At 39.6% G+C, this 71,306-nt stretch overlaps 4 protein-coding genes across 10 annotated transcripts; 1 reads left to right on the top strand and 3 right to left on the bottom strand.

The window, feature by feature from the left end:
- Positions 1–19,561: 19,561 nt before the first annotated feature.
- On the bottom strand, positions 19,562–28,401 carry trmt11 (tRNA methyltransferase 11 homolog). 3 transcript variants are annotated; one of them, XM_054782546.1, is made up of 13 exons: positions 27,641–28,401; positions 26,191–26,256; positions 25,879–25,952; positions 25,636–25,717; positions 25,463–25,555; positions 24,993–25,127; positions 24,598–24,754; positions 24,388–24,468; positions 24,122–24,286; positions 23,738–23,810; positions 23,514–23,648; positions 21,948–22,068; positions 19,562–20,102 (listed from the first exon to the last, which is right to left on the bottom strand). In XM_054782546.1, exons 1-13 carry the CDS (start codon positions 27,890–27,892, stop codon positions 19,956–19,958), a joined length of 1,581 nt encoding a protein of 526 aa, XP_054638521.1. In that variant the 5' UTR covers positions 27,893–28,401; the 3' UTR covers positions 19,562–19,955. The 3 variants fall into 3 exon arrangements, with proteins under 3 accessions (XP_054638521.1, XP_054638523.1, XP_054638522.1); XM_054782548.1 differs by lacking the exon at positions 27,641–28,401 and adding an exon at positions 26,950–27,264; XM_054782547.1 differs by lacking the exon at positions 27,641–28,401 and adding an exon at positions 26,689–26,938.
- hint3 (histidine triad nucleotide binding protein 3) lies at positions 27,543–31,069 on the bottom strand. 2 transcript variants are annotated; one of them, XM_054782554.1, is made up of 6 exons: positions 30,876–31,069; positions 30,446–30,563; positions 30,272–30,341; positions 29,431–29,557; positions 29,150–29,239; positions 27,543–27,799 (listed from the first exon to the last, which is right to left on the bottom strand). In XM_054782554.1, exons 1-5 carry the CDS (start codon positions 31,017–31,019, stop codon positions 29,192–29,194), a joined length of 507 nt encoding a protein of 168 aa, XP_054638529.1. In that variant the 5' UTR covers positions 31,020–31,069; the 3' UTR covers positions 27,543–27,799; positions 29,150–29,191. The 2 variants fall into 2 exon arrangements, with proteins under 2 accessions (XP_054638529.1, XP_054638528.1); XM_054782553.1 differs by lacking the exon at positions 27,543–27,799 and having other exon boundaries at positions 28,547–29,239.
- A 3,603-nt stretch (positions 31,070–34,672) lies between these two features.
- Positions 34,673–39,960, bottom strand: LOC129185453 (nuclear receptor coactivator 7). 2 transcript variants are annotated; one of them, XM_054782549.1, is made up of 7 exons: positions 39,774–39,960; positions 38,608–38,788; positions 36,332–36,481; positions 36,062–36,214; positions 35,848–35,943; positions 35,683–35,756; positions 34,673–35,574 (listed from the first exon to the last, which is right to left on the bottom strand). In XM_054782549.1, exons 1-7 carry the CDS (start codon positions 39,797–39,799, stop codon positions 35,436–35,438), a joined length of 819 nt encoding a protein of 272 aa, XP_054638524.1. In that variant the 5' UTR covers positions 39,800–39,960; the 3' UTR covers positions 34,673–35,435. The 2 variants fall into 2 exon arrangements, with proteins under 2 accessions (XP_054638524.1, XP_054638525.1); XM_054782550.1 differs by lacking the exons at positions 38,608–38,788; positions 39,774–39,960 and adding an exon at positions 36,694–36,854.
- Positions 39,961–61,903: 21,943 nt separating this feature from the next.
- Positions 61,904–63,502, top strand: LOC129185320 (zymogen granule membrane protein 16-like). Of its 3 annotated transcripts, XM_054782167.1 has the most exons (6): positions 61,912–61,974; positions 62,119–62,197; positions 62,300–62,426; positions 62,538–62,637; positions 62,767–62,859; positions 62,944–63,502. In XM_054782167.1, the coding sequence occupies exons 2-6, from the start codon at positions 62,143–62,145 to the stop codon at positions 63,091–63,093; spliced, it is 525 nt and encodes a 174-aa protein (XP_054638142.1). In that variant the 5' UTR covers positions 61,912–61,974; positions 62,119–62,142; the 3' UTR covers positions 63,094–63,502. The 3 variants fall into 3 exon arrangements, with proteins under 3 accessions (XP_054638140.1, XP_054638142.1, XP_054638141.1); XM_054782165.1 differs by having other exon boundaries at positions 61,904–61,974; positions 62,767–63,502; XM_054782166.1 differs by having other exon boundaries at positions 61,959–62,000; positions 62,767–63,502.
- Positions 63,503–71,306: the final 7,804 nt, after the last annotated feature.

The raw sequence follows: 71,306 nt of genomic DNA, 5'->3' as shown, positions 1-71,306 counted from the left end.
TTCTACTGTTCTTTCATTATTAACTGAAAACTTGAATGAAAAGCAGGCTTGCGGGCACCTCATGTGGTCGTGGGGGGCTACCTGGTGCCCGCGGGCACCACGTTGGTGATCCCTGGTGTATACAGTAGGGAAATAAGTATTTGATCTTCTGCTGATTTTAGAACAATATGAATAGTACAGTACAGAACTTTTGTGGTATGGTTTATTGTAAATGAGGGCAACTGAATGTAAAAAAAAAGTGACGCTAGAATGTTAAAAAAACAAAACAATATCATTTAAGAACACATCTTTATTATAATCCCAAATAATTAATATTTCATGTGCGCAAAGCTTTATTTGTAATTATGTTTATTTTTACAATATCAGTAAAAATCTTCCAAACAAGACCACTACAGTACAGATGAGCGCTGCTGTGGAACGCAATAAGTCAGGTAGTGATGGTATAGTGCTGTTTTTTTTGTTGTTGTTGTTTTTTTTTTTAATAAAAATGCTTTTCCCTGGTTAGGGGGAACTTGGGTGAAAAAAATATTCATCAGGGGGTACTTCACAAAAAAAAAGTTTGAGAAGCACTACACTAAAGTACCTAATATTTTCCAGTTGTTAAATAGACCTGGTCATGTCAGACTTTGGCCTGCTGTACTACTTTGAAGTCTGATCCTTGATGTGATCCAGTGTCTGCTTTAATTTGTCAGATACTATCTACAATATGGTCAGCTCACAAATATGCATTCAAAATCCAAGTACATCATGTTGATATAACTAAGGTGCTCCCTCCAGAGTGAGGGAAGGCTGAACAATACTTTGAGTGAATTGTACATTAAAAGCAGAACTATATGTTATAATTGTATTTGAAATCATCATTTAGATGGTACATTGTCTTCTAATAAAGATATTAGCATCGCCATGCTGAAACATGATTACTTGTTTTAGGTATTGAATATTGCTTGACCAGCCTGCACCAATCTGATATTTTTAATATTTCAAATTGCATAATAATGCAGTCATGTGTTGCAGTTGCAGACAATGTAGTTCATCCTCTGAATTTTTTCATGCATATGTAACCCGCTTGGTTGCGCCGGGGCTAAAACCAGGATCTAGGCATCAAGCGAAAAGCCCTGAGCTGTCAAGTTGATGTCCAGTACGACTCTTAAGGCATCCAGGAGTGAGGTTTACCAATGTAGTCTTGCACAGATGCACCAGCAGGCATTCACTACAGGGGGTGTCACGGGATCTTGCAAGGTTAAAACGTGACAAGATTTCTTGTTTGGAGAAAAACTGTCTCGTGAGTACAGGGCAGCCAAAAGCCAGACTGTGAACTATGGTATTACTACTATGAATGATAATACAATTGAATATGGAAGTGGCAGTGTGTGAGGCAGGATTGGAAACGCACATTAAGTGCTTTATGCACACTTTAAACCTTGCAATCTAACCTACCTGGAGTTTTCAGCGTCAGCGAGTGACGTGTGGCTGTTTTTTCCATCGGAGTTGAACAGCTGTGGTGCCGTGTTAATATCCAAAAGCTCTAGTAATTCTACATTTGATCAAAGTTACTTAAGACTTGTCAGATCAAAACGTTTAGACTTTTCTGCACCCTTAATCACCGTTACCATTAATCACCATCAACATTAATTATGGTAATGGTAATGGTGTAATTTTATTTGAACGTGAATGCAAGTCACAATGGAATACATCACAAAGTACAATTTGCAGTTCCACATGTTCAAAAGGAGTATGAAGAAGCAAAGCTTATTTAACCCTACCCCCCATCTGTTTCCCATCAATTGTAATAGATTTATTCACTTCCTGTTTTCTAAATGTGGTCTTTACCAGTTAATACATAGGAAAATAATAAGGTAGTGTAACAATGTGGTAATATAATTGTCAAGGTTTTTTCACCATAAATATAATTTATATAACAATCATAATAGTAATAGTAAGTAATATTCAATATAAATAGACATAACAGAACATAGTTGGAATAATGGAGTAGAGTACAGACAATAAACTCACAAGAATTAAGAGTAATGAGCTTCGTAGTGGTTTGACATAGCATTTTGTACACAGTGATTCAAGATTTTTCTTCCTTGTATTTTGCAAACATAAACTGCTTGTATTGCTTCTTGAAATCGCTCATGCTGGTGCTTTAATGAGTTCCTTACTCAATCTGTTCCATAATATGATTCCTCATATTGAAATGCTGTAGGTTTTTAGCGTTGTTCTCGCGTATAAATGTTTTAAGTTGAGTTTTTCCCTGAGATCATAGTTCTCCTCTCTTGTTGAAAAGTATGGTATGACATTTTTGGGTAGCAGGTTATTGTTTGTTTTATGCATAATTTTAGCTGTTTGAAAATGTACTAGATCAGCAAAATATTTGGGATTTTAGATGTACAGTATGTTCTCTCTGTGTTATGGATTATCCTAACTGATCTTTTTTGCAGTACATTTAGTGAGTGAAGATTACTTTTATAGTTATTACCCCATATCGCCACACAGTAAGTTAGATATGGTAGTACCAAAGAGCAATAAAGAGTCTGGAGTGATTTTTGGTCAAGGGCAAATTTTGCTTCATTCAATATTGAGATATTTCTCACCACCTTATGTTGTATATTTTTAATGTAAGACTTCCAGCTCATATTTGAATCTATTATGATCCCCAGAAATGTATTTTCGTTCACCCTTTCAATGTCCACACCGTCAATTTGTATTTGCGTTCAAGGATTTTTATCAAACCATCTTTCCTCTGTGACTTTTTAAATTATCTCTTGTGTGCGTTCCCCTGAACAAAAAGCAGTAGTATCGTCTGCAAGTAATAGTAGCTTTGGGTCTTCCGTCACTTTGCACATGTCATTAATACTGTATATACTGTAAGTTGAGCAGTTTTGATCCAAATATTGACCCCTGGGGTACTCCACACGTAATATTTACACATATTTCACATATTTCTTTCTGTTTGCTCGGTAGCTTTTGACCCAATTCAAAACTAACCCTCCAATTCCATACCTTTCTAATTTTGTAATTAGGATGTTGTGATTAATTGTATATAAAACTTTTGTCAAATTCATTAAATACTGCAGCTGCACACTTTCTGCAGTCTATAGCGTTGGTAATTTACTCTGTAATTTCCATCAGTGCCATGTAGGTTGAAATGTTAGCTCTGTGTCCGTATTGGCTATTCGCAAGTAATGAATTCTTATTAATAAATTTGCCTAACCTGTTGGTGAATAGCTTGTCGATAATTTTGTAAAATTGTGGTCGTAAGGAAACTGGTCGGCAGTTTGTATTTCATTCCTCTCCTCCATTGTCCAGAATCTTGGCTAGGGATTGTCAATTAATTAGTCTTGCGCTTTTTGTTAAAAAGAAAGTCATATATTCTAAATCACACCACAAATTGATCTATAACCATGTCAGATGATTAGTCCTACCCTAAAAGTATTTTGCACGGCCAATTTTTCCAATTGTATTTTTTTATTAGATTAGGGACCTGACTCACACTGGTTTGTTCCAAAAGCCAAACAAAATTGTATGTCATGCTGTGTTACAAAAAAAGTAAATTCAGCAATACTTTGGTTGCATTATTTTTAATGCTTTGAAGAGCTATTTTCATAGCCATATTAAATTCCACAAATTTATGTTTGTAAAAAAAGCTTATAGGAAAACAGAAAAGGATCGGCACCATACTGAATCGGATCCGATCGGCAAGACTATTAAAAAAATCGGATCAGAAGCCAAAAAATGTGGCTCGGGACAACTACTTCAAAATGCATAATCTTTCACTCACCCTTTTGACTGTGTTGAGTGCAGCACCCAAGTACTGACAATGCAATGCATTTTGCTGTACTTGTCAGTGATTGAGGTTTGCACATTTGGAAGTGAGACCTGAAAGCAGCTTTGGACGGCTCTGCACACTGAGTTTTTTTTAAACACCGAGTTCCATTGATGTCAATGCAACCTTATATTGGCATGCCCAGCACCCCCGCTCTGCATTGCTCTGGTCACGTTGTTAGCACGTCGAGCAATGGCTCCCAGGAAATGTTTGTTCGGGGTTGCCTGAAGAGGCAAGCATCAGGCAGAAGTGGTTGGAGTTGCTGATTCCTGGCCAGCAAAAGAAAAATATTCTCATTTGTCAACGGCATTTCACACGAGACTGTTTTGCAAACATGGGGCAATACAAAGCTGGACAAACTGTTGCTGAAGTCTGACGGCCTCTCCAACATTACTTGGTCGTGTTGATGAGTCAGAAGAGCAAGCTGTAGGTAACAATTTGTCAGTGTCGTAACTGTGTTTATTTTGTCTAAGTAATCGGACAAAAGGGATTCGACAGCTGTCCGGAAGTCCTCGGAAGCACTTGGGAGTGTGACCAATCACAGCGGAGTGTGTTCGGCTGAAGGCGTACCTGGAGTAGGGCCGGGGGTGGAGTAACTTACACAGACCGTTTGGGTGGGAGGCAGGAAACACAGCAGGAAGAGGTGCAGAGTCTGGAAGATCTAGAAAGCTTTCTGTGCGGGTCATCGTGTGTAGCTGCTCTATAAGAGTCCAGAACGCAATACAAAGGCCCGAAAATTAGTATAATAGTTCCCCATTAAAGTAGGTGTGACAACATTGAGCTTTTCACCTATTCCAGCGTTCCCATTTACACAGACATCAAATGGGCACTGTTATTCCCTCAGTGGCTGGCTCATCAACTTAACAATTCCCATACCTTTGAACTACTGTATACAGTGTTTTAATTCAGCAATTCTTACTGTAAAGGCTGAAAACTACACACAGATGTGAGTACTGGGTGTACTGGTACTGTAACTGAAATTTAATTTCCATTTCTCAACAAAGATGAATTCCTTAGTCTTCTCATAATCCCAATGGTGTCACATTGTTATTAAAGTGACCTTTTCAATGATGATGAGATGACTGGCTGCTGAAAGGAAGGAAACCATAAACAACATACTTAGTGACAACAGCTTTTGCTATGACTTGCCAAAGAGTGGGAAAATACGTAGCGATAGCAGCCATAGAGACAAAACATTTGTAAACAAAGATATTGCTGCCTGCAAGATCAAGCCTAAAATTAAACAAGGAAGGTTTCGTGGTTAGGGGTGGATAAACAAGTCAAGCACATGAATATCTACCATGGACTTGCTTTATGTATGATGACAAACCACTGTAACTGTAACAACAGCTCTCTTATTCTTGCAGAGGTGGCCTGTTTGTTGGGTCTCAGAACAAGCTCACAGAAATTGAAAAGAAAGAAAACCTGCAACAGATTACATTGTGTGCAACTTTGCCCCAGCAGGACTCCAAAGGCTTTGCCTGAATTCAAGCTGCACTACACCAGCATACCATACTTGTAGCTTGCATTGCACACATGTGGGCAGTATATTTTAGTATAATAAGCATAACGTCAACGTGTGCACATACAGTGCCCTCTGCAGAGAAAAATGAAAGTGTGGATGGATGTGCAAATTTACTGTGCTCAGTGAGTTATATGAATGATGTCTATCAAGCAAAACAAATTGCTCAGCTTTCATTTTGGGAATGTATGACATTCACTGCTGTGCATCACAAAGAAATACACCATAAAACTATAAAAACTCGGAACAGATATTTAACGTGCTGGGAAATTACTGAAGACTAAGGAACTTGATCTAATATATTACTCTATAATATTTCTTACATGAAAAAAATCACATTATCTATTAAAAAGATCCCCATGTACACAATAATGATCTGTGTGTGTTTCTAAACACATTGCAAGAGCAAGCACTGCTCACCCATTAAGCATTTTCCAAGGTAACAGAGTCCATGTCCATTGCACATCTGTTTGCACTGACCTAGCTGACAGTAAGTCACTTTTATTTAAGTCACAACGACCGGATCTTTCTACCTCTGACTTCTCTACCACCTATACCTGATTCAGGATTTCACAATATATCCATCCATCCATCCATTTTCTATACCGCTTCTCCTCTTTAGGGTCGCGGGGGTATGCTGGAGCCTATCCCAGCTGACTTTGGGGGACAGGCGGTACACCCTGGACTGATCGCCAGCCAATCGCAGGGCACATATAGACAAACCACCATTCACTCTCACATTCATACCAATGGACAATTTAGAGTCACCAATTAATGTGGGAGGAAACCAGAATATCCGGAGAAAACCCATGCACGCACGGGGAGAACATGCAAACTCCACACAGAAATGCATGCAATGCATGCATGCAAAATCGAACCCAGGTCTTCCTGATCTCCAGACTGTTACTGTGTTGGCCAACATGCTAACCACTAGACCACCGTGCGGCCCTTTCACAATATAAAGAAGTACAAATATGATTAAAAAAAAAATGATTTCAATTATTTTCAATACACAATGTCAAAAGATTAGGACTCCAAGACATTACAAGATTGGAAACTGAATATCTCAAAAGCTATGACATAGAGGAAGAATTTCAAGATGTTTCTTTTTTTTCCCCTTCCATCCAGAAAAGCATTTACAAGTTCAGAGGTCACTGATGTTGGTTAAGAGGGTCTGTCTATCATTAAACATGATCCTAAACAGGAAAACGCATTCTCGGGACGTGTGGAGTACCTCCCCACATGTACCTAAACAGTTTCCAAAATGCCACAGGGAACTTGAGCAATTTAATTTCAAAGCTGGTGGGTTTCATCAACTTGATGTAGAGGCGTCGGTTCAAGCTTGATATTATATAATAATAATGATAATAATAATATCATTTGTATGTTTCCTATCAATAATATTGTCATTGAACATGTTATAGGCCCAACAGGTTGAATCTTAGTGTCTATAACTGTTTACATTTTACCAACTATAGGTCCTCCTAAATGTCACTAGCATAGCATTTCAAATGCCCTCCTCATACAAACGCAAAATTAATTAAGTATTCAAATTTTCATTTTAAATCATGCTTTTTATGTGAGTTAGAGGCCCTTTCTTCACAGATTAGTTCATCAAAAATTTAAACAGTTACAGACTATAAAACTGCCATTTCCAACAACAATTTATATAATTTTAGCCAACTTTTCACAATTCGAAGCACAAATTGACACAGCTTTACTTACTTTATAGATCTGTTTGGATTTTCAACAGCGCCTCGACTTGGTTTAGCCTTAGGTGTTGATGTCCAAGTTTCCGGTGGGCTGTCAGACTTGGCCTCTCATACTGAGACGGGTGAAGTGGCCGCTTTTCGTACAAGCCATAGAGGGATATAGCTTTAGTCTTGTCTTGTATCCCAGCTGCAAACTTCCTCAAAGCAATCATTGTTGAAATGTGCTGAGCATAACTACGACCACTTCGATGGCCCTTATTTTGTCCAGTTCTTTGCAACTTTTTTTGTCTTTCAACCAATTAAAAGATGAACACCGTGAGCCGTGCCTTTACTGCACCCTCCCGCAACACAAAGTATTGGCATTCTCTCCAAAAACTACCCAAAATTTGCTTAAAACTCGTGTGATGTTTACAGGCTATTACACAGAAAACAATATGGCGACAGGCATGGTCACAGCTCAAGGAACTACAGACCATAGGGGCTCTTGTTTGTTATCTTGAAAATTAATATGAAATACTAATTTAATTGAAATATTAAATATTATTTTAAATTAATTGACTTACATCTATGATCTCATCTATGTATGTTTTTTAGCCAAAAAAATGTGTGCTATTTCCTCACTTTTGCCATGTTTAAGAATTTAGGATGACCTTTAAAGGGTGACGGTGAGTCCCGCAAACAAACCAGTTGAGAACCATGGCTTTAAATTCTCCATAGGTGTGAAAGTGAGTCAACTTTTTTAAGAGATTGCATAGTCATTGTTGTGATTTAAAAAACATGGGCGTATGAGAGGTGTGATGGTGCGCGTACATTGTCTAGACAGGTTGTGCGTGACTATTTGGAGTTAATTCGTGACATGGTTGTCTTTTCCGAGCAGGAGGTTGTGAACACAGCTGGCATTTATCAAACGTAGTAAAATTCATTTAAAAGTAATTATTTTGTGGACATGTGTAGAGTAAAAACTGTAGTGATTCGCTATTTGCTTTAAAGGCCACCCTTTTGGTCATAAAGGATCCATTCCTCATAATGTAAGTTTCCTCTGCACCAGAAGCTTAGGTTGTGTTAGCAGCTAATCAGACCTTTGCATGTCTGTTTTTTATTACATGTTGTACATTACAATAGGTATTGCATTTCATTGCAGAAATTGTTGATTGTTGTGTTTTGACATATAACTTATGATAAATGACTTGTAAGCATATACCGTTTTACACTTCAGCCACGTGGACCTTTGGTGAGAAACAGAGGCAAGGACGCAAAGTATGATGTTGGGAGGTTTTTCTCTTTCAAAATGAAGGCTTGATCCCTCGATACCTTTTTTCAACTCGTCATCTAAATGTAAATTGGTGTGTTTATTTGACTGAATGAGACGTGATCAAAGCTTATGACGTCAGGGTGGAATTTCTTGCCCGACTTCCTCCCATTAATGTGCGCTTTGCACAAGCTGTCACTTATAGTTTATAACCCTGGATCACACTATGATGCTGGTTTGTTTCTATAAGATCTTAATGAAAGCTCGAAACTATTTGATCACATGAAAGACGAAACTTAATATGGTTGCCATCATCATTAAAAATTGTTACAGCTCATGAAAGTTTGAACCTTTCAGAAAGCCTTTAAGTTTCCAGGTCATTGTACAGTATTGCATTTTTTTAGTTGGATGCAGCCTGTTTCCAGAATGGTGTGGAGCATTATGAACAATTGCCACTATAGAGGAAACACCTACCAACACCTGCCATTCAGACGCACCGTGGCTGCTGGTTGGCAAGGCTCCAGGCATGCATTTTTACAACAACTCTGTCTGGAAAAGCCCTGATGAAGTGCGAAGTGTCTCATAAAAGGTGAGATAAAACTGTTTGAATCAGGACATGACTCCCATTTCACGTGCCAATCTCTTCATCGTTTGCCAAGAAATGTCCTCTCAAGCAGCACAGATGGTCAAAACCCAAAGTTCAAAGATGTTGAAGATTTAAGACGAAACAAAAAAAACACTAATCAATACTGTAATCTTGACTGGGTAATGAAGAGACCATCTTCCTGACAGCCCAAACGCATTGTTGTCTGTGTAGTGGGTGGACAGCTCTTTTCGGGAGAAACATTGTTACCGCACAGTTACGATTCCACACATTTCTCTTCTCAACAGGTCCTCACCAAACCCAAACCTTAAAATATTTAGAAATAACAGAACATCTGAACTTTTTGTCTGAAATCCACATTCTAATATCTTCTTCGTGTCTCATAATTCTCATCCTGCTGTGTTGCTGGAATCCACCAACATCTGGTTCAGTTCTCTGAAGTACCAGAAGACATTTTGAAGTGTGCAGATCGCTGGTGTGTTGCCTACAGAACGGTAAGAGGACTTGACGTAAATGTCAGTTTATATCAGAGTCTACAACGTAAACACAACTCAGCTTTATTCTGTGTAGCTCAAATAGAAGGGTGTCCAATGAATAGGCTGCATTTTGGCTGCATCCTGTTTTTAACAACTTTTTTGAGGCTAGTCCTCCTTTTACCACAAAAAACCCACTTAATTTAAAGAGAAAAAAAGACTTGTACATATAGGCCGTATACGTATTTGTATAGGCCGCACCGCAGGTGTCCATGTTGGGACGTGGGATATTTAGTACACAGAAAGATGTTACACAAACGATTTTTTAAAACTTGTAAATAAATTATTTTTTCCAAACAGTGCCGAAGAGTGCGCGTAACGCGGATAGTTAAACAGTAGCCTACCAGAAAAGTCATTCATCGCTGTCATCTTCCTCCTGCGTCATCTTCAGTGTCACAACTGACCAGTCGACAATTCCTTCATCACACACTGTCAGCCTCTCTCTTTGTCCGTCTGTCTCTTCATCATGCAGTAGTCCAGCCTTTCAAAACCCGTTGGTGATAGTGGATTTTTTGGCACTGCTCCACGCTGTCAAGATCCACCAGCAGACTTGAGGAAAAGTTGCAAGATCAATCACCTTTAACTTGAAACCTGCATCATATGCATTTATTTGTGTGTTTTCCATAATGAGGGTGTGTGCATGAAGTGTAAAGTGACTGTTCTGAAGCACACAGTGTCACAGTGTTGAATCAGTAAATAGTCACATCCACACGTGAACATTTTCATGTTGGACCACTGGGTGAAAATGATGTAATACACAAGGCACACCTACATGTGGCGCTGTAAGCAGACACACAGACAAAACCACATGACACACAACCAATAGAAGAAAAAACACGTGCATACGTCCGTCGTCCTTCGCTACACACAAACAAAAACACGAATTCTACACATGTATTTGTGTGTAGTTCATAGAGGGCGGTGAGGTTTTGTTGCAATCGTGCTAACAGCACCAACTGCAGCATCAACATAGCTTTGTAGTTCACCATTGTTGTTGCTACACTCTGTGTGAGTGGTTTATTTGGGTGATCTCCACTCAGTGTCTCTACTGACGCCAATAGAAGAGGCTATAAAAATGGTTTTCTGAAAAACAGTCTTAGGGAAATGAGCAAATATCATATTTCTATGGGGGTGACTGGCAGAGAGGAACCAGAGAAAAGAAGGATGTTCACAGAAGCCCCCTGAAATTGTGAGAATCACAAATGCACGTGTGAGCAAACACTGTTTGCATACACGCCTACACAACATTACCAGTATGTTCTCACATCTCATCTGTTGAAATTGTCAGAAAAGGTTTGCAATTGAAATTGAAACACACACATATCCGATCATACGGATAGCAGGCAAAGAAATATAACAGACCTTCCGGCAACCTGACAGACCAACAGGAGTTAGAGTTTGCATATTTGTATATTGTTAAGACATTGCTTACTCTTTGGTTTACTTTTATCAATTTATAATGATTCAGTTTATCTAGATGGAAATCGGTGTTGCCCCTGGACTTTGTTGAGTCAAAAGCTGAAAGAAAAACATACACTAATTCAAAAGTGTCTGATTTATTTGGTTGGATTTCCACACTGTGCTGCTGGGGCTGCTTTTGGCCACACAGCCTAGTGGAAAATGAAGTCTGCAAGTACTCCATCTTAGCCTCTTTGTATATTATCCTTCTGCTTAGAAAGGATAAATATGATAAAATAGTTTGAATGGCAATCTCAAGTTGTCAAGTTGCAATTTTTCCTTGCTTTAGGATGACTTTATAGGCCACTATAAAGGCCACCGATTTTATAACTACCACATAGAGAGTCTTGATCATGCTCGGCAGCTCATCTGCACAAATATGCTGGATGAAAAAAATAGAGGTGGAGAAAGAAACGTCTAAATATTCAACCAGATTGATCTATCAATGTAAATACCGGTCAGAAGTTTACATACACTCATCATGGGAATGGATGTCATATCAAGTTTGGGCTTTAATGATTTAATTCAAACATTCTTTCCCTAGAGTGCAATAATTATGCTCTTGATTATTATTATATTATTATTATTACTCATTTTGAATTTCTTTAGATTTTTCACAATTTACAACAGGTAGAAATGATATACAGTAATCCCTCGTTTATCGTGGTTAATTGGTTCCAGACCGGACAGTGATAAGTGAATTTCCGCAAAGTAGGATTCCTTCTTTATAAATTGAATATTTTCGTAGTTATGGCACAGAAAACTTGTTTACAATCTTCTAAATCTGTTTTTTTAACATTATTAGACCAATATAGACATGAGATGACACCCATATAGTCACCTTTAGATTCATATTACTCAATAAAGTAAATACAATCAGAGAAAATAAGCCATTTAAGACATAAATAAAACTTGTGCTCGTGTGTGTCGCAGTGAATGTATTCCTGTGTTAGTAGAGGAGCAGAATGGGTAGCGGAAGTGCGGTAGGGCATTCAGAGTTGAGATTTAGCTTGTTGTGGGTTATGGCCGCAACAGTAGCCCATGTTGTTATTATTCTGATTCTGATTATTATTATATATTATTATGTCATTGTGGCTGTTGTAAGTGAACTTAAACCTGCAATAAAAGCCTGTTGTTTTGGCGGTCAAGTCTGGCACTTGAATTACTGACAACTCGTGACCAATGTAGAATACTATATAGAATACTATATTCACCATGAATATATCTTCTTAATGCCTTATGATTGTATTTTAGTTAATCTAGCCATTTTTATGCTTGAAAATGCTTAATTTAGGCCGAAAATGCATACAATTTGTTTAAATATGCATATTTTCACTAATAATAGGCCATATTCAATCACAAAACAGCATGATTTATTAATTGAAGAAACATTATAGAGTGAAGCCGCGGAATTCGAATTGTGGCAAGGGATGGCTGTACGGTGGAATCTCAGTTAGCGCATGCCCCTTGTAGGTTGAAGATTTATTTAAATTTATTTAAAATTGGCGAAGAGTAATGGATGTGAAACGGATGGGGAGGAAGAAATAAATAAGCTTTGGTTCTTCCTACCCCTTTTTAACACGTGGAACTGTGAATTGTAATGTGATGTACTCCAATGTAACTTGTATGCATGTTCAAAAGAAATGAAACCATTACCATTTGACTCTGGCTCATTTTGTCACGGAGGGGTTTCCATCGCTAATATCTGCCCCTTACTGATACAGCAGCAGAAAAAAAAAGAGTTGTTAAAAAGACTTGACTTGTTCATGGAAGTGACTTCTCGAGTACTTTTTTTAAATAAATGACAATAAATGATCACTGTTTTGTGGTTGAATACACCCCATTATTAGTCAAAAATATGTGTATTTATGGAAGTTGCACGTATTCTTGTTCCTACATTAAGCATTTTCAAACTTAATGTACAAATACAAGGCGTGATATGTAGTTTATTATCTGTGACTTGTTGTGTCCACCTTGAAGAGGCAGGGCCTGGGAAATGACGTGTGTGATGTCAGCTAGCTAGAGTTGATTGTGTTTAGCTGAGTGTCAGCAGTGCGGAGAGTGCGAGTGACTGGCGTAAGTTGTGGCCGACAGCAGCTACTGTGTGAATGCTCACTGCATATGTGTTCTCTGCTTATTAATAAAGCGATTGAAGTGCATTGTGAGTCTCTCTCTAACCACATACAGCGGCATTACAGTCATATTCTACACTGGTCACTTGGTCACTCAGACAATAGCCACCACAGGAAGTGCACTGTCAATGCCAACGTGTGAGTCGTTATGTTTATTTATGTCTAAGATGTCTTATTTTCTATTATTATGTCCACTATACATATGTCTACTATATTGGATATATTGTAATGCTTAAAAAAACTTATTTTAAAGGTCGTAAACAGGTTTCTATGCTCTTACCATGAAAATATTTCATTTGTAACAAAGGAATCCGAGTTCCTGGAAACTCACTAATTACGGTCAGGTCTGGAAGCAATTAACCACGATAAACGAGGGATTACTGTAATGGTTTGAACTGATTGTTTGAATTTGAACTTGGACTTTGTAGTTGCTCAGAAAGGGCTCTAAAAGACTTTCCCAACTTATCTATATCTACAATTTTCCATCTTAAAGCTTCACTAGGTCCTTGGACCATAACTTAGACAGCACTCATTACGTCGACCGATACTCTATCTCTTATGCTGGTTATCTGGGCCCAGATAGGTCTCAGCAACTCATCTGTGAGAAAGGACAGGTGTAAGAGGAGTGGCAGCCAGGAGGCACCCTATAGAGTCACCCTGCAATGATGCATGTGATATAATCCGCAGGATACGGGATGAGAAAACACCTGAACATATATCTTACATACATCCTGGCTGCAAGGTGCGCATACCCACATGGATAATAAATTCCACTTTGCAAAACAGCCGTGAGGGCAACCAGCAAGATATTCTCACTAATTGTATATACTATACTCTTATTGGTACACCTGCATATGCGATCCAACCCAAGACCAAACTTAAAAGTCACTCAGTAGATCTGCCAAGATGGAAAGATTGTGATCTGCATTATAACACAAAGGAGTCCTGTGAAAGAAATGAAACAAATGTTTTTTTTGACATTGTTACAATTCCGCCAAGTGTCAAGGGGTGTCATGAAATATGCAAACACTATTCACACAAAAAAGCTAAGGTAAACAGCTAAGGTACCACAAATGGAAAATAACCTAGAGCAGATGTGAGGTGGATTGTTTGTGCTCTGCGATTGGCTGGCGACTAGTCCAGGGTGTACCCCGACTCTCGCCGAAAGTCAGGGATAGGCTCCAGCATACCCCTGCAACCCCATTGAGGAAAAACGTCATAGAAAATGGATGGATGGCTGGAGATGTGAGGTGCTGTCGCCGTTTGTGGCCCATACAGCAGCACTCCCAGTAAAGTGGATTTGTGGTTCAATTTATTGCGTATAGAGTTGATACACGATTATACCAACTTTGGAGCTTGAGCAAATAATGAAATTGTAAAAGTCCCAAAAGAATGTATGTATAATTACCTATAAGCAGCTCCACGTAGTCATGTGAATTCTCTCTTTATACGAATATTCGGAATGAGACCATGCAGTTAGAATAATAACCTTATTTAGATACATAAAAGGGAGCAAAATGTGATAAATTAGTATGATGCAGTGTAATCATACTCACAGTATCAATAAAAATGTATGGATACAAACGAGACACAGCAAATACTTTCCCTTTTGTTTTTGTGAGTGCCAATGCTATTGTATTCCAGTTACATGACATCAGTGTGATTCAATGCCAGGGTGAGGATGTGTGTGTGTGTTGGTCCTGTATTGAACGATGATTCGTTCAGCATATTCTGAATAAAAAATGCTGTCATCACTCTCATTTCCTCACTTGTTTTTTAAATTTGTCCTAATGACAGACATTATTCCTTCATGATCACTGCAGGAGGAGAAGAGGAAATGTGTCACAACCACTAATGTGTGCCCGCATTTATAAGTCATGATAATTTGGCTTCAGGGAGCCATCAAGAGGTTTTTCGTCATGAATGAAAAACAGCACTGACCACATAACATGAGCCCTATGCACGCAAAATAAAGCACACATACAGTCACGGCCATTGTTTCTTTTGATGTATGAGACTTCAAGAAATAAGGAAGATGTATGCCGATACAATATATCAATTTATTTACAGAAAAGCATCAGTGGGTGCAGCATCTTGCGATAACACCCTGCATGGTGACATATGTGTCAAAAATAGCCACTGAGAGCACAAACACTGCCTGGATGAAAAGAGGAAGAGTAAGTTGAGTGACGGGCCGTTCAGTCACCCCCTTCTCTTCCGAGGCAACAACCTTCTTCGCCACTTTTAGGTGAGTGTCTGAAAGAGTATGTTGTGTGTTCGGGCTGCTCTGCACTCCCTCAAACTTGGCTCTATCACTTCAAAAGAACGGCCTCTCAGCTGTTTGTTGACAAACTGCACAGCCCTGATTACAGATGGTCTGCGGCGTGGAAGGCAGTACGTGCAACTCTATCGTTACCACTGCTCAAGTCTGTCATCTAGTGGCATTTGCGATTAGTGCTGCAGTGAAGCCAAGGTACTTTCTTGTAAAAAAAAAAAAAAAAGTGATAAATGCAAAACAGTAGGACCTCATTGTTTGGGATCGTCCCTTCATGCCGTTTTATGATTCCTTTTCTTCTTCACTCTGAGCATGGTTTGAGTTTCACACAGCTGCAAGAGAGACACTTGCTGTGATTTGTTGCCCATAATGGTTCAACTTCGGAGGCAATTTTCCTCCCCGACATTGTGATACCAGTTCTCACCTTACCTTAATCAACAAGTGAGGGACTGCGGACGGCTTCCCGGGGGCACCTTGGTGACCTAAGGCCAAGGGAAGCAAGACGAGAAGGGGAGGACAACTTGCAGGTGGCCATACTTCCCGGCTATGGACAGGTGCACTGCACCTGTGCCACATGTGTGCTCCTGATGACCAGCTGTGTGCTGAGGTTTCTCTTCCTTGCTCATAGAAACCAATCACCCTCCCTCTTGAAACGCAGACACGGGTGGGACAAATAGAGCCCACCTGTGGTACACGCTTACAATTACAAACAGCACACACCTCTTTGAACAGCTCAATGTGTTACAGGTCAGTAGGTCTCCTTTCACTCCCTGTCCAGTCAGTGTGACGAACATGTTGAAGAGCATCCATCCAACACCCTATCCAGTGCTGGCAATCATGATGGACCAGTATCAGGACTTCACGCATACAGTAAGGTCAAAAGTGGCAAAAATGTGTCCAAGCAAAGATAAGTGTACAGCACTATTTGTCACATGGGTGTAATGAAAATGCTGTGTTAAGTTGGAAAACTAGACAATCCCATACTAAAAATGAGAATAGTAGCCATGCAACATTTCAGCCTGAGTATGATGTTTTGAACACTCCAGGCAGGTAACAAAGACGCAAGATTTAAAAGCAAACAATTACAAACCCAAAAAGGTAAGCAGCAGCTCTAGAAAAAAGGGTACCACACCGGTCTCTGTTGGTCTCGCTGGTCAAAATTTGTACATCAGAGCTGGTCTGCTTAGCTTACAAATGGTGTGGCTTTTGTTGAGTTTTCCGTTCTTGTAAAATCCATACATTCCAAACTTTACATTTTTGTTTTGCTGATGTGTTGAAAATCCTTTGCGGTAACTAGCTAGCGCTAGTGCTGCTATTATTTACATCCATTCTCACTTCAGTCATGGTAAGCTTAAAGAGTATGCGTGAGATTTGGTTCCCCGGCAGCCCAGGCTCTCGCATTGTTTTAGAGACGCACTGTCAACCTACCCCTTAGTCTGCCAGATACCCGGTGCATGTCTCTACAATCAATTAATCTAAGGATTTATGGCTGAGTCTTATTGATCGAGGAGGGTTGTATGGGTTTATTGTTCACAACCCGACCCTCAAGTCACCTTTACACTTGTATTACCCAATATAGTAGACAAAATAAGAGAAAATACGGCAAAAATAAGACATTATATAGACTCACACACATTAGCATCGGGAGCTTTTTTTTGTTGTTGTTCCTTTTTTACTTCCGTTTTTTTGTACAGTGCTTTCTGCGCTGGCTATTGTGTGTATATGTAACATTACTGACACCTAGTGACCAGCGTAGAATACTACACATCATCACAACGTCTTTGAATGTGTCTTCTGAATGCCTTATATTTGTATTTCAGTTCTTTTCGCCATTTTTATGCTCTAAGATGCTTAACTTAGGCAAAAGATACGTAAAATTTGCTTATATATGCACATTTTTAACATTGTAGGCCATATTTAACCACAAAACAATGATAATATATTCATTTATATATTTTGGAAAAAACGTGATAGAGTGAAGCAGTGAAATTTGAAGCATGAAGTGGCGAGGGATTACTGTATTCTTGTGCTGGAAATCGACTTTTTAATTATTTAAAAATTTTATTTAAATCAAATTAATTAATGCATTGATTTAAAAATAAATTAATTAAAAACCCCAATTTAAAAAATTTATATATTTTGTTTATTTCTTTACTTTGGCATGGTGACGCTGCAGAAGCGTCTGTTATGTTGAGCTTAAGAAAACGTCTTACTTCTCATGGACAAGTACTTTATATTGTCTACAAGCCGAGCCAGAAGTGACAGATAGCAGTTTAATCAGGAGTCATCCACGAAGGAGAGAGGAGAGGGTGGTGGACGGCAGAGGTGAATTGGGTAAGGCGGTGAAAAGGAGGCTGTGTGTACTGGTGGAGGTGAGGACGGAGGTCAGCGGAGTGTTCAATTGGTTAATTGTGAGAGATGTGACACCAGGGAGGCTGAGTGTAAGTTCACTTTATAGTTACTGAATCACAGCAGATATTCAAACACAGGCAGTTAAATTTTCCACAATGTCTGGATGGAATTATGTGCTAAAGAGAGGAACCCCCTCTATCCTACTGACTTGAGTCTTTAATTATGGAGCCTGGGAGGTTTGTCGCTGTTTTGTGGCAGTGCAAACAAACATACACACAGCAGGCTTCAAAAGGAAATAGAAAGAGGCTTTAAAACTTAACGCAATTGGCTGGTGGAAAACATGGGACTCATTTATATTTTTACAAGGCATGGTGAGGCCAAAACTACAGAAGTGATAAGTGTGAGGTTTCCAAGTGTTTGTCCTTGATGAAGATGTGCAACAAAAGATCATGCTGGGAACAGTAAACAACACACACCACAAATGATTGCATATGAAGTGGCTGGCACCCTCTTCCTGTGAAAAAGGAGACAACAGGGATGGTGGTTCAACTGATAAACAAAACAAGGAGCATGTAAGTCTAAAGAATAAGGGAGCCTACATGCAAATGTAGTTGAAAAGCTGCATACTAAGTGCAGGACTGTGTAGAAAGGTGGAAATGTGGACACCATGCAGTTTTCCAAATAAACAAATAATCGTACGGAGGGAAAAAAAAACAGATTTATGTCTCAAATTCATGAGTAGTCTGTATCAAAATCAGAAGATACAAGTAGTTGCAGTTTGTAATACTTGCAGTTTGTAATACTTTCACTTTTGAGTCAATCATACCCTAGTAAATCATAAGCAACATTTTCTACTATGCAGTAATACTGTACTATTTGAAGCATCCATATCTACTTATTTTCTATGCCACTTCTCCTCATTAGGATCGTTCCCATAAGAAATAATGAAAATCCATCCATCCATCTTCTATGCCGCTTACCCTAATTAGGGTTGCAGGGGTATGCTGGAGCCTATCCCAGCTGGTAGGGTACACCCTGGACTGGTCGCCAGCCAATCGCTGGCTGACACTTATAGACAAACAACCATTCACACTCACATTCACACCTATGGACAATTTAGAGTCGCCAACAAGTCACCTAACATGCATGTTTTTGGAATGTAGGAGGAAACCGGAGTACCTGGGGAAAACCCACACACGCACGGGGAGAACATGCAAACTCCACACAGAGATGCCCAAGCGGAGATTCCAACCCAGGTCTTTCCAATCTCCTGGCTGTGTAGCCAACATGCTAACCACTCAGCCACCGTGCGGCTCCTAATATAAATCCAATTATGTCCAATAATGTCCCAGATACCCTTAAATATTAAAAAGTACAGTGGAACCTCAGTTAGCATTCACCCCGGTTAGCATGTTTTTCGGTAAACTACGAAAATTTACACCACAGTTTTGCCTCGGATTGCGTGCATTCTCCGGTTGGTGTTTTGTTAATACACATGTTGTTAATACACTGTGGCGATCTGTGTTTTAATGTAATTTTTTATTAAAAAAAACATTCTGGGAAGACGGCCAAGAGTGGGGAGGGAGGAGGGGAGAAAGAGGAGATCCACACCAACAACTTCTCAACATCTTTGATCGTTTGCGAGCTTTGTTTTGTTAACACCTTTACCCCTTTTGAGTTCTTTCTTAAATTTAATAGTGTTTCGCCATAAGGATTGTGAAAAACAGAATGTGGAATAGTGGCAGATTCTGTATGTATGTCGTATCAAAGCAGTCGCCATACGGTAAAGAATAATGGTGCGTCTTGTTTTCTTTTGTTTCCTGCTTGACGTGTACACTCGGAAGGTATAGGCAGTGAAGTTTTCTGAATTCAATTTTCATATTGAATACTCAATTAAGGTAAGCTAAAACTTTTATTTAAAAAATAGTGAAAAGAATACAAATAAAACTTGAAATGTGTTGCAAAAAATGCCATAACATAAATGCAGTCACCAGCCACATTAGGAAGTAATCCAGTACAATCGCTGTATTAAAACTTCTGCCTTTACATAATAATGTTCAGTTATCAAGATGGTGGTTGTAGTTTGCAGTGGCGTAGCAAAATAATGAAAAGAACTCTTAGTACAATGTATTACACATATATTTAAATGTACACCTCTCTGACAGTGTTGATGAAAACTACGAAATGTTATGTTTGTAAAATATTTGTTACAGCCCTTTTTTGGATCATAGATGTACTTCATGAATTGGTCAAGGAGTCTAATTCATTATGTTTTCTTTATCGGTGTTTCTTTCAAATGACTGGATCTCCTTTGGCATCAGATTTGTTGTCCTTGCTGAGCCTCTTGTTGACTCCACTGAAGTACTTCTCTCTGAAGGCGTTGTGTCCCTGGTAGGGGCAGAAACGAGGGTCCGGCAGGTGTGCCATGCTGTCTAATTCCTGTGAAGAGACAAACAACAGAGGTTACTATGGATATGGTGCCTGATTCCCTCTCAGATTGTCATTTCGAGTTCTACAGATTTAAGTGGATCAAACTTCACACCAACTGCAATTACTATAAATTGAACTGTCCTAAAGTAATTGAACTGTAATTGAATTGAAACATAAAAAGTTGCATTACCATATGAACTACTTAAAGTCATGACTTGCCAGCACATTAGTCCAATATTTGTATCATCAAGTGTCTTTACCTTTTTGTTAGAATATAAACAAGCTCATGCATGTCTGAACTGTTACAGATGCTTTCAGACAAACAGTTAGTCTTGGCTGTAAGGTTGCCACAAGAAAAAGGAGGAGTGAACTGAATAAGCAGAGTGGAAGTGATGACTCAAATTGCCGGGTCTGTAATTTCTCAACGCCTTCCTTTTTTCCCTGACTGATGTAGCCATGTAACCCAGAAATCAAGTTCCATGCCCCCCAAGGCTTTACACATGTTCAATCCAGTACATAAATACATAATAAATACAGCACCAGAAGAACATCCTACCTATGCTGAAACATGGATGATGGAATCAATATGCTTTTTTGTATTTAGTTGAAAGTGGTGCTTAAGGCACGGTGGAGGTAACTGTGAAAAATTCCAATTACTAGACAATTATGCCTTCATCTGAAAGTTCATATTTCAGAATGACATTGACGATGAGCAAGCAAATGCTCTAACCAAAAAAACAAAATCAAGGTTTGTAACGGCCAGCTAGAGCCCAGTCCTAAATCAAATTGAATGATTTTCTATACCACTTGTCCAGCTGACTATTGGGCGAGAAGCATGGTACACTCAGGACTGGTCACATCCACACCTGTGGACAATTTACAGTCTCCAATTAACCGAATATTCATGTTTTTGGAATGTGGGAGGAAGTTGGAGTACCCGGAGTAAAGTCATGCACGCAAAGGGAGAATATGCAAACTCCACAAAGATGATGGCCAAGTAGATATTCGAACCCCCGATCTCCTGACTGTGAGGCCAACATGCTCACCACTCGGTCGCCACGTGGCATAACATTTCAACATAAATAATTCCAACCTGCTTCATTAACTAACCGTCTAAATGAACCCATTTAAAAAGCATTTAAAGTGTACTTATTTTGATTAACTTTAACGTAATGATAACAATACTATTACTTACTGCCTCTTATTAAAATTACTGGCAGAAAACTGAACATTCTAAGTGTTAATTAAGCCATGGCTTCATGAAGCCACATGACACAGCTAAAGGGTACCTCGACAGTAGTCTGGAAGATGACAGTCATCTCGTCAGTAACTACGGTAGTTTCAATTTATTTTGTCAACAGTGGTACTCAAACTCCGGTTCCAAAGCCCTGCACTGACATGTACATGCAGTTGCATATCAAAGAAATGTGTAAGCAACTCACTTGACATGAATTACGTCATATCTTCGTTACTGTGCATGCTCACACATACTGTACTGCAATAAACACACATTACTGTGCAGATGTGTTCCTGTAACTTATAAATACAAAACCACAAAACATAACCTACAGTACAACAGCATGCTCCCAAATGTCCTGACTTTAATGCAAATAAAATTCCATTATAAGGTAAACTCTCGAGTTACACAAGGAAACAATATGCTTGAAAATTTCTCATCATCATCATCACATGTTTTCAACACAACATCCATGCAGAAATGTTGTCTGTACACAAGAAAAGTTTATTGGAAATGCGCACATTGCTCACATCCTCCATCATTCAGATTCTTGTGAGCGGAGTCTTCATGCATGCATTAAATATAAATAATTACCTCCCCAAAACATATGCACTCACCTCGGGTTCTTTGATCTTCTCCATGGTGATCAGGCGGCGGGATGTGTGGCTTGATAGCGTTTGCTCACAATTGCTAATGAGCTGCAGACATGGATGAAGTGGAACCATCTCCTCACAGTATCTGAAAGTATTTATCGGTGTATAATTACAAGCAGAAACAAAATAATAATAATAACAAAAATGCACACAAAAAATGTTTAATTTCCATAAATTAAATTACCATCCGCATTTAATTTGATGTTGCTGACACATCGTAGCACAATTAACACAGACAGAAATGCTCCCAGCACAATGACGGGTTTGCAAATAACTATTTGGTTGTCCCTTTGCCTTTACAATATATAAGGCCAAACAGTTATGCAATGTTCCCATAATTCCTACCTGCTGATTGTAAATCACAAGGTGACTAAGGCCCCACATTTGGGCTTCTACATGCAGACGAATACAAAAGCACACAGGGGTCAGCCTGTACACCACAGACAGGCAGTTGACATATCTGACTTGCCTGGTCTCAGACGTTTATTTTGGCTTTGCTCTGACAGTCAGAGTCAAGCACTAGTAGATGAGTAGCTAAGACAAATGTGTGAACATGATGACACACGTGCTTGTAAAAGGAGGCCACACACACCCACGCATGTGTGAATGTATGTGAAACACACACAAAAGCAATGAATAAAATAGGCTTCAAAGTTTAGTAACCTTTGTTTATGTTTTCGCTGTCACATACAAAAATGCTTGCAGGGAAACCCAGCGGATGCAAGATTATGTCATTCTCATCTCTTCGAGGCAAAAACATGCCAGCCCTGCTGGGTTTTCTTCCACAAATGTCTCTTGTTGCTGCTGCTGTTTGTTGTGGTTCTTACCTGTAGCAGTTAACACCTGCATATGCAGTCAGCGCTACATCTGCACAGAACTTTAAACAATTCAAAACTTTGTTTCATGTGATCGGTCCTGTAGTTTTGGAGTGTGAGAAGTGGCGCACTGTTGTCAGTTGTGGTTTATCTAGACCTAATTGGACCCACCTGTATGCTGCTCAGTATACTGTAATTTACACAGGTAAATGCAGTTTTGCTGACACATTTTATAGAAATGGCAATAACATCGTGCTGGAGGGCATTCTGCAATGTAAAGGTAAAGTGTGCTGAGGAATTTTTTGTGGTTCTTGAATTCGCAGTATGTATTAGTGAAAACCAGTTTTGAGCTTTTATGTTGTGTGCAGTTTTTGGTATGAGGGTTCCCCCTGTTGACAGTTCCTAGTATTACCTCACAAGGTGAAACATAATGATGGATTAAACTATTGTAGACCTGAGTAAATCACAGGTGAATGCAGAGTAATTTAGAGTTTTAAACAGGAAATGCAAGATTAATCTTCCATACAAGAGTTTAGTAATGCTACTCATCAACAAGCTTATCAATACTAACCCTAAAGATTTGCTGGATTGTCACTATGCAACCAGCTGTGATGTTGCATCCTACTGGTCCACTACTGTCACAAGATAATCAACAAATACTCTTAGTAGAAATACTCTGTCATAATGGGATGATACTATAAGTACATTTACTTACTCTGGCCGATGAACAGGCAGCCAATAGACCAACCTTCCTCCCATGACCAAGTGATGAGCAGAAAAGTTTAGCAGGTCAGCTAAGATGTCACTTAAGTGGTAGGACTGGGACACAGCCACATGTGACTCGGCATAGCTGGGGGAAAAAAAAAAACAACTATTTACAACACACCTGCAGTTTGAACCACTGAGTCTTTTGTCTGTAAAATTTTTAGATTAACTTACATGCCATCCGGAGGTTTGATGGTTTCTTTGTGGGAGCCCGTTCTTCTTGTGGACTCACGTATACCATAGGGAGCTGAACATACAACAAACAAGTGTATCCCATTATGACAAAAGAACAGTGGTGGAGTAAAACTGCAGCCAAAATGATTACAAACACCTCAGTGAAGTTCCATACAACTGCAAACTATATCCATAAATATGCTCCTTATTATTAACCAAAGAGTGTGAATCAAAACCGAGCATTACTATCATCATAAAGACAGCATTATAGACCTTCCGCAACAGATCTTGTTACTTAATGTTTTATGTCTAATATGTTTTTTTATTAACCATAGATCCAAATAACAGAAACGAGTAAGATGCAATGATACAAAAATAACATACGATCGGTAATGATGGCATCAAAAAGTGGGGTCTTCCTCCACACAGCCTTGGATGCGTCAGACACCATCACGTCTACATATGTCTTCTCTGTTCCGTATTGTCGCAGGTTAGCGCGGATGTTTTCATCAGGTCCACGCCATTTCTGATTTTTACGGCTTGATCGCCCTGGAAGAACAAGAAAATAATGATACCCTAAATATTTTCACAATTGAATTGAAAATGTAATACATAAATATAAAGAAAGACAAAACAACTACATACAACACCTTTGCCATGGATAGTGTTGTAATCAATATCCGATCCACACACGTAAGCTCCGAAATGAGAACATGCAACCAGCAGACTTCCTTCAACATGTCAACAAAGCAGAAATTCAATAAATCTGTGTCTGTCCAAAATTTATTTAAAATGTTCTAAAGTTTGCAAGCTATAATGTATGTTTTTTTTCTGTGCATGAACTACAAATGATAACTCACCAGTACCAACAAATGGATCAAAGACAAGGTCGTGCTCTTTGACCTTAGCATGGTTGGCCATGATAAATGAGAGGCATGCATCCATACTGGTGTTTCCTATGAAGTGTCGATTCTTCACGCTGTGCGAACGTATCAATTCACGTTGACCATCTGCTATCTGTGTAGGTAAACAAGGGTAAGGTAAAAGGCAGTGAGACCGACAGCAGATTTGCTGGTGCTTCTGTGCACTTTTTTACAGCTGCTATTCAACTCAAAAGGACTTTACATTTGATAAGAGTGTCAATTTGTTGATCAAAATATCTTTATACAATAATACAATATAATTGCATTCAAATTCCAGTATTAAATATACAGTCTTTAATGTCCTTTGTAATTTAATCTCACAGGTCTCTCACCCATCGGCCAAAATAGATGTAATCTGGATGCTCAGGGATGTTGTTGGGGTCAGTGCCGTAATCTTCCAGCAAACAGAAGATGTGCTGAGGGTTCTTTAGGTTTACTACACCCTGAAAGGGAAGGTATTCCATTGCCTGTAGAAAGAATGCACAACATGATATTGTGAACATACAGTCATTAAAATAAAACTTTAATTACACCTACACATTTAAAGAAATTAGTACAAGAGCTGTATTTAAAAAATCTATTAAAAATGCCACCTCTGATTCTCTAATGGTTGTAGAAGATTAGAAACTAAGTAACAAACTGCAATACAAAACACGTTGCTAAATCAATAGCTCTCTAATAATGTAAACAACATTGAGAAGTACGATGATTGTAAGTGAATACAGCTCTTGCATGGCATATCTTTGGGCTATGCACGCACACACACACTAACTATCTCAGAGAAACATATTTCAACACTCACATCAATTCGTTTAATTCTCTCTTCAAACACCAGGGTTTTGTTGAAGGTGTAAACATTTATTCTGTATGTTGAGTTTTTGTGCATGAATGGTGACTGCAGAGAGAAAAGTATGCAGGTTTAATCAAACAGTGAATATTGTTCAACATCACAGAATAAGGCTTACACTCACTGACCATGTTCTCCACTGGGTAGTTCAGTAAAGATGTTCTGAGCTCACTATGTGTCCGTCCGTGGCCCCATAGCTCAAAAGCAGACCTTGACAAACAAAAACAACATGTAATCACTGTGCCATAAACAAAATAAGGCATAGGAACATTGAAAATAACCCAAAAGGGAGAACGCTGAAATAAGTGCAATATGCCCAGTATGACCAAGAATCAATATTGAGTTGAGGATGGTGAGCATTAGGTTCTTACTTTGCACAAACAGATCTGGCCATAATACTGTGGACATCTCCCTCTGTCAAATCATCTAGACACCAGAAAGGAGCCTTGGTGAGAGGAGTGAGTAAAGTTATTAGTATTGTGAATTAGGGAACAACTGTTATAAATTTAAATGTATTACTGTTTAGATACTGTAAAGTGCAATATATAGGGAAATAACATTGTTACCCCTAACTAATATCACAGACAACAACATGTGAACTGTGAAATGATGATTCATGAGATGTATTCCATTGTAATCTTTATGCGTGTTCAAATAAAATCAAAACAAACCAAACGAAACACCTTTTCTTTGAAGTTCCCCCCACGATTGATTTTTTTCCCCCTGAGAGCCAGCAGAGCTTCAATCTCCTGTAGAAATTAACACATACATCACGAAATATACAAGGACTTACATAAAAGCAGAGAGCAAAAAGAACAATAAAGATAGCACATGCTCCATAATAAGTACCACAAATACTATGACGTAAACAGTGCAATAGTAGTACCTGTACAATAAACGCCACAAAAATGGTAGGGAACAGTTTTCGACCGTTTTACCATCTTGTAAATACAAGATATTATCTGAATTGTCTGCCGATGTATTTCATATGAATAACTTAATGGGAGCCAAAGCTTCCATTTAGTTTAACTGAGTCTCTATGGGCTAAAAAGTCTGCTACTGAATTGCTAACGCGACATGACAGATAGATGTACGGTATATAGTTCTACTGTTTTCTACAAATAAACACTATCACTTTTTAAAAAATCAAGACATGGTGATGACAGCTTAGCAACATTTACCGGTAACCTGAAGTCCAAATTGTCTTGAGCAAGATGTATTAAATACTGAAAGCATGATCGTCTAATAGGGGCTGCCATGTTTGTTGTTCATTCAAAACACGTCCGACTAGAAACTACGTTGAATGGAAAATTGACCGATAGAGGGGCATAATTGCCATAAATGGCAAAAGTATTCTTTTTTCGTAATCAACTGTTTGTTGAAACATATATGCATATGTTTATAAATGCAGATTTATAGGATAGAAACAGATAACCACTTACCAATATTTAAATAGGTGGATGAAGCTGATTATTTTAATAATAATGGTGACGTTGTGGTTGTTGAGTCACTCATATTGTTTGTCATATATTTAAATCAATAACAACTTATTCATAACGAAAGTATGGTCGCTACATTTTACTGGCGTGTCAAACTCAACTACTTGTAGTTCTCTTCAGGCTTGTAATCTGCTTTACTTCAATAGGCGGTTTGTTTGGCCCGCCCAAAATTAGACACTGATTGGCTAGCTGCGTCATTTCGAAGAGCTCATTGGTTTTGCCTTGGCACAGGAAAGAATCTGTCCTCTTGCTATTGTCAGCAATGCTGCTCTTCTGTGGAGCTCCAGTTAATACCGAGACACTTGGCTGAAGTGTACCTTTTATTGGGAGTGACCATTCCAGTCTGACATGTAAGTTTCAGATCCAGTTTGTGTACTTTTGTGTTTACCATTCCAAAAAGAGCAATATTTTAAAAAAGTGCTCTTCCATGCAATCATGCTCAACTATTTTCTTAAAAGTTGTCTTTAACTAAAAGATTTTTTTCTCTTTCTCATATTTGGATACTAAAAAGCACAGCAGCAAAATCATGGACCATGAAAATAACTCTCCTGCTGGGTTCACTGATGACACAGCAGCATGCATTGTGTCTGTAAAAGGCCTGAAGGACAACTGGCAGAAGTGGTCTGATAATCACCAGGAACACCAGAAGCACAACCCCTTCAGTCACGACACAAGGCCTATGGCAATGGTCCCTCAGAGGGGGCAAGACGATTATGGGAGGCCCCTGCAAGGCTCGTTGACGGCACAACGTGGGGAGGATGCTTACACACACATCAGCAGGGAGGTTCAGGAGCTGTGTGAGGTCATAAGAGAGATTGGAGAGCAGAGATACAAAGACAGAGATGGTAGAGGGATCACTGTAAAATTTGGCAAGCTGTTTGAGCATTATGTGACAATCTCAAACAAACTAGTGGGTATTCTTCTACGGGCACGCAAGCAGGAGCTGGTTGACTTTGAGGGTGAAATGTTGTGGCAAGGGAAGGATGATGATGTTGTGATTACTCTGTTGCAATGACCAAAAATTAAACATTTATTTTAGTTGCCTAATATAACATTTCTGAAGTTAAAAAAATTGCGTGTGGTTGATTTGATTGGTGCTTGTTTCGTATTGCACGAAGCCAAATACTGATACATAAAAGTCAATACCAATCATGTTTTATATAATCGCAGTTAAGAGCCAATTCTCATTTGCCATGCATCTGTTCACAATGTTTTATTGACAATGATGTGGAACCTTCATTTGAACCTTATAATTCAAATTAAGTCAAAATGGCAAAATACACGGTGCTATAAGATGAACTTGATCTAACCTACAGTATGTAAAATATATGTTTTTATGAATATATTTTATAACACAACAGGTTTGATAAATTAACATGTTCACAGTAGCTTAAACATTTATGCTTGAATAAATAATAAAGATAGTCGGTTTTTGTGACATTAAAATAATGACCACTACAAAGATGTGTGTTTCGTATTTAATTGTGATACTAAATAAACACTATATTAATGTTTCTTAAAGTGCATACATTGACACTGATTAGAGAGTATGATTCCCTGTCTTTACATCTCATTTACATAATACAACCAATCACCTCATCACTGACTTACAGACAGGAAAATAAATCAATTTTCACATACAGATATATTAACAAGCCAGTCAAAATACTTGCACGGGTCCTTTGGCATACTTAACTTCCAACGTCAGGATTACTTACTTGTTTTCACTTAAAAGGAAACTTGTAAATAGTTCATGCAGATGCTACTTGATGCTTCCACTCTTGTTTCCAATGTTACTAAATACCCAGCAGTAATGATGCCACATACCTGAGGTAGTCATTGTACTCGTGTGTATGTTACTGCATGTCATGGTAAGGTCTGATGTTACATTGATCATGGCATTTTCCTTAAGAAAACAGCGCTTTCATCAATGAGCAACATTTTGATAATGTAGATTTGAATTACACCATATGACACCTGCCTCAAATTCAGCTTACTATCAAGTTAACATCCAACTTCAAATGTGATAGTGTTTGTTAAGGAAGAAAATAACTAAGGTATAATTTTTTGACAGCATTCAAACACAGACTATCTGTATCATCCAACATGATAATTAGAATGGAACCACAGATCCCTGAGTCACCTCATAGATGCAAAATTCAAGAGTTGGACCCACAGTATGTCATCATTTAGTTTCCCCCTTGGAGTTGAGATGCTCTATCAGTTGCTCTGCCTGCAAAACATTAACCACGTATAGTATAGTTTAAACACAGGTTTAGTGGTGCAGAGGAAAATACTGTTGACTCCTCTGGGGCAAACAGAATTGTTGCCGTTAGATATCATATTATTATTTAAGAGAAGATAAGATCAAATAGTCAATGAAAACGTACAATGACAAATCTACTAGTGCAGAGAATCACTTACTGTAATAAACCAATAAGAATTTAGTCTGTAGATTAGGCGAGACATGAAGCCCATCTGGCTAGCAGGTGCCAGAACGTGAAGATGTAGATGTGTGACTGAACAGAATGGGGGCCAATGGAAACCAAACCTGCAGAAAAATCCACATGGAACACACAGTTGTGCTTTCTCTCACACAGCATGAACGTTGTTCATATCACACATTTCAGGTATCTTTTGGGTTTTTTTTTCTCTCTAAATTAGCCCTCATTATGGCTCAAGAAAGTGAAACGTCAAAAAAAGCCACAGCACTATAAGGAAGCCTTATTGCATTACTGTTGAAAAAAAATTAAGAAATAATAGATATTTGGGGGACCCCTCGTGGCCACAGTGGAGAGAAGACATTGATCTGAACAATTTAGTGAACAATTGTGTTATGTATTTGTTTTTGTGTTGTTTCTTCATAATAAAGTCCGTTTTTAGTTGTTTCTATATTGTTTTAACCAAACCCCTAAAAATAAGGTAAACATGAAATGGGAAATGGGAAAAATTACTAATTTGTAATAATAATTAATCATTAAGTAATCCCTATCTACTGTATGTATGACACTCAGGGTCTGCGAGGTCTTACTTTGGAAATTTTCTCTCTTTTTTTTTTTTTTGCTACTAGCTAGCTAGCCAGCCATGATGCCGTTAATCAGAACAGCTTCATGGACACCACTCAGTGCTATGGTGGGTTGAATTATTTTTTTCCTTTTTATGCTTTATCATGGCGAACTACTAACTACGTAAAATAGTCTTCCAAAAAAACAATCCATGGTGCAGTCAAGGGTGAGGACACATAACATACTTGAATGTAGCTCACCTGACGTCACTGAGAGCCGTCACATCGTTCTTTTGCAGGATCTCCTTCCCTAGCTCCACCATGCGTTTCACTGCATATGACAAATATGAACTTTAGACCCATACTATGAATATTCAATATTCGCTACATTCGGAAAGTGAAAAACAATTATAAATATGTCAAATTTCACTTCACCTAAAGGCACATGTTCTTTGCTGAGTGATTTACAGTTCCCAACATGTTTAGTAGGGACCACTAGGTAATGGTGCGGAGCTCCAGGTTTGATGTCTCTGAAACATGAGATCTCTTCATCCTGTTGTGAGTAATGGACACGTTTCATGCCCCAATGACAGCACAACATTTTAACCACACTAACTGTCATAAGCGATCTTCCACATAAAGCTAACCAACCATCTCGAGATTATCGATTAGCTAGCATACCGCTGCTTATATACTGTATTAAATCCCTTAAATGAATACAAGCACAGCATATGAGGCACGCATTTCTGTAACAGACCGTCGACTAAACAAGCAATGTCAATACAATTTAAGATCTACGACGATTAAATAGGCGTAGTTAATGTGGAATGACGTGAGTGCTAATATGCTATTACAACATGCTCACAGAGTGCAGAAGTTCCGTGCCCATTTCATTGTTGACAATCCTGCAAAAAATACATTTTTTGTCATATTCTTCCACGGATACTTGTCTAGTTTTAGAAACATCATCCTGCATTGACTGTGTCATATTAACATTGGCTCCCTCCATTGTGGACTGTCAGTCGCCAAAGACCAACTTAGTCGATCCCAGAGGTCATCGAACAACTAAAGCGGAAGTACAATACTGATGGTCGAGATGATTTGAAGTGCGCATTGTCGTCATCAGAGGGCGATAAGTGCAAGCCTTTCAACTAAACAAACACAGCCGTCTGAAAGACTTTGTTAAAGTTCAATCTCTTAAAAGGGACTGTAAGCAACTCACTCCAAATTACATTTTTGAATCAAAAAATATGAAAATCACCACCACCGGCTAGAATATGCTACCAATAGTGGTTTAAAATAACAGAGTGAACCAAAATGTCTGTATTTTTCACAGTTACAAATTAAACTACATAAAAATGGTTGCACTTAAATTCGGGCCGATTAGGATGACTGCCGCTCATGGATGTCCCTCACTGCTGCCAAGCAGACACGCACATGTCCATAGCACATGCACATACACCAAAGCAGTCACAGAGAAGTGGCCAGCAGTGTGTGATTCTGTTGTTCCAATAGGCTATACAGTACACTGAATGATAGCTAACGCTAATAGCTAAACTTTGCCAAATTACTATCATTTACTGAAACAAACATAACTAATGCGTGTGCATTATGTAAGGCGTGGTTTGAAAAGGGTTAAATAACTCTTTGCCACCTAGTCACTTGATTTTAATGGAATGATTCACGCATGTTCGAAAGTTAGTGCCCGCTAGACCATTGATTCCCAACCAGGGGTACACGTACCACCAGTGGTACGCAAGCAAATTGCAGGGAGTACGTGGAAACATTTAATTTTCAAGATGATAAGTACATACTCTCAGTCATTTCATATTAAGCCAGATGAACAAAACAGAACGTGTGCGCTACAACTAGTTTCCCCAGGGAGAAAATAACCTGTGGCACAGCTGTGCCAAAATTATAACAGTTGTGTTACATTCTACTTTTGGAGAATTATCAACACATATGATTGAGGTGGTGCTCATGGTATGACAAAACGGCTCTGGGGGTACACAAGACAAAAAGGGTTGGGACCCGACTGTGATAACGGAATTTAATTTAATTTAACGGAAAGTAGGATTCCTTAGTTACTCTAGTAGCATGCCTGTTTACGATCTTCTAAATAGGGCTGTAACATTATTAGAGCCTTCTAGACTTGAAATAACACGCCTATAGTCACCTTTACACTCATATTACCCAATATAGTAGGCATAATAAAAGCAAATAAGCCAGTTAGGACATAAATAAGACTCGTACTTACTACTTAATAGTTAATAAGTACTTAATACTTCTTACTTAATACTCGTGGTTGTTGCTATAAATATGTTCTGGTGTTGGACAGGAAGTGACGTCAGGGGTTCAGAGTTGAGTTTTAGCTTGTTGTGGGTTACAGCCGCAACAGCAGCCCATTTGTTATTATGATTATGACTATTATTATTATGTAATTACCTCCACCAAGCGCAAGGCAAAGCGCAAGCGCAGCGCAAGCGCAGCGCGGAGGTTATGTTTTGCCGGCGTTTATCTGTTTGTTTGTTAACTTGAAAAGTTCTGAATGGATTTTAATGAAATTTCTAGGAATTGTCGGAAATGGGATGTGGAAGAACTGATTTGTGGACCATGAAATGTAGGACCATTTTTGACATTTGTGCGTATAATTCCACAAAAAATGGTCAGAGCATTTGGAAAAAAAATACAGGACAAGTTTCCAACAAGTTCAACAAAATTGCATACAGTCTTTAAGAGATTGAACTCCAAACTCCAAAATATGTTATGAGATCATTTAAACCAGAAACAAAAGCCTGTTGTTCCGCGGTCAAGTCTGGTGCTTGTCTCATCGAACAATTACTACGTTCACAATTTGTGTCATCTTTATAGTGTATATTTGTATTTTTCCGTTCATTTTAATGCTTGAAAATGCTTAATTTAGGCAAAAAATACATATGCAGTAATTTGCTTAAATATGCATAGTTTTTTACTCATAATAGGCCATATCTAACCACGAAACAGCACTATTTATTAATTAATACATGTTTGAAAAACTGTGATACATCGAACCCCAATGTAGCGAGAGGCAACTGTACATATTTTCAGGACCCAGTGAATATTAAAATGCTATACTATAGTGTCATTATTTTTTAGACTAGATCCTGAGAAAATGACTCATTGGCAACATTAGAATGTGTTCCTCACCACTGGCTCTGCTGATCATGATAAACAGTGACAGATTAAACAAAGATTCTATTGCTTAAAAATGCACTAATTCATAAACTTGTAGTGAAGTGTTTTGGCAAAAAAAATTCTTTAACCTTAAAAGCCAAAATACTTCTCTGTTAAGGTGCATAAGCTTAAGTTTTTGATGGGCACACAAGCATACATGGTAACGTGTTTTAAATCTGTGCTCTGTACCACTTATTTGTTTAATAAAAATCCCTTTAAGGGCATACTCACAGGAGGCCATTTGTTCTATGGTGGACTTGGGCGGGATTCCCCCTCCCTCTCCTGGTCCCCGCTGGCCTGCACCGATAATGTGCATTCCAGCCTTGGCTCGTTTACTTGTCCCATCATGTCTTTTCTGATGTTTTACTGCAATTTCTCTGACTTGTGTGGACTATTTGCAGTCTTATTTAGAGTTGTTCACGTTGCAATTTCTGTGGCTTTGTGGAATATTTCCAGTCTGATTTGGATTTGTTCTGATCCATATATTTTGTGTAAGGTTGCCGCTGTCATTAATTTTCACAAGAGCATCAATCGCATGAATTAAAAATGATACATCTTTATTACACACACAAATGTAGTCACGGGTGAGTGTACATGCTGTGGGTTTGACTTGTGAATCATTTTAAAGAAATCTGCTTCCATTCCTGGAATTCTTGTCACTTTATGATGCAGCTGAGTGTGTGCATGTGCATGAAATTTTGCTGGGCCCTACACCGTCAGTGCCCAGGGAAGCTTGCTTGAGCACAATTCATTGCGCTCATACTAGCCTAACGAATGATGCTCAAGGTGTTAAGTGGGCCCAGGTCTAGTGCCTCATACTTGGCTTTACATGTGCACCATGCATTCTGGGACTTGTAGTATAGTTCAATACAGTAAACAGATATGACTCTACAAATATACATAATGTAACTATGTGAAGCTGACAATCTATTGGGTAGACTCTATTGCGAAATGTTTTTCAAACAAAATCTGTAGTTCATCTGTATGTTCTGCATAAAATAACACTGTTTTACAGAGGTAATTTTTGTTTGAAGGTGTTGAAGGTGCATTTCTGGTCTTCAAAGGGTCTTCAACTGCATGTAACTCACCAGCACATTATCATCATCTTGTGCAAGCCATGAATGACACGCAATGACATATGGTATGTGATGACCTCTCAGTCTGTAGTATGTCTTCATAGAAAATTAATGCATTTTAGAGTATTGCCATTCCAATATTTTGCTCAGCGAATAAAGCGTGAAATTGTCTACTGTAAAGCCATTTCAAGAGTGAATAATATGGCTGCTTTATTCATTGTCAGCAGTAAAGACACTGGTTTGATAGTAGTTCCACACAGCCAGCACCACCAAGGTATGTAAAATAAATAAATAACATTAAAATAGGGTCACTCTCTTGCTTATTTTTTTCATAAATGTTGGAATGTGGAAAAAAAAAACAAGAAGTAAAATGTGAACTGTTTTGCCAGTATTTTAAACACAACAAACATACAGCATTGTGCAAATATGAAACTGCTGATAGAAAAATAGGACGCCTTACTGTCAAGAGTGCAAGTACTTGTACAAATGGCACGCATCACAGATAATAAACTGTCGTTGTTAAACTGTGGCCACGTATTTCTTAACCTGACTTTTTTAGGTTTTCACCAGCACCTGAAGTTTTTAAAAGGAAATTGGTGCTAATACTTATCAGAACCAGCCTATTAGTCACAGTATCATCCATACAGTGGTTATACCATGCATCAACATTTCCCTTGGAGGGTTATGTGATTGTATGTGCTAAACAATCAATAGGCTCATATGTAAACACAGTCTAACAAGTTCCAAGCACACATGCCTGTTAAAACATTAAAACATATTTAGAATTTGTCTTTAATCCTAAAAGGTGCTTTTTTTTCACAAAAAATTCTTATCCAACAAGTTTATTACAAACTTTGAATTGTAATGCTCTCCAAAACAAAAGGAGGGCATGGAAGGCTTACAGCTTAGCGTTGGCTGTTGATGGTAGGCAGTAGTTTAAGGCAACAATGCCACGTATCACAGGATTTTATGCAACCCCTCATCTTTTAGCAGAAATAACCTCGCAAACACCAGTATAACAGGCATCATTCGGTGCCACCTACATGTTTAGCTACTGCAAGCTGCACACAGCAGTGGTGGTGGAGGCATCCATACTCATTGCTCTAATTAGATTTTCTATGTTCAGATGTCCTTGTTCAGTTTTGTACTGTCCAGACCTCAAGGTCTTGTATGATGAAGTCCTTCTGTGTGGAGAGCGGAGCGTTGTGGAAGGTGGGACATGAAAAACTGGAACCACGGTACAGATCAGCATCAATCCATAGGCCAAATTCTCCCCTACAAGCAAACAAACATTATCTGGTTAAATCTTACACCGTAATATGCACCTGTTACTTCGAACATACACCATTATATAACAACAAATTATCAGTAATGCCAACCTACCCTCCACCTCCAATCTGAAGAGACTCAAAGTTCCCGCTCACAAAGTAGGAGTTCTCTCCAGTCCACTTATAAGCCTGAATGAATGATAATTTGAAAGACATGGGCCATTTGCACTCCCGCACGGTTTACGTCTGCTTTGTGGGGTAAAATGAGTAATAGTTTTACCTGGAAGTCGGGGTTGAAGCTGAAAAGGAAAGTTTCTCCTGTGCCATAGCAATATTTGCTGACTCTAAACGGATCTGATGAAAAAGCTCCGAACACCTGACGATAATCAGAAAGATGACATAGTGAAGAGCGGAGCCAAACTATTTAGCAGCTCACCACAGGTGACATGCCGAGTGCATTGAGCTTATCTGAAGAGCACAGGCAATAATCTAACCTTTTTCTGCATGTCTTTGATGACCAACAACACCGGACTGTCTAAACCGGCCATATTTCTGTAAAGTGTCTTCAGGCTGCTCCCATGGACGGCAGTGCTGTAGACCAATTGCCATGGATAGCCTTGTGTCCTTGCTGGCATGTGAGATGCAAGCTGCAATGGAAAAAAAGGGGTGTAATTCACATCCAAATACTGTATGCTATGCTTACTTAGTTATACCAAAACTTGTCACATGCTTCTGTTAAAAGTCTGTAAAAAAGTAACACTTACACTGAGCAGGTGTCTGTGATCCAGGAGCTCACTGTAGTCACTCAGGACAGGTAGAACAACACCAACTTCCCCCTGGTACTCAGGTTCCTCTGTTTCAGAGTCAGAGCTGCACACACTCAAACGGCGCTTAGGGTCTTTTACACTGATAATCTGGAACATAATAAGAACATAAAGTCACATAAATGGTACATATTAACACAAAACTTACACTGCTTTTATTGGTATTCAATATAGTCTGCACTTCTCCTTCGAAATGACACCCACATCATCAAAGCTAAACATTAACCCAGAAGGTGCCGGGAAGCGTAACATATATGGTTAAGCCTAGAACAAGATTAAATGCAGCATAGTAGTCTTTGTACCTGAACATATGGCTCCACACGGTCACTGGCAAAGTAAAGCACCTTGACACTGTCTGGTAACAGCTTCATAGCTCCTGATTTCTTTGTCAAATGTTGTTCTTTGCTTTGCCACATTTGATTTAACCTGCCTGCACCCACCACACGTGGTCCCCTCCCAATAACTTTCACTTTCTGAGTGGCACATTATTGGTGGGATGAAAGGATGGGAGCTCATCTCATTGGTTTGCTCTGCCATGCTGCAAGTTTCTATTCCAGTAAAACAGGAAAGGGGTGGGGTGAGTAGTTTGCCGTGCTGGGAAGTAGTCAGAGAAAGGATGTCCATATAAAGAGTGGGAGTTACAACTGCTGGCGTAGATGTCAAACCCTAGAGTGTTTAAAGCTACTCCAGATAACCGGCTCTTCTAAGAAAGCTGGTTCTTTATGGTTCACTCTTCGGTTCACTAAAAAGAGCAGACTCTTTCAGCTCCCTAGTAGCCTCTCAGATTTTGTGTTGGGCACATGTTAATGATCTAATAATGGACAAAAACATACCATATATTGAATGGTTTATTATTTCTATGGCTTATTATACATAGAGCAGAGTGCTAGTCTTTTTTTCTTCCAACTGCATTGGTTGATATACAGTTTTCATATGCCTGTGCAGTGTTATCAAAGTAAAGACCGATCCATATAAAATTGTAATCATGCATGCGCTATACTCTCCTTTTGTATTACCAGTATAATTGAAATGCGTCATGTTTCTGCATTTTCTGCATTTCAGTGTGTTGTCTCTTTTGCATCTCACGCCCTCCTCTCTCTCTCTCTCTCTCTCTCTCTCTCTTTGTTTGTGTGTATGTGCTGTGTCTGCAATCTTGACCGCTCCCCCTCCTGCTCAAACTCAAACGCCACATCATGTAGATGACCAATCATATGCGACTTGAACGGAAAGAAAAAAAGAGAATAAAAACTGAGCTGATTCGGATTGTTCACGTGAAAGAATCTGCTCTAAAAATCCTTTTATTTGCATTTGACACATTGGGAATAAAGGCTGAATTATGTCACAGTGTAGTCGCATCATCTGACATCTTGATCCTATTGTGGCTCTTTGGCAGGGACTGAGCGCATGAGTTGCAATTCTCTACCTAAACCCCAGGGGCAGAGTTTTCCTGAGAGTGAGCAGCCTCGACGGTCATTGACTAGCTATTTAGCTTCCTGTGTAGTAGTAGTGAACAGTGGTGGGTGAAGCGACATCCAGAGCAAAAGGCTCAAACTCAAGGCCCAGGGGCCAGATATGGCCTGCCACATCATTTTATGTGGCTTGCGAAAGCCTGGGAATAATGTGTGTCAATAATGCGCTTCACCTTTTTCCTTCTAAATGTATTTATTCTTTCATTTTGACAGAAAAGTTGTTCTGTGTGCAGTTCTTCTAAACTTTAATATTGTCTGATAATGGAACAAGATATTCCAAGCATTTTTGTTATCAAAAATAAATCCTTGAACATCTGCTTGTCACCTTGATATTCTCACTTCTCATTTCAAAGCAAGTTAAACGTAAAAAATAAGTCATACAAAAATAATAATAATCAAATCATCAATAATCGATAAATCGTTTATGTTTACATCATAGTCATATACTGCAACTGCTCATACCTGCGTATTGCAAATGTCTTTGCTGAGATGCTTCTCAACTTGCGCCATTGTTTCTTTTATTTTGGTGGAATTTTATTGCGTTTTCGAGGGAGAGATAAACCGTAAATGATGTATTAAAAAAAAGCAGACCAATCACAGCTCTACGGGTCTGCGTTGCTCTTGACATGAGGTTGGGTTTTTTTTAAGATCCGGAGGCTTTGGAATGGGAAGAGTGAGCCTGAGAGTGTTTACTCTAACGACTTTCGACAAACATTAAATAACATATAAATGTGTACAAACCCTTACCTCCCAGTTTGTTGCTGCATGGCTGTTTAGCTGTTTATTTTTTGAAGCCATTTTGTTGTTCTTGCCAAGATACCGATTTTGATGTTTCTCCCGAATAAAGTGGGTTTTGCTCTTCTTTTTGTTGCTGTTGGTGTACACATCTGGTGACCATTGCACAAAGAAGGTGTAGAGGTGGTCAACCCTGTAAAGACAAAAGGACAGGCCCTGATTAATTCATAAAACTTGTTACATGTAATCCCTAAACACTAAACACAAAATTGTATTAGTCATAGTTCTATTATAATCCTGTGGTTGTGGTATGAGGTGTTGAACTGCAATACGTCATGCTGACAAGTCATTATGTTCCCTTCTCATGTAGCTAAATAAGGTAACCAAAATATTAGAATTACCTCACACCACTGCATACGACAACCTCAAAAATGCATACATTGATTTTGTCACTAAAAACCTAAGCATCATTTTCTTTGTAAAGACAGATTCTTTTGGCAGAGCTCTTGTGTCGGTTCGCTACAGATTATGTAGGTGTACCTAATGTTGTGACCAGTGAGAGTACTTTTTGTTCATAAATCCATATGTGATATACTTACAATTCAGCTTTCAATGTTGCACATTTGGTGCATCTTCCATTAAAGGCTACTCTTTAACAAGTTAGAATTGTATTATGACATAATTTATCACAGTTGTGAAATAAAAAAAAAAAACATTTAACTGGTGTCAATACTGTTACAGTGTGAAAGCAATTGTGACAGTGTGGTCTGAACGTGCGCACACTGTAGCATCCATCTGTTGAGACATGCATTTTGAAGAAAAATTAGGCGCACCTTATGTGTTAAGTGTTTCAGGTATTACTAATGCTAAGTCAAAGAGATTCTAGTGGCCCACGTATTTGGAGTTGTGAATTCCTGCAGGTCCATTTTCAATTTGCAGTCCAAATCATTTTAGAACAGAGTTGTACTTTGCTTACGCAATGTAACAACAAGCCACTTTGGGTAACATGCATTTTAACTCATCAGTCCTCATTCTGCTCTGCAACTACCATGCATTGACATACATATCCCCCTCGTGTATGTGCTTCCTATGCACACATGCTCCCGAAAACGGCCGCGTGTTCCTAATCCATCCAAAATGTCTCCAGTGTCCTCATAATGTGAATGCTCTTCACTTACTCTCCAACGCTGTAGGCAACTCCCATGGTTGACTGGAAGAGTTGATGGTGATGTAGAAAAAGGAGAAGAAGAGAGAAAGAGAGATGGGGTTTGGAGGCTCAATGCTGGGGCAGCATGTCCACGGCAAGCCTCTGCAAGCACTCCTGTTTTATACTACTGCTGAGATAAGCCCCCTTTGACCATAAACCCTCCCTTTCCCACTGAAAGCTGTACTTAGGCTGCCTGAGTTTTCACATAAGCCTTTTAAAAAGGGGCTGGAAACAGAAGTTAGTAATTAACTTGACCTGCTCCCTGTGCTTAACATGGAGTTTAGTCAGTTAATGTGTCAAAGGCACAGTGACAAGGTGGCATTGTAAAGACAGAGAGTGGTGGACAAAAAACTTTAAAAAAAAATCCTGAAGAGGAATTACAGATTTACGTTGTACATGCATTTGATACCCATTATGATTCATGCATACACATACCAGGATTCCCACATGCACATACAAAGGGAAATAAATACCTGAGTAAGTAGGTTGCCAGCAACAGTGGCAGGCTCATGAGCACCTCAGCAGAAGTGAACTGGTACATTTCCATCAACTAGTCACAATTATTATTTTTTGTCTGTTTTTTTCGCTTCTGGATATTCTGCTTTTTTTCGTTCTTAGTACGTCTTTTAAACCTTCTTCTTTCTAGTCTCCAAGCCAAGTGTTAGAGACAAGTTTTTACAGAATGAGCTACTGCTTCCCAGATAGACCAAGCATCTGTTCATTTTTTTTCATTTCCTCTTCTCCGAGATTAACATATTTTCATTTCATTCCATCAGTAGGATAATGTTGACAACTTCTTTTTGTGCATTAATTACTTTGGGGAATTCACAGTGAAATGATACATAATATCATAGCCAACACTATCTAAGTGCCAGAGGTTTGTTCTTTCAGCATTAAATCAAAATGAAGGTAATGACACAGGTGTATCTGTCAACCTAGACGAACAGGGAGTTAAACACATTGTACATAAAAAGTCAGAAAAAAATTGCAACTGTAGATTGCAATTACACAAAAATCCTGTTAAAGGCATTCTATGCAATGTATACGCATACATTAAAAAGAAGAGTGAACACATCTGTTTCTCATCTGTGTTTTTTTTCCCCTCTGGGTCTCTCAGTACATTCTGCCCTACTTTTAGGCTGTACAAGGACAAGGGAAGAGTGGAGCAGGGTTTTTTTTTGGCCTGTCGAAAATGACATATTGTTGGAGAACAACAATAAAAAGCAGAGGGGGATGGCTCTGGTCTGTGGTAAGGCTAAACTCTGCTAGTCTGAAAAACTTTTAGTTTTTTTTTTTTTTTTACTTCATGCAACATTCAGTGTTTTTTTTTTAGGGGGGAGGGTCAAAAATTGGTACGGGGTTATGAGAGGTACATGTATTTGTGCACGTCCTCTCTTCTGTTGGAGCTGGTACTAGAGTACAGTACACAAAGTGACTCAAGCACCTTTCCCTTTCAGGCTCTACTAGGATGTCTATGAACACTCAAGCTTTTATGTCAAGATTTATTCAGAGTGGCAAATGCTTTCAGTGTTGGCCATTGCTAAATGACTAATGTTTGAGTCAGTAGCATTTTGGTTCATTTCATTTTTTGTCTTTCTTTATGCATCTGCTTTGTGATCCATATGCAATAGCAGTACAGTCGTCCCTCGTTTATTGTAGTTATTTGATTCCAAACCCAACCTCAAAGTAGGATTCAACATTAATATACTGAATATTTTAATAGAGCATAGAAACCTGTTTCTGACTTTCTAAATACATTATTAGAGCCCTGTAGACATGAAATAACGTGCCAATAGTCACTTTTACACTCCTATTATTCTGTCTTTACATTACATTGCACAGGCTACGGGATCAGGGATATAACAGACGGCCGCCGCTAGCATAGCAAGCTACCAAACTAACTAGTTAGCCTCTCCAATTTACTTATTCTAAACTCAAGAAAGTGTTTCAAACGTAGCGGGGAAAAGGACAAATAAGGCAAAAACCTACCACTTCCACACGGAATGAGAGGAGAACCTTCCACTCTATCTCAGCCACAGCTCAGCTCTGCTGGCTGAGTAGCCAGTCTCCATGCAGTGTGAAAGGTACTCTAACGTCATGTCTCATTACTGATGCCTTGTGACCAGAATACGACATATAAGTTGTCTTTCAATATTTTTTACTATTGTATTGTATTGTATTGTATGTACTTTATTTATCCGACAGCGGGGAAATTTACTTGTTACAGCAGCAAGACAAGTAAAGAGAACAGTGTAAAGAAAGCATAGTGTCTACAACATGGTTCAGGTGGTGCAGGTGTTGTAGAGCCTGACAGCGGTCGGTATGAAGGACCTGCGGAACCTCTCCTTCTTACACCGTGGGTGTAACAGTCTGGTGCTGAAGGAGCTGCTCAGGGAAACAACAGTGTCATGTAGCGGGTGAGAGGTGTTGTTCATGATGGATGTCAGCTTAGCAAACATCCTTCTCTCCCCCACTTCCTCCACGGAGTCCAGAGGACCGTCCAGGACAGAGCTAGCTCGCCTGATACTAATAATATGCCATAGTCAACCACGAAACAGCGATCATTTATTACTTACTTTTTTAAAAAACGCAATATAGTGAGGGAATGATATTCAAACCGCGATATAGCAAGGGACGACTTATATTGTTATATTATATATATTGTTTATCGTGGTGAATTTCTATGAAGATTCCTTCATTATAAAGCAAATATTTTCGTGGTTAGAGCACAGAAAACCTTTTTACTACCTTCTATATGCGATTTTTAACATTATTAGAGCCCTCTAGACATGAAATAACACCCCTATATTCACATTTACGCTCGTATTACCCAATATAGTAGCTATAATCAGAGAAAATAAGCCATTTAAGACAGAAACACAACACAACAGTACCTTGTGTTATTATTCTGATTATGATGATTATGTTATTATTATTGTGCCTGTTGTGAGATAATTCAAACCTGCAAAAAAATCCTGTTTGTGTGTCACTGCGCGCTATTGCCTGCCCATTGTTGTGTATATGATGAAGATCTTGTTCACGTATGTGTTCCACAGCGGCTGAAGATGCCAGTGTCGCAGCCATCTTCATCACATACATAACAATGGGCAGGCGATAGCACACACGACAGCAGAAAAAGTAACAGAGAGTGATTTGTGAGGTCAGATTTTTTCCAAGGAGGCCTTTTTGTGACACAAATGTATTACTGTATTACTCCAGAACTGGGCACACAGGACCAAGTGGGGGGTAAGTCAGTGTTAATGCAAAACTGTCTTTGTCAGTCTTCCTAGTCTTGTCTTTGAGTTTCCTAAAACAAAATGAGACACAAAATAAGTTGTTGATTGTTTTTTATTGGGTAGCCGACTGCCAGATTAAACTGTTTGGTGGCAATACATAATGTAAATTAGGGTCCTGGGTAAAAACCAGGGCCCGTATTCATAAAGCTTCTCAGTGTCCTCGCAGAAAGCTTCTAACTTAGCCTAAAAATTCCTAGCAAGGAATCTTAGGTTAAGAGTGATTAAGGAAGTTCCTGAGAGCAACTCTGAGAAAGTAGGGGACAGAAACTTTTATCTTAGTGAGGAGGTGTGTGGTTGACCTCGTTGCTAGGTATGGTGCAGTTTTTCAAGAGCTGTGATTGGTTGTTACAAAAAGGGGAAAGACCAAAAAAAGAAAGTTAAAAAAATGCGCTCTTCGAAATGAATGGACAGTAAAATCAACTGATCACTTATAACTTGGACTGTATTAAGAATTAATTTTATGTCATGATGATGAAACTCAGCAAAATGAAATTAATTATGACTGAGCTTCAAAATGTTTGAACGTACCTCATTCACATGCCCATTATATTGATATGCTTATTGTTCTGTTTACTGTCCATGCTGGTAATTTTACTACTTAATGTATTTGATATTAATGTGGACACAGACTCATCTGTCAGCCATTCCTGTGATTGCTAACTAGGTGAGGCTATGAAAGCGCCTTAATGGTCTGGCTGGTCACTCTGCTGACAGAGGGTTGTGACAGACCCAAGTCATCACTGCTGCATTGTTGCATTTTACCTGTGGCCAGGTATCGCAATGTTGTGATGACTTTCATCGCAGGCATTATAGCGTTACTATGCTGGGTGGAACTAGTAAGCTCATCCCTGATGAGGTCCACCACAAACATTATCCCTGCACAATTGAGCCGGTAGCGTGTTATTAAATCACTGTCATTTAACATACAGAGAATATCTCTCCTTTCTCTCTGTCTTTCTTGTCTGTTTACGCCACTCTCAGGCTTCTTAAAAGTCCTGCTCACCACTCCTAACATTTTGCCGCCTTAGGTGCTCTCTGAAGGCCTAGGATGCTTTGTGAATAACTTTTATCTTAGCAAGTAAAAATTTTAATTAAAATCTTAGAATCCAAGGAGTTCTAATATTTTTCTAAGAGTGATGTCACTAAGAGCTGTTTTTAAGCCTGAGGGTGCTTTGCCCAGGTTCTTATTTTGTGTATTCAGTTAAAAGGTTTGGGGAAACTTAATCTTTGGAAAAACAGCATTGCAGTTCATGTATTATTTCAGTGCAGGTATACCTAATATTGTATCTTGTAAGAGCATATTTGCACTATAGGATTTTTTGTCATTTACCGCATCAGTGATCAGTGGTACAGGAGTTCAAATTAAACATTACTCAAAGTTAAATGACCACAAGTGAACTTTGTGGGGGGCACATTGATTTTTGCTGATCCTCACATGGAGCTAAAACTCCCAAAGTTACTGCTGTACAGTGTCAAAAATTTGCAAACTGTTGGAGGAGAAATATGATATGCTGAGATAATTCCTACCATCTGTAGTAACACTGAAGCTGGCCAGGAAGGCTGTCCCACTTGGCACGGTCTATGATTATGCAACAGGAATTTGGGGGGTAAAAAACAGGATGGGCCTGTGATAGCTCTCCTCAGTAAGGAAGAACTATACTGCCTGGCCTCCGAATTAAACTGCTTACTTGGCACTTTGTTTGTAGTGAAATTTAACATTAAATGTCACGTAATCACACTGTGTTACGAAACACTTGTAACAACCGGACTGATTTAAGCGTGATGGTGTAATAGCTTTGACTGTGCTGTGTCAGTTAATCAGTGCTCTTTCTTTGAGAGTAAGACTTTCACGGACCCTCATACACCACAACTGTATTTAGGTCATGAAGGAAGATTATACGTTGGTAGAATTTTCAGTTCGAACAAGCCCAGACTTCCTCTCTAGCTTTGTTTCAGAGAAAATGTCTGTGGCTAAAGACGAAAGGGTGGTTTCGCCAAGGAAATTTCTTTGTACAACCTCTTCAAAACAAAACAAAATACCACGGTAATAATACATGGAAACAACTTCTCATGTTTTCCGTTAACGTGAAGGTCAAACCGCACGCCTTCAGATATGCCATTTATATTTGATTAGATTGAGTATTACTGTATTATCACTATACACTCAAGCTTAGCAGTGATCAAATTTAACAATCACCCTCAATTTTGTTTAACTCTGTGTTACTTTTTCACCTTTTCTGTCTTTGTCTTTGAACAATTACAAGGTTTTTTACTAGGGATGAGTGAGTACACCACTATCTGTATCTGTTCACCCATCTAAATCATCTGTATCCATAGCTGTACCGACCTGCTTTAAGTCCACCACCATAGTGCCCGTACCCAAGAAGAGCAACGTGACCTGCTTAAATGACTATCGCCCTATAGCACTCACTCTTATTGTAATGAAGTGCTTTGAAAGGATAGTCATGACCCACATCAAAAAGAGCATCCCGGCCACTGTGGACCCTCTACAGTTTGCATACCGCCAGAACCGGTCCACGGATGATGCAGCCCTTTCTCACCTACAAGGCCATGACACATATTTCAGAATGTTATTTATAGCTTACAGCTCTGCATTTAACACACCCAGCCCCCACAAACTCACAAACAAGCTCCTCACACTTGGCCTGTCTCCCTCCCGCTGTAACTGGGTGTTTAACTTTCTCACAGGCAGGCCCCAGTCAGTCAGAGTCCACAATCGCACATCCAGCTCAAGAATTGTGAGCACTAGGACCCCACAGGGGTGTGTGCTGAGTCCGCTCCTCTACACGCTCTTCACCTATGATTGCGTGGCCTCCCAGAACAACACCAGCATCATTAAATTTGCGGATGACACTACAGTCATCGGACTGATCACTGGTGGTGTTGAAACGTCATACAGAAGAAAGGTGGCGGACCTCATAGCTTGGTGTCGTGATAACAATCTCCATCTCAATACAGATAAGACTAAAGAGATGATCATTGACCCAAGAACAAGGGAAAAGGAGCCGCATAAACCCCTGTTTATTGATGAGACTGAGGTGGAGAGGGTGAAAACCTTCAAGCTCCTTGGCACACACATCAGCGAGGACCTCACCTGGTCTCACAACACCCAACAAATTATGAAGAAGTCCCAAAGGAGACTGTACTTTCTGAGAAGACTGAGGAAATTTGGCATGCCCACCACAATCCTTAGTTGCTTATACAGATGCACTATCGAAAGTGTCCTTACCGCCTCCATCACTGTTTGGTACGGTAACTGTACAACACGTGATAGGAAGGCACTCCAGCGGGTGATCAAGACCTCACAGAACATTGTTGGGGCAGCCCTCCCCTCACTGCAAGACATTTATAAAACTAGAGTCCTGAGAAGAACAAACAACCTCATCAAGGACAGCACACTTCCACAACACTCATTATTCACACTCCTACCGTCAGGCAGACGCTACAGGAGTTTGAAGTCCAGGACCACAAGACTGGCGAACAGCTTTTACCCACACGCCATCAGGCTTCTCAACGAATCACTCACACACGCCGCACGCAACACACGCATGGATGGAGGATGAACAGAACAAGAATTTCATTGCATAGCAGAACTACCTTTTTTACTGTGCATATGACAATAAAACTCTTGAATCTTGAATCTCGAATCTTGAAGCTGCACTCGGAGTGGGTGGGGCACAAACCGGAAGTGGGCGTGGTTTAACTGGAAATGGCTGGGGCTTAAATCTGTACATTATTTTGCGTCTGAAATTGACATGGATTGATCAGACGTTGCTATTTATTGTTTATTATTCAGCTATATGTGTACTGTCTATGTGTGTAAGTGATCTGTAAGACTTTATTATTTAATTCTGTTTTAATGATCTGTGTGAAGTTGGTAATTCATGCAATGGCAAACAGGGAAATATTCTATCAGCCTTGTTCTGTTCTGCGTTCTGTAGTACGACCAAAGTTTCCAACTGACATTATTTCAACAGCCAAATTAGCAGCAAGCAGACGAAAAAACAAAAAACAATGACCGACGCAACACGAGCCGTTTACAGCTCCGTCTTGTCAAATGCAGTACGCACGTAACGAATCCAGTTTACCAAGTAACTTTAGATACCAGCCGAGCTGAGGAAAACCTAAAAAAAAATACCCGTCCGGTGTGGAGGCAGTGACCAACGCAACACAAGCCGTTTTCAACTCTGTCTTGTCAAATGAACCGCGTACAGAACAAAACAAGTCTACCAACTAACTTGAAATATTATACAAACCAGAGAACAGAAACGTGAGCTAGAGTCGAGCTAAGCAAGCAGAGAGTCACTGTCTGTATTGCGTCTGTGTGTGAAAGAGCTCTGGTTGTAGCGAGTCTGTCTGGGAGTGGCGGTCGCTGTGTGTGACTGGCCACAGAGCATGAAGTATGAATACATAAGTAGTTACCAAATGAGGATTTTCCTTCATCACGATTACGGGTAATGGTGAACTGTACTCATTTCATGCATGTACTCAGCAAAAATGCAAACCAGACCAGTTCTGCATTTCCCTCTCTCTTTCCCTCCTGTGGCCATACAACTTTTACTGATCAGTATAACACTGCATTGCCACATACAGGGATACCAACTTTTTTCCAAGTATCATAGGAGTGTTAATGCAAAACGTTATCAAGGCAATGAAGGGGAATAATCTGGCCAAGCCAGCTAAACTATTCTAATGAGCAAGTTGAAATAAGATTTGTTTAGCTTTTTTTAGAATAGCTATTATGTAATTAGTCACACTGTCATTGTTCCTAACAAGGATTACAAAACTCAAACAATTTTGCCAAATGAAGTTTTTAACACGTGGACGAGAGCTGAGTGTTTTTGCGGGTTTATGCAAAGCATTTCAATCATGAAGGGGTCATGACCCATTTACAGTTTGTTCCACAGCTTATATAGCATGGTAAATATTCTGGATCGTGTTCCTTCTTCCCACACTTATAAATGTTAAATTTGTATAAAACTACTAAACATTTACAGAAGTGTGTTACTGATGTGCTAATCTCCAGCCCTAATGTGCCCTGGTCAGTGCCATGACACACATTCTGCATCTTGTTAACTCTTCTCACACCCATAAATATTGTGTAAAAGTATGTGTAAAACCACTAAACATTTACAGAAGTGTACTGCTGATGCGCCAGTCTCCATCCGCTATCTGTATCCTAATAATAAATATAATATAATAATTTTTTACATCGCATGTTGCAAAACCACGATAGAACGATAGTACTGCACTTTTGGTAACTAGCACTAGATAGATTAGCACTAGACAGATATCTCCCAGAATTAAAATAGGTGGCAGTTAAGACTTTACGTACTGTACATAGTGCCGATGTTGCTAGGCGCTAGCTTTAGCATTTTAACACAGCGGCATTTAGCACGGTAGCAATAGCAACTATCTATTGAAGCAAACAATCATAACGTGTTATCACAACATATCCACATAGGTTGCCGAAGCATTTCTGTTTAGTTGGTATACTGCCCAGGTTAAAAAGAGTTTAAAAGGCAAAGCCCAAAAGCCACCAAGTTGGTCTCAAACGCCAAGCCAGAGGTGAGCAATGAGTGGCAGGCCAATTCAAAACATTTTTGGGAATTTTTCTAGTTTAACTGTTTAAATGGTTATGGTATCATGGAGGTTATAATGTGTGTGTGGAGTTGCTCTTAATTTGTCCACCCTATTCAAAGCAGGAGTTGAAGTTTTGGTGTTAAATCTCAAGCATGCAATTGAACCACATGCAGAGGCTTTTTTTCTTGATTTGGACCCTCTCAGTCCATGATGATGTAAAACTGGCTTCACTGTGTTCAGTCACACTGGTGTTCCAGCAGGTTCCACTTCATGGCAGCCTCGAACCTTGGTGCTTCCTTGGTTGTTCCTACATCCTAACCAATTTCCTTTCAACTGATGGTGACAGTTTAGGTTTTCTCCCACATCCAACATAACTTTTACTTACAGTATGTACATTTGTTTGAACTGATTATCCTGGAACATACAGTTGTTAAAGATAGTACCAAAAGAGTTCCCCGACATGCATAACTCTACAAATCTATAAGTTCCTTGGACTATTGGTCAAACCAAGGAGTGCTGTCAAACAAGTCAATCATGATCATTCACGAGAAGTATAGGATAGGGCTTGGCCTTTTCAAGGTAAAATTAGGGCTGTCAAATAATTACAATGTTTAATCAGATTAATCATCCATTTAAAACAATGTCAGAAAAATGTTGACATACTGTTTATTAACGTCTGCAAATGAAATGAAAATATAAACTTTTTTTTTTTTTTACTAAACCAAATGAACATCACCTTCGCTTTTGATACTCATCTTTTATAAAGTTGCCGAGGCAAACTAACACATTTTCTGAACATAAATCTGCCCTTTTTTTTTTTTTTTTTAGCACATCACCTTTCAAGTTGACTCTTTTTAGTATCTTTTAGCCAGTTGCTGAGGCAAACTAACTTGTTTACATTTTCTGAAGGTAAAGCTGACTTCTTGTTGACAATGTGACCTGCAACTGCAACTGAGAAGAGTCCTTCACATGGAACTGTGGATACCAGAGTGGCTAGATATTTGCAAGCCAGCAGGCCAGCTTGTCATGGGCTCGTGAATGAGATGCCCACCACTTCAAGGGGCAGTCCTCCAAGTGGATGGTTGGCTCTGCTCTGTACATGGGTATGGATCTGCCAGGTTGTACCCCATCATCCGATTGTGAATCTGAGCGGATCTGCAGGAGGTAGATTTTCTTCTTGGGTGGCCCACCATTAGATGTCTTTGGAAACCTTTTTGGTGAAGTTTCATGCAGCATCCCTTGAAGTGTGGTCCACACCGCTTCTTTGTCTGACTTGAGCAGCCTCTTCAGATCTTTAACACATGGGTCTAACACTGGAGCAATCTTTAGCCATGCATTGTTGGTGTTTTATGAATATATTTCTTCCTTGAACTTGTTCTTGAAGCTCACCACATATGCAGGGTCCTCATCAGAGAGTAGATTGCACCACAGAGCAGGAAACATAGCCCTCACCATCCGGGAGCTCAGTTACATATTTGCAATGAAAGAACACATGCACACACACGCCCACATGCACAGAGAAAGAGAGATAGAAAGTACATTATTGCAGTATAACAGGAGTAAGCAGCCTACTTTCAAAAGCAGATTAATTTGACGTAATTGATCTTAATGTGATGATTTGATGGTTGATATACCCTACTGGTCAAACGTTTTAGAACACCCCAACTTTTCCAGAATTTTATTGAAGATTATGCAGTTTAATGTCTCCATTTACTCTGAAATTAAAGGATAGAACAAATAAACAATTGAAGTTAAAAAAGAAATCATGGAAACAATTTAGAAACCCAAATGTATTCTGAACTTTTGACTCAAAGTAGCCAGCTTTGGCAGATATAACAGGTGGACACACTCATGGCATTCCTTCTACAATGGAAATCAAATATTCTCCAGAAAGTTCTTCCCAACTCTGTTGCAGAAGTTCCCATAAATGTGTAGCACTTGTAGGTTGCTTTGCTTTCACTCTTCCGCCCAGTTCATCCCAAGTGGGGTTTAAGTCAGAAGACTGTGCTGGCCACTCCATGTTTTCAAGCCTACCATCTTGTTCTTTTTTCTTAAGGTAGTTCTGGCATAGCTTGGACTTATGTTTTGGGTCATTATCTTGCTGTAGGATGAACTCCTGACCAACTAGGCACATCCCAGAGGGTATTGTATATCGCTGCAGAATGCTGTGGTAGCCGTTTCGGTTCAGGGTGCCTTTGTACAAATCACCGACCCTGGATCCAGCAAAACAGCCCCAGACCATCACACTTCCTCCTCCATGTTTGACAGTTGACGTCACACGCTGGGGAACCATCTTTTTGCCTAGTTGACGGGGTACAAAAATTCTGTGTGATGAACCAAGGATTTCACTTTTTGATTTACCAGTCTATAACACCTTTGTCCAGTCTTCAATAGTCCATTGGCGGTGTTTCATGGCCCCGGCAAACCTCTTTTTCTTATTCTGAAGTCTCAGCAATGGCTTCCTTGCTGCAACTCGACCAATCAAACCTGCAACTCGAAGTCTTCTCTTCACAGTTGAAACTGAGACTTGCCTACTGTGACCACTATTAAGTTGTGCTTGAAGCTGACGTCCTGAGTCACCTATCATGCAAGCTCCTGATGCTACAAACATGTCAAAAACCTTTTTTTTTTAATGATTGACAGTTCCTGAAAGGCATTATATCATTATTAAAAGATTGTATTAAAACATTCGGAATGATGAAGAATGAAAAAAAAAGACATGACTTCTTTACTGACACTGCTCTCCATTGTCTATCTTTTAAAAAGTCCTACTAAGATTTTGAGAATTGCTGTACCCATCTTCAAATGATTAAACAGGGAATGGCACTATAGGCACTTACATGCAGCGAAACAGCTCTGTTGTTTTTTTATGGATGGATTGGTGCTTATGTAACTCATAAAACTGCAGTGTCAGATTTCTCCTATGGAGGAGAAGAAGATCCGTGTACATTTCAAAATGATTTTAAAGATGTTATTTACATTTTCCAATACCTTCATGCCGCTGAGAATGTATTTGGAAGAATAGTATATGTTAAACATCACATGTTAAATTCAAGAAACCAAGTTGATGTTAAACAAACCTTCCAGATGGAATGAACTAAACCCACTGCTTCTTTTTCAAGTGACAGCAGTGTACATTCTGTTCTGGGATGGAGGTGATGGAAAAATACTGGCTTCTCAAATCAATATGGAGTAATTCCTTCGTATACTGACACCCAGTGATCAAAGAAAGAAGTACAGACAATAAATGAACAACAGTATCAGCGTGGTTTCGAGATTGATTGCTGTCATTTTGTCTGATTATTGGTCAACATCCAGTCAGTGCAAGTCTCCAATATGTATGGTCTATGTATATTTTATATTTCTTTGCTGAAAGAACAAAATGTTTTGCAGGAAATAGGAAGAAGCAAACCTTATTTAATCCTACCCCTTTAATCGCTAATACATTTATTTGCTCGCTTCTTGTATTCAACTTGTGCCAACTTTTACCAATTCTGAAATAACATAAGAAAATTATGAGGCAGTAAAACAATGTATTACAATGGGGGTTGAGGTTTGTAAATCAATAGGGATAAATTATATACTATTCACAATAAATAAATAAGACATATATAATAAGTGCTTAAAAAGTTCATAGTTGATCGAAACGTTGAGTCAGTATAGACAATGTAATACTTCAAGTAGTTCTAACAAATGAAAAATAAGTAGTAAGTGCAGGAGTCGTTCGACAGCATTGTATGTAAACTGTGGCTCGGGATTCTTCTTCCTTATACTTCGGAAACAACCGCTCGTACGGTTTGTTGAAATGGGTCATTTTAGTAAATTGAGTTCTTTACTCAATCTGTTCCATAATTTGATTCCACATACTCATATGCTGAAGGTTTTTAGCGTCGTTCATGTGTATAAGTGTTTTGAGTTGAACTTTTCCCTCATGTCATACCTCTCGTTGAGAAGAATTGTATTATGTTTTTGGGAAGTAGATTGTTTGCTTTATGCATAATTTTAGCTGTTTGAAAGTTTACCAGATCAGCAAGGGTTTGTGTGTTCTCTATAATGCATTGTGGATTATATTACCTGACCTTTTTGTGTAGCACAGTTAGTGAGTGAAGTGTACTTTCTGTTATGAGGAGTCTGGTGAAGATCCCAAATGCTGAGCTAGACACAATTCCAATCAAAAGTTCAGTCTTTAATGAAGGTTGCAACAGGAACCAAGAAGCAACATAATATACAAATACAAAACACAAAAAGTCCACTGAGCAAAAACTGAAGCAGACAGCGTAACTAAGGGAACCAAAGTAAGTTTTGGCTTTGGAAAAAGGGCAAAAACTAAGAAGGCCAAAGGGTCAAAAACAAAAAAAAAACAAACAGGCTAACTCACTGGTGAGCAGGTCAGCGTCACAAGAAGCAAGGAGGACGTGGAACATGAACTAACTACACAAGCTAGTTTCACAGGTATTAACATTGTAAAGGAAACAGGCGCTTCACTGGCAGCATGCAGACAGTTGGTAACAATGCCACGTCCTCTTGCTGTAGCCAGGTAGTTTATGAGACCTTGATGGCAGACTGGCTACAGGTGTACCTCGTGGCACCGCCCACTCTGGGAGTGAAGGGATCTAAGAGGAAGCACAAAAAGTGGTCAAAAGGAGACAGCATAAAATGGATCAGGACAAAAACAACAGAACCTAACACTTTCGTAGTTATTTCCCCATATTACAATTTCATACATTCATCCATTCAGCCCCCCCAGCACCATAATCTCAGTTGTCTCTCAGTCTTTTTTTTTTTTTCCATGTAAGAAATCAGCTCAGGCATGCACTTAACATGCAAGTCAGCAAGAATATGAATTAAATGCTTCGAAACAAATAACAATACACATTATTATTTCATTAAAATGATCCTAGTGGTGGCCATTAAGACCCTGGTGTCGTGTGTGGACACTCAATAAATCAGACTGAAGACAAAACTCATTTGCCTCTGACATAAGGAACTGCAATATATCTCTGGTGTAGATGCACAGCATAAACTGTGCATACCGTGACTTCCTGTTCTGTGCAAAGTAAGCTTCCAGATAAAAGTATTAAATTGTATAAGATGGGGAATTCATAACAATTTTTTTCACATATCAAATTGTAAGTTGATGTCAGTAGGCTAATTGTTAATGTAATGTTACCTACCTATCATACCGACGGACAGTGTGTTTACTCGAGGAAAAGAATACGATATTGCAGTTGGCTATGTGTTTACATATTTTTTTTTTAATAAAAAGAAAATATCCTGACGACTCAGGAGAGGAAAGGCAGGGAGTCTTCCAGAGAAAGCAGAGAAGGAAAAGTGAGCCAGATAACAAGTCTTGATAAATGCTCCTCAAAAAATTAATTACTTGATTAAGCCTATGTTGGTGCAATGAAGAATTCTAATTTCTAGAAATTCGCCTAGTGGCTGAAGCTCCCCATATTGTTCAATCCTAATGACAGGCCCTGCTGAACCTGTTTAGTGTTACTGGGAAGTTGGAGCCTATAGACATATAGGCAGACAAAGAGGAATCAAGGCCATGCGGTGAAAGTCAGCCGTTGTGCTGCGTACCAAAACACTATCAGGGACGTTGATATCTACATTTTCAGCAAACCGTTCGCCAAAAGATGTTTGCATAGGGATAGCAGTGGAAATTATTGCAATTAAATATTTACAATGCTTATCCTGTTACATATAAACAGGAATGGATGCCATTTGATTATAGTAATGCAATAATACTAATGTTGTATGATTGCCTTACTTCCAGTTTAAAATGATAAAACACTGACATCTAGAGTCAGTTCTTGTGACATGCATTGAGGGCGTAAGCATATACATTATTTACTGTAAACACCTCAGCACAATTTCAAACATGCAGCTTCTCATGACATAAGTCAAAACTAATAACATTTGATAATGCTTGTAGAGGGACTAGAATTTTACAGTAAACACCTTGAGGTGCTTCTGATGGAAGTTCTACTCATATGATTTACATTAATTGTTCATTTTTATTCTTTAAAATGCATTTTTCAAATCCAAAATCAGTGATAATTTGCTACTTGATATACCATATGTGAATGTGATTATCAGTTTGATGTGGTGGCTGCAAGAACTGCTTAGGTGTCAATGTAAGTGGGAGTTCTTTGGGGGGTTTTTTAGATACAGTGGAACCTTGGTTAGCATCATTAATTCGTTCCAGAAGGTCTGACTGTAACCGAAACGAATGCTAACCAAATACATTTTCCTCATAAAAAAATAATGTTAATCCAATTAGTCCATACCAGAAAGGCAGAAACACCTTTTTATAGTTTTACATACAGAAACCAATTCAAAATGAATATAAATTAGGCCTATTAACATTACAGTGTTAACACCCGTGATTAATATGAAAATCTTAACACATTAAAAAATAAGAATGCAAGTTAATTATATCATTATTGGATCATAATGGTTACTAACAAAATCATCCAGAGTGTCTTTGAGGTGGAAAAAGTCGCAAACGAGATCTGTTTATTTGTCAGGACTCAGGATCGCCATTACCTCTGCTCTTAAAAAAAACATCTGAATATTTGTTGACGATATAAAGATGACTTTCGCTTCCGGTTGCCATTTAGTTAGCAAGCTAAGTAGGCTACCAAGGACATTTTGTGACGAAAATACATTTAGAACGTAGTTGGATTCGTGCACTGTGTTAATAACACGACAAAATGTCTGCCATATTGTATGCTAACCCTAAAATGTACACAAATAGAGGCAACATTTTCAACATTAATGAAAAACACACTAACTAGGGCCGGCCCTAACCGAGGATGTATGTCATTTGACTTCTGCAGCGCTGCCCGGTGACCTAGTGGTTAGCATGCCAGCCTCAAAGGCAGGAGATGGAGGGTTTGAATCTCTGTTGGGAGGAGTGGAATTTTCATGTTCTCTCCCCTGTGTGTGTGTTCTTCGGGTACTCTGGTTTCCTCCCACATTTCCTTCAAAAATGTGCATGTTAGGGTAATTGGAGACTCTAAATTACCCAAAGGTAAGTAGGTGAGTGTGAATGGTTGTTTGTCTATATGTGCCATGTGTTTGACTGCCGACAAGTTCAGGGTGTGTCCCATTCCAGCTCATCTGTCACCCGACTGAGGATAAGCAGTATTGAAAATGGATGAAACACACAAACAACCAATGTCCCCGCTAATTTTTCAAGTGTCTGAACATACACCCAAACGACCTGTGCACCGACCTCCGTGAGCACGATCAGATGTGCACACTTGTCGTATCACACCTGTCCAAAACCTGAGAACTTGAGGTACAACTTCCATTCTGTGGTATTTTGTATGAGTGGGTTTCAAAGGTAGCTTGTAGATTTCTTTTTTTGTCCACTTCAGTCAAAACAAGCCACCCTACTATCTCATTCAATTAATGATCTGAATCTTGTAGAAAACACCTACTTTATAATTTAATTTTCCATTTCTTTTTCTTTTTACCATTTATTTTGTTAATGTATACTTTTATTTTCATATTTCCTTTGTTTTGCAGCTGTCATGAACGGCGTAAGGCCGAGTTTGGATCCCAAGATGCAGAGAGATGAGGCCAAAAAGTACAACAAAAGGCTTATTACAAAAAACATCACTCCACAGGAGGAAAAAAGGCATACAAAAAGATAACTAACAACAAAACCCAAAATACGGCAGAAGCCAAAAAACTAACTAAAGACGCTGCGACAAAACTAGCAGAAAAATTACAAAATACCAAGAACTACAGATGCTGCCGAGAACCAGGCAGGAAGCAAGGATAACAATAGGCCAATAACAAAAGGTGTCCACTGCTGGAGAACGCCAAGCAGTGAAAAACATACTTACAAGAGAAACCAGAAAGCAGAGTATAAGGAACGAACCTCGACCGGGGTCGTGAGCAAGGGAGACAATCTGGCAACGAGGTATGGTTTGCCAGCAGTATAAGTAGTCCACAGTCTAATTGGCAACAGGTGTGGATTTCCTGGCTCCGCCTCTGCAGCAAGGGGTACACTGCAACAAAGTGGCAGACAGGCGGCAGCAGAGTGGCAATACAGAGCATGACAGTAGCAGCCTTAGATACAGTATGTACTTGAAAGTGATGCCACATTTACTGTATATGTTTACTTTTGTCTGAATGAAAAAAACAAAAAAAATAACAACCACCTTCCGGTCCGTTTGGCATCACTCGGTCAAACTCGGCGTAACACTTCCTGTTCGGAATGTCCGGCCATCAAAATAAAAGAGTGCCAGTACCACCTGCATGGTTAAGCCACACATTTAGTTCACACTTTTCACTTAGAAAACCAAGCAGCCCATTCTCATTCGAAAAAGAAAAAATCTCACCCGTATTCAATTCTTGTTCTTCTGTTTCCACATATGCGGCCAGCCACCAGTCCACCTCAAAGAACTTTTTTTTTTAACTTTAGCTTGGTGATGTGGATGTGGCACTGCCCGTTCGGTTTGTCATACTATGGGTTAGCAAGCAACATTTATCTCCCTTAACTCCCCAGCACCAGTAGCTATACACAGTGGCGGATTTAGCAATTTTGGGGCCTAAGGCGAACATAGCCAGGGGCCCTCTTCATATGTTCTTTTAACACAAAACAGCAGGAAAGGCAGCTTCAAAGGCCCCTATCAATGTACCAGTTGCACTAAATTAATTTGGTGTGAACAGAATGAGACAATGAAGTTTCAGATATAAATCAAGTGTATGTCAAAATGCCAGATGTTTATTTTTGAACAAAAACAACCCAGATATCATCACAACACATGTGCATGTGTTGAGGGTGAAGACGAACAATTACAATGTAACAAAAGCAATTACAAAACAATATATGCCAACAGTCAGGAGGAAGTGTCAGGAGGAAGGCATGGAAATGGGGACAAATCAATAATTGGCAAAGATGACTTACATTTATGTGTGTGTGATAGAGCGACAGAAACAGGGAGAGTTTGTGTTCAAAGACAGAGGGGTTGTTCATGTGTGTGGCATAAACACAAGTCATCTTTGCAAACTATTGCTTTCTCCCCATTTCCTCCCATTGTGGTTTTTCATATTTACATAATGCGGATGCTCATTATCTTGTTGAAGTCCATCCATATTGTTGTCCATGTTTTTCATAAATGTCAAAGAAACGAAGTCGTACTTGTTGCTGTAACTTCTCACTGGGCTTCACACTTAGGTGAGGTGTTGGTGTCTGGAACTCCACCTCCGCAGTAGTCACATTTTTTTTCTGCCGACACCGTAAAGAATCTTGAGACCTTCAGTAATGAGGCAACCTATTTTTTGGCGTCGTCTCGCCGTTGCCTCTTCTCGGGACCACTCTGGTAAATTCGCTTCATTCTAAGTAGCTTCACACTTCTCACAAACTCACGAGTTCTTGCTCTTCACTGTATAATAGCGGTTAGCAAACCAATTTAAAGGCGCATGACCGCCACCTATTGGACTGGCCCACATAAATTCCTGGCTTCTAAGTCTTTCGACATCATGGAACAGTCCATTGTAGTGTCAGGGGGACGGGGCAGATAATATGAATTTACCTTTCAAATGACTTTTTTTTGTTCTGTTATTTGTTTGTTTTGTGTGCTAACATAATTATACATGAATATAGTTGGGGTGCTGCTGGCTGTGGTGGCCCTGGCCTGTGCTGGTTGGGGCCCCCCTACTGGTTGGGGGCTTAAGGTAATTGCCTACTTTGCCTTAATGGTAGGTCCGCTCCTGGCAATACACTAACCTGCAAAACAGCGGCATGTACTACGTATTGCACTGTTAATGAATTGATTGGCTGTGTAAGTAAATACCAACAGGAGTACCAACAGTATCACATCATTGGCTGGACAGTGTTCGTCATTGTGTTGTTACCGCTTGTTGTCGCCTGTCACTCTCAAAGTTGCATTGCAAAATGGTACAGGATGTGTTTATTTTATTTACAGTTCAGGTTGGGTTTTATTTTGTTGTGCTGCAAGCATTTGCTGTGAGCTGAGAGAACACAAGATCAGTTTAGAGGGAACGTTGCAAACAACCCAGATAGGAATGCTGTTAGAAAATTACAGATCTTTCTAACTACGGCTCTTTCAGTGCCATAGTTTCGGATTTTGTAGATCAGGGGTGTCCAATTTTTTTTAAATTTAACATTTTTAAAATTTTTAATCAAAATAAAATTCTGTTTAGGTCCCCAACTGGCTGGGGGGCGGCCCCGCCCTTATCTCAATAAGGAGTCTTGCAACCCGTTCAGCCCCTGATCTTTTCTAGTAATAAAGACCAGGGGAGCAAACAGATAATATTGTTCCAAATCACTCTGTGTCATATTGGACCTAAAGTACAGGAAGAACCTGTGGATGATTAAACAAAAGAGGATGACAAATTCTCCATTTTTGATGCATAAAAAACACTGATATGAAGACACAAGGAGCAGAATGTAACCCATCGAATCCAGATACAGAATGACTGGGTGTGACTACCTCTGTGGCTGTTCCAGGTCTGTCCGATTACCGAAGACGTACACAAACACAAACACAATAGGTGGTGTCACAGCTGCACATTGTCAGCTTTATGAGATGGAGCAAAATGCCATAGGTAATCTTTGTCCAAATATGAATAGGTATTCCAGGTGTCAACACAGTGGTTCAACTGATTTTCACACAGCAGCTGTCAACTAAACCGGATGAAAAATACTGATTAAAAACGCCTTCAGGCTGTGATGGAAAACACAAACTATAATTATCTACTTCAAACATACAGGTGATACATTTCAGGGTTCTTGTTTCTCTCATTTTGACAAGAAATTTGCTTTGTTATAAGCTTTGTGGCTGTACAGTGAGATATAGATTAATGTTTTATTAATGCCATGCTATCACAGTTATAGTTATTCATCAATTAAACAGGCAACACAACAGTCATTTTGTATGTGTGTGTGTGTGTGTGTAGGTGTGTGTGTGTGTGTGTGTGTGTGTGTGTGTGTGTGTGTGTGTAGAAAGCTATGAAGCTATTAATGAGTTACCACTCAGTAATGGTGTGAATGTGCATGTGAAAAAATACACCAAGAACCTAACTTGAAGCGTGGTAGTGACTGCACTGTGTTTCCGGGCTTTTTTCTTCATCTGGTCAGGGCAGAGAATATCAGGAGAAGAAGACTATATGAAGACGAACTTCATCTTTTAGCATAACTTAAACCCAAAGCTCACACTCCTTTTAAAATTTTTAAACCAATTGAAAAATTGTAAGAATTTACATTTTGCACTTTTGGATCTTAAGGACGTTTTAACTAGAGCTTCAAAATGCAATAAGAAGAAATGGGAGTAAGAAAAAAAAAATGTAGAATCCGCAATTTACTGCAAACAAGCATCAAAGTGAAATAGCCTGTAAAAGACAAAATCTTGGCAAAAATGTGGATTCAATATCATTTTCTGTCAGGTATTCACACTGTCATGATCTCTTGATGGCAAAGGCAAAAAAGCTTTCTCTCTTTGAACACAGTTGGATTGTTGAGTTTCGTAAGCAAGGCCTCTCGCAGCGCGCTATTGCTACTGAATTGGACGTAGTAAAACAGTGATTTAAAGATCTTAAAAGATCAAAAGATTCTTAAAATATCCTGAGGGTTATCGAACAAAAAAGTCTAGACCCCCAAAAATGTCACCGGGCCTACGCCGGAGGATCCGATTGGCTGTCCATCAAGACACGGACCGATCCTTGGCCCAAATGAAGGTAGTTACTGGTAGCGGGTGCAGTCCAAAAAAACATCAGACGGCATCTGTGAGAGAAGGGTTTTAGGAACAAAAAACGTCTTCAACGCTACAAAATTGCCCGTTTGGAATTTGCATGAGAGCGGCAAAGCATCAACATCGAAAGGTGGAAGAAAGTTTTATTCCCTGGTGAGAAAAAAATTTACCTCGACAGTCCTGATGGCTTTCAATGTTACTGGCATGACAAGGAGATCCGACCTGAGATGTTTTCCACATGGCGCAGTGGATGGGTTGCCATCATGATCAGGGGTGCTTTTTCTTTCGGTTGTGCAGGGGCGTCAAACGGCAATGGCTATGCGGAGATGTTACAGGGGAATGTAATGACTGAGTTTTTCAACAGGACAACGCTGCAGTTCACAATGCCCTCCTGCAAAAGGACTTCTTCCACAGGAAATGAAACCTCAAAACTCCTTAAGATCCAAAAGTGCAAAATGTGTCCTTTTTTATAAAAAATAATGGTTTCATGCAAAGAAGGTGGGAGCTTGGGAATGGCCCAACCAGAGCCATTACCAAAAATCCAATTGAAAATCTTTGGAGTGACCCAAAAAAGTCTATACACAGGACACAATCTTACAGATGTGATGCACACTTGCAAGTCAAGATGGGCCATGCTGTGATACAATTTACATTTTCTGTGAAATTAAATATTAATTTAAGATTTTGTTTCTGCAATACTGTATAGGTTTCTATTTTTCAACAAAATAGTACAGGTTGGATTTGTATGATCATTACTTTCATTATTTATTCTGTGTCTTATTTTTAAATGCCATAGCTCCCCTGACACCTACATTGCATACATTTTACTATGACGTCACAGTTTTCCATCAGCCTTGTTCAGAAAATACAAGCAGGAAGTTTGCAAGCTTTAATAATTCCACGTGGGTGTTCATAATGATGCACGCAGACCAGGAAGGTTATTCCAGTAGAACCAGCTAAAACAACTTGACTTAAATTTCCTGTAATAGGTACTGCAGCCTTCTTCCTTATCATTCTGAATACTTTTGTCTGCATTCAGTATTATTAATATGACTCTAAATTCATCTGAATTCAATAAATAATGAATTCAATAATGTACCAATTATAATGAATAAAAACCAAGTTAATTAATCAGTTGGCTGCTAAGTCCAAACTTGATGAACTGGATCTCCAAAGCCTTTTTGACAATTAGCACACATTAACAACATAATGAGGTACTAAAAAATGCAAATGCAATCCAATAATTATGATGAAGGTGCCTTCCTTTCACATATCATGGATACATTTTTTATTGTAGTCCCAATCCGCTTTCTTTGTGGATTTATTGTATTCTCAAAACAAGACATGTTTTCCAAAAATAAAAACAGGTATGCCATTATCCAGCTGTCAGAAGCAGCCAAGATGGAATGTTTGGGTTATAAGTGTGTGTCTGCTTGTGTTTGAGTGACATAAGGGAGGGAATTCCAGCTCCATAAGGGACATTGTCGCGTCACCTTGCTCACACAAGTTGAGCTTGTCTTCACACAACCAGTCACAGGTGAGCCTGATGCATTGTATGTACAAGTATGTATGCATTTTTGTAATGTATCATACTGTTGCTTAAAGCTACTTGAGTTTCATATTCTTTTGGCTTATTTATTATAGTTTGTTTGACTAAGTTGATATTTGATGACTGTTTCAGAGCTGACCAACTACAACCACCGCAATGTTTTTGTACCTGCTCCTTAGCATGCTCTGTGCAACTCTCCTGGCACAACAACGTAAGAACCCCTTTTACTGCAGAATGTTACCGTAACTTATAAAAAAAAAGAAAAAAAAAAGAAGCTGCAGTACTTTAACAGCTGGATTGTTTGACCCTGCAGCTGTCCAGGACTATTACTCTTTTTCGCCAACGGTTGGAAGTGGTAGTGGAACTTCATTCATGACAAAAGGAATTGGTAGAATCACAGCAGTTCGCGTCTGGGAGCAAACTGGGAGTTACATCACTGGGTCAGTCTCTCCTCCAACAATTTTCAATATTTCACATCATTAAAAGATTGAAATAATCTATTAACCATCCTGATTCGTGTATAAAAGTGTCTTTTTTGTGTTTTGGTGCAGAATTCAGTTTCGCTATGACCATATTTGGACTAATTTAGTGGGTCGAAATGTTGGCGAGCCACAGGAAATTATGCTGCACAGTGGAGAAAAAATTATTCAGGTTTGAGACTTACTTCATCAAAGTCAAGTTGTTTCTTCTTTGTATTAAATATTCATAGTAGAAACAAGTATGTTCAAATTATCAAAGTGTCTTGCCCTTGAAGCCTACACATTGCCTTCAATGTCGCAGGTGTCTGGTAAGTACTACAGCGTTAACTACATCTATCAGCTGATATTTGTGACCAGCACAGGGCGCACTTTGATTTGCGGCCAGCCAACACAGGTGATGATCATTGCCACAGTTTGCTTTTTTTTACACTACATTCATCTACATAGCCCAATGCTAACTTTCGATGCTGTGTTACAGGGCTCCTTTAACTTTTACCCGATTTACCCAGAGGCTGAGCTCCGCCTCCTGAGTGGCCGTAGCAATGGGGTTGGGATCACTGCACTGGGAGCTCATTGGGGATTGCTGAACATAAACGACACCAACATGAGTAAAAGCATGCCAGCCTGATATTGAAGTCATGATGGATAAAATGTGTACCTATTCAAGATGGATACAATCCCTGCTTATTGTTAAATTAATGTAATGTAATATAATGTAATTCTGGATTTTTTATTTTAAATATATATGCTGGAACAAATAACTACATTTGTGATGGCACTGGTGAAATGCTAAAGTTTGTTAACTATTGCTGCACAAAACAAATGCCATTTGTTTAATAGTACAGTAATTGTAATGATAAGGGCTAGCAAACAATTTCCATTGCTTTTTCTAACAGCAGAAATGCAAATGTGATTCTTATACACCTTTCATGTTGTATTTTACAAATACATGTTTTATCTAACCATTATTAGCCCTATTCTCACTGCATTTATATCCACAATGAAAATGATTTATTTAAATGATTAAGGGTGAATAAACGGTGTCTTTGAACAACTTCGATTATTTTATCATCATTCCATATCATTTTTTTTTTCACATTGTTTTCCTGCACTTCAAAACCTTGTTGATGGCAAACATCTCTCATATGTAGTGTAGTTGCACTGGTTTGACAGGAATTAGCATTGACCTCTTTCACTCAGAGCAAGAATTCCATGAAAAGGAATGACAAAGAAAACATGAGACTACCGCTCTTCTTTGGTGGCTTTCCAGGCGCGGTAGCTGAGGTAAAAGTGTTGCCTCCATAGCACACTGTGGTCATGACTGTGGAACACTGTAAAAACTTGAGAAAATGAATACTGATGACTACTAATACATTACATGTGTTAGCTGTAGGCCAACCCTACCTTGTTCTAATAACCTTTTCTACAACTATTATTTACAGTGTCAATTGGTTCTTCTCAGGTACACTCTCGATCAAAATCTTAAGACCAGTTGAAAAATTGCTAGAATTAGCATTTTGCACATTTGGATCTTAATGAGGTTTTAAGTAGAGCTACAATATGCAAAAACAAGAAGGGGGAGTGAGACAAAAAGCATTTTGAAAAAGTAATTTATTGAAAACAACAATTAAACTGAAATAGGCTGTTGATCAGCTGATCAAAAGTTTAAGACCACAGACTAGAAAAGCCAAAATCTGCTCAAAATGTTCATTTTCTGTCAGGCATTCACATAAGCAAGGCCTCTCGCACCGTGCCATTGCTGCTGAGGTTGGGCGCAGTAAATCAGTCATTCTACATTTTTTGAAAGATCCTGAGCATTATGGAACAAAAAAGTCAAGAGGTAGACCCAAAAAAATCACACCTGCGCTGAGCCGGAGGATCCAATTGGCTGTCCATCAAGACACAGGGCGGTCTTCGACCCACATTAAGGCCTTACTGGTGCCGACTGCAGCGCAATAACCATCAGACGGCACCTGCGAGAAAAAGGTTTAAAAAAAACAAAAAACGGATTCAAAGACCTCGTCTCCTTCAACGCCACAAAACTGCCCGTTTAGACTTTGCCAGGGAGCATCAAACATGGGACATTGAAAGGTGGAAAAAAGTTTTATTCTCTGATGAGAAAAAATGTAACCTTGACGGTCCAGATGGCTTCCAACGTTACTGGCATGACAAGGAGATCCCACCTGAGATGTTTTCTACCCGGCACAGTGGAGGGGGGTCCATCATGATCTGGGGTGCTTTTTCATTCAGTGGAACACTGGAGCTTCAGGTGGTACAGGGTCGTCAAACGGCGGATGCTTACTTGCAGATGTTGCAGCGGGCATCCCTCATGACTGAGGGCCCTCGTCTGTGTGGTAACAGCTGGGTTTTTCAACAGGACAACGCTGCAGTTCACAATGCTTGACGAAGGTCTTCGTCAGGGAGAATAACATCACTCTTTTGGACCATCCTGCATGTTCATTTGAATCCCATAGAGAACATTTGGGGATGGATAACAAGGGAATTTGATAAAAATGGCCATCAGTTCCAGACAGTTGATGCCCTTGGTGAAACCATCTTCACCACTTGAAGCAACGTTCCCACTAGCCTCCTGGAAACACTCGCATCAAGCATACCCAAGCAATTTTTGAAGTGGCTAACAAGAACGGTGGAGCTACTCATTACTGAGTCCTACTGGGAACATTTTTTGTTCTGGTTTGGAGAGTTTTTTTTGTTTTTTTTTTTAGCGATGGTCTTAAAATTTTGATCAGCTGATAAACAATCTATTTCAGTTGTTGTTTTCAATAAATTACTTTTTTAAAATGCTTTTTATCTCACTCCCCCTTCTTGTTTTTGCATATTGTAGCTCTACTTAAAACCTCATTAAGATCCAAATGTGCAAAATGCTAATTCTAGCAATTTTTCAACTGGTCTTAAGATTTTGATCAGGAGTGTACATGCTGTAAATATGGTTATTTTGCTGTAGCCTTTCTGAAACAAAAAATCTACCTAATACTGTACATCTAGTGCTATAGATCTTGTCATAGGTCAAGTTTGCAGTGGCCACTGAGCTTAGAGTGTCACAGAATGTCGTCAGCAGATTGCAAGAGAAATACAGAGACTGGAAGAATTTTTTAAAAATGTCACCTGTTGTAAATTTTGCCATTCAGCTCCTTGTTAGAAAATAGCAAGTAGTGCAAGAAGTACTGAAAAAGTGACCAAACATCCTGTTTTCCCAGGACATATACTGTTTACACGCCCTGTACTGGCGGTCCTGGGTTATTTTTTGAACATGATGAAAATGTCCTGGTTTTCAGTGTTTTTCACTGGGCCATTCAATTGATTGGCATTAGGGTTGCGTGTGATGTAATCCCTGAGAGGCTGCCATGTGGGCCAGCTTTTTGAGTTAGTGTTGCCAAAAAGCTAAAGAAAAAGCAAAACATATGCATAAAGTTAATCCTCTGAAACTTGCCGAGGTTGCCGTAAAATTGGTAACGTCATGCACAACGGCCAGGCTTTCTGGCCAGGTTTGATTTCACCCTGACGTTCCGCCTTGGATCCCAGAACGGCAAGCCTGATGCACTCTCCAGGATACATTCCCCACCCACGGACGTACCGCAGCAGGAGACCATCCTACCCCAGTCCCGTATCCTGGGGGGCTTTCAGTGGGACAGTGGAGAACCGCGTGGCGAATGCTATCAAGGACTCCTCCCCCCCGGCCGGTCGCCTGTTTGTGGTCCCAGAGCTTCGTCCCAAGGTTGTACGTTGGGCGCATGAGTCCAAGCTCGCTTGCCACCCAGGAGTATCTTTCTCCTGTCACAGCGGTTCTGGTGGCCGTCACTGCGCCGGGATGCCAAGGAGTTTGTGGCTGCTTGTACAATTTGCACCCGGAACAAGCCTTCCCATCAGGCTCCAGCAGGGCTCCTGCGTCCTCTGTCCATTCCTCCCTGACCTTGGTCCCATGAGGCTTTGGATTTTGTGACCGGCCTCCCTCCATCCAATGTCAATACGGTCATCCTCACCATCGTTGACCGTTTTTCCAAGATGGCCCATTTTGTCGCCCTCCCCAAGCTTCCCTCAGCACCTGAGATGGCCCAGCTCCTGGTCCACAATGTTTTCCGGCTCCATGGCATTCCCCTCAATGTGGTCTCGGACAGGGGTCCACAGTTTTCCTCGGCGGTGTGGAAGGCATTTTGCAAGGCTATGGGGGCATCCTCGAGCTTGTCTTCTGGCTACCACCCGCAAACTAATGGCCAGTCCGAGCGAACAAACCAGGACTTGGAAGCCGCAATTCGCTGCGTGTCCCACCAGCAGCCTACCTCATGGTCCTACAACTTGCCGTGGATTGAGTATGCCCGCAACACTCTGGTCAGCTCTGCCACGGGCCTCTCGCCTTTTCACGGGCTTACGGGTACCAGCCTCCAGCCTTCCCTTCGCTGGAAGCGGAGTCAGCGGTCCCATCTGTGTCTGCCCACCTGCGCCGCGCCCGCATTGCTTTGCGCAACACCCGGACTACCCTGGCTCGCACTGCAGAGCGAAACCAGCGTCAGACCAATCGCCATTGTTCTGTAGCCCCTGAATACAGGCCTGGACAGAGGGTGTGGTTGTCTACTCGGGATCTGCCCCTCCACACCGATTCCAGGAAGCTTCAGCCCAGATACATCAGGCCTTACCCGGTGGAACGGGTCCTCAGCCCCTCCTCAGTCCTGCTTCGCCTACCGGACTCCCTCCGAGTACACCCGGCATTCCATGTGTCCCTTCTCAAACCAGTCAGTGTCAGTGACCTAAGCCCTCCTGAGGTGCCTCCTCCTCCACCCAGGCTTATAGACAGCCATCCCGCATTTATGGTCAAGGCCATTTTGGATGTGAGAAGAAGGGGCAGGGGATACCAGTACTTGGTCGACTGAGAGGGGTACGGTCCCGAGGACCGCTCGTGGGTCTCTCGCGCCCTCATTTTGGACCCTCAATTTCTGTCCAATTTTTACAGTGGCTTCCCGGAGAAGCCAGGTAGGCTGCCAGGTGGCGCCCATTGTTAAGAGGGGGGGATACTGTTACATTCCTTGTGCCATTGCTTGGTGCCCCTGTCTCTTTTTGTTTGTCTCCCTTCCAGATCCCATGTCCCTGGCTGGAGGCGGAGCTGCTGAAAGCACCTGAGCGTGATTGCCCACGCCTTCTACTTAGGCTGACTGCGGACATCTGGGAAACGCCGGATTATTCCAATCTACTCCATGATTCTCCCGTGTTGCTACCACTAGATTCGTGTACCTATTCAGCGCTTTCTAGCGTTCAGCAGCACCAGCCTTCAGCCGGCACTTAGTTCTTGTTGTGTCCATGGTTTACCCGTTTGTTGGAACCATTGCTTTGTGTTCAGTTTTTTGCTACAGAATAAAATTTTGTAAGACTCCTACCTGCCTCCTGCCTCTGCATTCGGAATCCAGACCCACACCACACCACGACGTGACACATGTGTGCAGTATACTTTCACTTGTCATATACAATTGGAATGGTCCCACCTGCAAATTATTAATCATAACCCACACCTTGCATAATTATGAAGGAGTTATTAGTCAAACTGAAAAAAGTCAGGCTGTTCTTTTAGGTTTGTGCAGAATTTATGTACAATTACTTTATTCTCCTAACTTTTTTTTTTATAACAAATTATGACAAAGCCGATCCACCCTACATGTTATAAGTTTTAGTTAGTAACATTTTCTTTGATGCCTTGTAAGCCTACTCTGCGTCTCTTGTGCAGTTTCATTACCAGTCAGGAGACAATAGAAAACATCTCTTACATCCCAAGTTTTCAGTGCTGTTCTTTGCCATTTCTTTGAAATTCTCAATTCTGACATTTACAATCAATGTTTTTCCAATTATAGAAAAACATTTAACCTCAACAGTTTTCAAAAAAAAAAAATGATTGTGAAGAGATCCATTTATTAGAGATCTAAAATAAACCAAATAAAGTGACCTGAACTTTTCAGGATGGTAACATTATCAAACTTATGAAAGGGAATGTTGTACAAAAAAAAAACAACAAAGAGCTTCTCTGAATCATCAGGTTGCAGCTAAAGAAACAAAATACCCTCCGTTAACAATCAAACCTGCCTTTCCTGTTTCAGACAAGCATCCTGCTGAAAGTTCCATATTACAGCCCAAGAATATTTCTCATTTTCAACATATGTGTAACTAAAAGGCCCCATTAGTCACTTTAGTAATGTATTTTTTAATGTTAAATCATCATGAGCTGCTCAGCACCTTCTTGTATCAAAAATAAAAATCTGAACCATTCTCAAATTATGTAACAATGCATTTGGTATTTTGTCTTTCTGCATTTGTATGGAATCGAATGTTTCCGCTTGTTGCCTCTCAGACTGTAAGTGGCAGCCTGCCAGACTATGTTTTCAGAAAAGAGGTCATGACTTTTTTTCTCAGCTGATTTGGGAAGGAAGCAAAACAATTGAAGGGGCGCAGGAGGAAGAGTGCTATGTGTTTTTGATTAAATTTGATTTGCTTGAGTTTTTTTCTGTTAATTTAAGGTTTATTTTAGATTATATGATACCCTCTAGACCCTCCAAGGTTTTTTGTTGTGAGAGCTACATTTACAAAATGAAAATGAGAGCTACTAATTTTTGTAACATTTATTTTCATAGCCTATTTCAACACAAACAAACCAAATACGCTTGTTTTAACAGAACATTAACAAAATGCTGGTATCCACAATTGACATTTTGTATTTCAGAATGCATCTCTCACATTATTAATTGAAAACCAGCAGGCTTGTGGGCACCTCATGTGATCGTGGGGGGCTACCTGGTGCCCGTGGGCACCATGTTGGTGACCCCTGCTCTGGACACTGACTTTAGGCTTACAAAAGCTTGTCACTGGGGTGCGAACTTCAAAGCAACTGATTTGTAGTCTTTAACCTTGTTTTTTGGAACTTGTGCATTGTAAAAAAGGTACAAGCTGTGACTTAGGTGCCCAGTCATTAGCCCTCTGAAGTACTTTGTAATTGTATTTTATTGATTAAAATGGTGATCCAGTTCTTGCTTGAATAATTTATTTTTGGCCCATGCGGTCGGGAGCCATATGTGGCTGTTTTGATGACCGCATCGGGCACAGAGACATTTTTTAAAACCGTAACTTATTTTTATTTTTTTTTTCTGACATTTTAACGTAAAACATTACAGAAATCACAACAATCAAGACAGATGGATGCCAAAAAGACCTTTCAAGGACTACACACAGAGGATAGCGTCAGCTAGAAAGATCTAGAAGAACAAAGATGAGAGAGTGTCTACAGTGCAAAAAATGTAGCTGAAGCATATGAACATTTATGAGCTCTATGATAAGAACTGTCCCTGGCAAGAAATGTCCAAGAAGCAAAAGAAAAATAATCAGCCATGGATGACAAAAGGACTAAAAAAATGCTAAAAAATTATAAGGCTATGTCCACGTGTACACTGTTTGTTTGTTTTTTTTAAACGCATATTTCCCCCCTCTCCAGTGTTAAAAAAAAAAATTCTATCCACAGAGTGGCTCTTGCACACTATCTCTGTCCACACAAACGCATTTACTGGCTGTCATGCGCATGCCAAAGTAATAGGGGCGCTGCAGTCATGGACTGTAAGGCAGTTTCAGCCAATCAGAAGCATCGATTATCTAATTTCCACAGGTGGCACAATAACAAACTTGGCAAGTTGCGGGATGAGACACATTTGCACTAATAGCCAAGTTACTTTTAAGTAGTTTATTTCACATATGTCTGCAAAATGTTTTGAATAAAAAACTCTGAAAAGGTAACAAATGATTATCAAAAAGAGATGTGTTGTTCATGTTATCAATCAAGGTATTTAAACTGCCCTAACCCTGTTTCCTTCTACAGTGGCGGTGTCAGTCCTGAAAAAAAATCCTGTGACTGGCTAATTGTGCTTGTCTTGCTGAATGGCCTCCTGAAGGTAGTTATGTAGCACAAAGCAAGCATATATAACACACATAAAATGCTTTCAGTCATACCACAACTCTCCCATCAATAGCAGCAGTTTTGGACAAGACACTATCGGACCGCTAGCTGGTAGGACAACTTCGACAAGCTAGGCATTGTTTTGAAATACTTGAAACTATTTGCATGTCAAGGACATTGTTATTGTGTTTGTCTGAGCTGCTTCGCACACACATTTTGCAGAATGTATAGCAGCAGCAGTGTCCTTTGAAGCCTATATTGGCGCCTTTGTTCGTCAATGTAAAGCGAAAGTAGGAGAGTAAGTTAGCGCTTAAACATGCGCAAAGTCTCAGTCTGTTTAAACTTAGCAATGTAATGTTTGCCATCGTACAAATTAAATTATACTTATCTTCATCCTGGCCGGAGTTTTCCAAAAGCTCAAAGTTTAAGGACAAAAACTTACATTTGCGTGTGGACGAAAGGACAAAACTCATAGAAAATTATGCAGTTTTAGAAAATCTGTGTTCATGTGGAAATAGCCTAAATCTGTCAGGATCTGGGTGTGGACCTGTCGAGTACTTGAACCCCAGTAAGCAGAGACAGGCAGCGGTGGGAAAAATAAAAGTCTTTAATTAAGCAAACAAAAAGTGACAGAGGTGAAAAAGGCAGTGTAGACAGAGCGGGGGAACATCTATGTGACAGCACAGGCGAGGAGCAAAGGTACAATGAACCAGGGCCATACATGAGACGACGCTGGGCTTTTAAACACCCCTAATTGTAATCGTGGCCAGCTGTGCAACATACCACAGTGGTGAAGCGACTGCAGCTTCCCCCCAGCAGGAAGTGCAGCGCACCAAAATAAGAGCACAGGACAGGAAGTACTCACTCCTGTCCTGCGGAACATGACAAAATCTGCTCGAATA

The sequence above is a fragment of the Dunckerocampus dactyliophorus genome, chromosome 7, assembly GCF_027744805.1.
Source record: "Dunckerocampus dactyliophorus isolate RoL2022-P2 chromosome 7, RoL_Ddac_1.1, whole genome shotgun sequence".
Classification (NCBI taxonomy): domain Eukaryota; kingdom Metazoa; phylum Chordata; class Actinopteri; order Syngnathiformes; family Syngnathidae; genus Dunckerocampus; species Dunckerocampus dactyliophorus.
This window is presented reverse-complemented; position numbering and strand designations above follow the sequence as displayed.

What these genes read in the sequence shown, in the direction of transcription:
- trmt11 (XM_054782546.1), bottom strand. Translation starts at nt 27,892, where the DNA reads ATGCTCAAACAGCTTGCCAAATTTTACAGTGATCCCTCTACCATCTCT. An exon ending in GGGGGAACTTCAAAGAAAAG is followed by an intron (nt 25,953 to 26,190) that starts GTGTTTCGTTTG and finishes CCTCTCACCAAG; the next exon opens with GCTCCTTTCTGGTGTCTAGA. An exon ending in ACTACCCAGTGGAGAACATG is followed by an intron (nt 25,556 to 25,635) that starts GTCAGTGAGTGT and finishes TTCTCTCTGCAG; the next exon opens with TCACCATTCATGCACAAAAA.
- hint3 (XM_054782554.1), bottom strand. Translation starts at nt 31,019, where the DNA reads ATGGAGGGAGCCAATGTTAATATGACACAGTCAATGCAGGATGATGTT. An exon ending in ACGGCTCTCAGTGACGTCAG is followed by an intron (nt 29,558 to 30,271) that starts GTGAGCTACATT and finishes ATTTTTCTGCAG; the next exon opens with GTTTGGTTTCCATTGGCCCC. An exon ending in ATTCTTATTGGTTTATTACA is followed by an intron (nt 29,240 to 29,430) that starts GTAAGTGATTCT and finishes AATGTTTTGCAG; the next exon opens with GCAGAGCAACTGATAGAGCA.
- LOC129185453 (XM_054782549.1), bottom strand. Translation starts at nt 39,799, where the DNA reads ATGGGAGTTGCCTACAGCGTTGGAGA. An exon ending in ATGCAGCAACAAACTGGGAG is followed by an intron (nt 36,482 to 38,607) that starts GTAAGGGTTTGT and finishes ATTATGTTCCAG; the next exon opens with ATTATCAGTGTAAAAGACCC. An exon ending in CTTCAGATTGGAGGTGGAGG is followed by an intron (nt 35,575 to 35,682) that starts GTAGGTTGGCAT and finishes GTTTGCTTGTAG; the next exon opens with GGGAGAATTTGGCCTATGGA.
- LOC129185320 (XM_054782165.1), top strand. Translation starts at nt 62,143, where the DNA reads ATGTTTTTGTACCTGCTCCTTAGCATGCTCTGTGCAACTCTCCTGGCA. An exon ending in AACTCTCCTGGCACAACAAC is followed by an intron (nt 62,198 to 62,299) that starts GTAAGAACCCCT and finishes TTGACCCTGCAG; the next exon opens with CTGTCCAGGACTATTACTCT. An exon ending in ACTGGGAGTTACATCACTGG is followed by an intron (nt 62,427 to 62,537) that starts GTCAGTCTCTCC and finishes GTTTTGGTGCAG; the next exon opens with AATTCAGTTTCGCTATGACC.